A 72,089-nucleotide genomic window follows, 5' to 3' on the forward strand; every position below is an offset into this window, starting at 1 on the left:
AGAATGAATACAGACATCATTCCATCAACATAGGTAGACCATGCATTAAACTACAGCTTACAAATGTTTCCTAAAGAGAAAGGGGCACATGCTGACATGTAGGCACAAAGAATTTTGGCAACAGTGATGGCACATAATTCATGTCAACTGACATTTCCCACTTACCAAGGGAAAGTAGTGATATATAGCGGCACACAAAGAACAATGTAAGACCTGTCACATGTATGTTGGATAATTTCACATTATAGACCGTAGTGAGGCACCAGCAACCATCATACACTGAGGAAATAAGCTTCTTGGTGGCAGATGACAACATACATATCTACACAGACACAAGGCTGAGGACAGTGATCCATCACCATCACTGTGGCCTGGAACACTGAGGAGTGGTGTACTGTTGCATAGAAATTACACACACTACAACAACAAAACGGTATATGACTGATAACTGTACACAGCCATATGTGATCTTTTAAGGGGAAGTGGTGTGAGGATTCCACACAGTTTCTTCCTAGGTCCCTGGTCTAATAGGCAAGTGACATCAGTACAAAACACATGACATGTCAACACAAACAATTTCTCCTCCACTCTGACACATGGCTCATCTCTAGTAGTCAGGGGGAGCAGTAAGAACCCCACTCAATGACTTGGCAATGAGACAGGCAGGAATATGCCCTGTACTTACCCCCTTGTGGCTGCTGTGCTGCCCTCAAAACCCTATCAAGCTCCGGTTAGGGCACAGCCAAAATGCGGGCCATTAGGGGAGGTTATGGTCCAATGGGCACGCCGCCCACGTTGGGAGGACAGCTCCAGCTGGGCCTTCCCGATCTTCCAACCCAACGTCTCAGGTCTTCCCACATCTTTATACAGTAGGTTTACTGAAATATTGTGGGACATGCCCTAGCAACCTGACTGAGATGTGAGCCACTATGAGAGACATCACACCTCTGTGGCTTCTGCAAGGTAAACTCCTTAGGCATGAATGGACCAACACATTCAAACTCTGTGATGATGACTCTCTGCATACAGTCCCTACAGGCTACTGTCAGAGTACAAACTCCATCATCACACATGGGTAACAATGACAGGACCTACATGACAACCCATTCCCATCACCTCCATGCATAATAGTACATCATATAGCCATCAGCAAATTGACATGTGGTGTGTGTGGTAACCTGGAGGACAGAGAGGGAAAATGCATGTCTTACAAACAACAGACTAGCAAGAGCAGATGTGCAAAGAAATCTCTGTGGTAACATACACATAGCTCACATTACTCACAACTGACGCATGCAAGATGCATACTCAGCTCATGCTGTCATGCTCATATATATAGTCTCACATATGCAACATTCATGAGGGAATAGATGTCAGTGGGTGGCTGTAATGTCACCTCACCTAGTTAAGTGCATCCAACACAAGGTGGATCAGGAAACACAATGAACACACACACCACAATGTGAATGAACTCAACATGTGGCACTGGCCACCAATACATACACATTGACTGTCCCATTGATGCAACGGAGACCTACAGACACATTGATTCAACACAGACCACAGACACACCTACAGGTACATGAGTATTTGATCTGCCACACATGAGTGCATTCTAAACTATGAGGAGGGAAAGGATGATGATGTACAGTGAAAACTGTGCACATGAGATACTTACCTGCTCCTCTGGTGCACCATAGAGATGTTCATACAGGGGTAGGACCTCAGTCACCAGCCTCTCCAACTCCTCTGGTGAGAAGGCAGGGGCCATATCACCTGCTAGACTTGGCATTATTGCTCCCAGAGGTAGTACACAGCAGCTCAGTAGTGGAGGTCTTTCTAGCAACAGCATCAGGAGTCAAGTGAGGGATTTTGTAGAACATGGCGGTCACACCCGCCACGTACGCGGGTGTCACCGCCGGAGGACACAGCTATTAGCCCATGACCACCACTGGCAACAACGTTATGCTATGGCTGTGTCTGCTGCGATTGCAGCTTCCCATCACCATGACAACTTCTGCCGGCTGTCACAGGTGTTTACGAATGTCCAGTAGAGTAAGTCAGGCAGGGGTCATTTTAGTGGCATGAAATGTGGGATTGGGTTATTTACCATGCTCACACCTCAGAAAATTTTGTTTTTTGCATAAAGACCTGCTCATCTTGTCTTGTCATGTAGGCCTTACACACTTGATGTATGTTGCAGGGCACAGATGCCAATTCACAGGGGGGCACAGTCTTCCCCAGTTAGAGGGCATGTTTGTCCTCAGGACATCCAGTTACATTCCAAGGGACATTTGTGATGCACATTTTGGAATTAGGTCCTGATGCATGATGTGTATACATGTGTGGGAAACCAAGGGAGTAACATGTGAATCTTGTGTCATTAACATCTGTGATGTGTACTGTTTGCCAAGCCCATCCCTTATAAATTGTCTTGTCACATGTTACCCCTGAGATGCATCATGTATGTTATTTCCTGTCATATTTAGGTACCAAGGAAGAGAGAGGATACAACAAACACCGGTCCACTGCCAGACCCTTAGGCCATGGAAGAAAGACATATTATGCTCCTGTATCATCTGAATTGCTAAACAATGGTAGATCTATGTCATCAGTTAGAGCCAGATCCGATGACAGCTATTAGTCATCCAAACACCCTACCACTGATTGTACAAGTCATGTCTTTGTTGCATTTCCTAGCCATAGGGTCCTTCCAACATACAGTGACCTAAACTGGTGGTATGTCCCACAGTATATTCAGTCTGGTGTTGATGGATGTCCTCTCAGCAATGTTGAAACACCTGGATGGCTACATCCAGTTTACCTGACATGGGGATTTAGCTCATGTCAAGGTTGACTTTTATGTTTTAGCACGGATCCCACATGTGGTGGTGACTATTGATGGCACACATGTTTGCTCGGTCACACTGCGACCCAATGAACAAGTGTACCGCAACTAAAAGAATTTTCATTCCATCAATGTTCAAGTTGTATGTTTGGCGGACATCTACATTTCACATTACTGTGCCCATTTCCCGGGTTCAGTCCATGAGACCTTCATTATGCGGAACAGCACAATCCACCAGCCGATATCGCAACTGCACCCAGAGAGGGCCTGGCTGGATGGTAAGTCACATATCTCCTGTTTGTGAGTGTGCACTGTCTGGAGAGGATTTACTGATAGGAGGGACTCATTGTTGCACATATGTCCCATTCCTTAACAGGGACTCAGCATATCCAAACCGTCCTTGGTTGTTGATGCCACTTACAAATCTAACTACGCCAGGGGAAGTCCACTTAAATGAGGCCCATAAGAACAAGACAGGTAGTGGAGTGGGCCTTTGGGCTCCTAAAGGCCAGATATAGGTGTCTGGACCAGAGTGATGGAGCCCTCCTTTTCTCACCAGGTAAAGTGTGTCAGATCATTGTGGCCTGCTGCATGCTTCACAACATTGTCCTGAGGAGGAACATCCCATACATCCCAGAGGAGGGGCAATCTACAATGCCACCGGGTGAGTCTCCTGAAATGCCAAGTGAGGAGGACAGTGGTGAAGAGGAAGGAGCTGACTTGCAGGAAGATCTCATCAATACCTACTTTTCTTGAGTACAAGTATGTCACGTTATGTGATGACTGTGACTGTATAATGAACTGTAGGTGTGAGAATGTTTGGAGTTGAGTGTTTTAACAACTAGGGAGCTGTTACTCTGAAATATTCAGCCAAAGGCTGCTTGATGAGTTAGCTTTTGACATATCCCCACCTTGATGATGATGCTTTGTTTGTGTCACTTTCCTTGCAATGTAACTTCATTTCCAGATGATTACTATGTGATTTGTATAAAATGTATGTTTTCAAATCTATGCTCCTTGTTTTGTCGATTTCCAGGTAGCTTCACCCTGACATCCTGATGTGGGTATTTCAGAGTTGTGACATTGGCAAGTACCTGGTGCGGTTCCAACATAGGAAGTGGACATGGATTGTTCCAGGTAATATGGGTCACAGATTTAGGGCGCGTGAGACTTGTGCCAAGCCAGCTTGGACAGTGTGTGGGTGGAAGGGCTGAAGTGCATATTGTACTTATCTATTGTGCTGTGGTGGGCTCTTGCTTCATGTGTGTGATCATATGGCCATGAAATATGTTGTCAGCGAGTACAAGCCAGGCATTCACCTTTCACATAGGCTAAACACTCTTCTTGTATGACCTGTTTGTAGCTGTAGGTATGTTTCATCATTGCAGGCCAAGGTGCCTGTGCCAAAACACTGACATGTGTTTGTATCATACCACCAGATGCATGGTCATTGGATTATGATCGACCTTTGATCATGGGCTGTTGTACTGCCCTCTGTCTGTCTGGGGGACTGTACCTCCATATATCTACCTTGACACAATATGAGTAAGCCATTCTTGGCTCTGACAGTCCATACATATGGACAACCTATGTGCTGTATAGTGAAATAACATGTTTAGAGTAACCAGACACTCGTAGCAATGTGTTTGTGTGTGTCGGTTATAATCCTTAGCAGGACACTGAGCCTGTAACACATCCCTTCTTGCATTAGTAATTTGTGTTTTCATCATTTCCATCACATGGTCTTACATCTCTATATAGCAACAATTGAAACAGAAGTAAACAGACACACACTTTGTGAGAGGTGGCTGTATTGGACATTTGTGCATAAACTGTTATTGGGGCATGATGGAAAAGGAAAGTGAAGAGTTCAGTCATGGTGGATGAAATCATTGGAGTAGATGATACAGCATTGTAAGTCCAAAGTCCAGTGTACTTCTCCCATAGGAAATGGAAGGTGGTTGAAGATCAGTCAACAGAGTGAATATGTGGCACACAAAGGAGTTCCTTCAGGAAGAGGTCACTTGCTAGCAGTGGTCGGCGTTGGGCCATTTGCACCTCCTGAATTCCTTGCTGAACGTCCCCGCTTGCCTGGGGGGAGCTGCAGCTACAGAGGCAGGGGTGTCTGGAGTGGGTTTTTTCGCTAGCAGGGCCTCCCTTCCAGTGGCTGGCACTGATGACAATGGGCCTGGTGTTGCTGCGCCAAAGGAAGGGGTAGAGTGTTGCTGACGATCCCTGGTAAGGGTACTACTAATGTCCATCAACACCCCTGTTAGGGAGGCCAGGTTGGTACTGGTGGCCTCCCACTGCTCCCTCATATCCCTAGGGATGTTCCTCTGCAGGTGCTTGATCTCCCGGTGTTCAGTAAGTACCTGGACCATCACACCTTGGAGCTCTTAATAGAACCCCAAGACTTGGCTGATGGAGTTTTGGCTAAAAGCATCCCCAGTGGCCTCATCCGGAGGCCAACAACATCCCTCTTGTAGGAAAGTGCCGTCTTTTTGTCATGGTTACCCCCATTTTGTACCTGATGTCAGTGTGCTTCACTGTGTTCACCGGGATCCTGCTAACCAGGACCCCAGTGATTATGCACTCTCTCCTCTAAATTTGGATATTGCATGCTGGCAACCCAGTATTTCACCCACAATTGGCATACTGGTGCCTCCTTATAAGTCCATAGTATATGGTACCTAGGTACCCAGGGCATTGGGGTTCCAGGAGATCCGTATGGGCTGAAGTATATCGTTTGCCACCCAAAGGGAACCCATGCAAAGGCTTCTACAGAATTGCCACTGCAGCCTGTGTGAAATGGTGCATGCACCCTTTCACTGCCATTTACACTGCACCAGGTCACGTATAAGTCACTCCTATAGCAGGCCTTCCAGCCCTGAGGGCAGGGTGCAAAGTACCTGTGTGTGAGGGCACCCCTGCACTAGCAGAGGTGTCCCCACGACCTCCAGGACTATTTTCCCGGACTTCGTTAGTGCGGTGATGCAATTTTACGTGTGTACTGGACATAGGTCATAACTCCAAACATAGGCATGTTTGGTATCAAACATGTTGGAATCATACCCCAAGGCTTTTGCAAGCATTGGTTGTATGAATCCATGCACTGGTGGGGCTCCTTAGAGGCAGTCTCAGCTGCTGCCACCTCTCAGACAGGTTTCTGTTCTCCTGTTGCTTGAGAAGCTCAAGCCCAGGAAGGCAGATCAAAGGATTTCGTATGGGAGAGGGGTTTTACACCCTCTCCTGTTGGAAGTAGGTGCTACAGGCTTTGGAGGGGTAGCCTCCGCAAGCCACTGGAAATGCTTTTAAGGGCACATTTGGTGCCCTCCTTCCATAATCCAGTGGTGTGAAACTGTACAAAGGAAAGGGGAGTGACCACTCCTCTGTCCATCACCATCCCAGGGGTGGTGCTCAGATCTCCTCCAGAGCGTCCCTGGGTTTTTCCATCTTGGATTCCAAGTTGGCAGGGAACTCTGGGAGCATCTGAGTGGCCAATGCCAGCAAGGGACGTCAGAGCCCTCCCCTGATATGTGCTTACCTGTTTATGTGACCAATGCCCCTTTCTGGGCTATTTAGCGTTTCTCCTTTTGGTGGTTCTTCAGATTCGGATTGCAAGACTTCAGCAGAAATCCTCTGCATCTGCCACTTCAACTTCTCACCGAAGAAACTGCATCTGGACCCTCCAGGAACTCTACAAACTGCAACAAATAAGCAAAGATGACTTCTGCCACATTGTATCTCCAGCTCCTGCCAGCAACTGCAACTGTTTCCCAGTTGTGCATCCTCAGATACAACCTGTCTTCAGCTGGCACCAGGAGAGCGAAGGAATCTTCCTTGGGGTGAAGGAGTCACTCCTCTGCTTCAGCAGGCACCTACTGCAACGACGACCGGCTGCGTGGATCACCTCTCCTGATGAGCTGCATGAAGCCTGCATGATGGGTGGTAGACTGAAGTGGTCTCGACGGTCCTGACGTCCTACTGTCCAACTTCGGTGGAAATAAGAGCTTGCCTCCCCACGTAAGACAGTACCCCCGTGCACCACATGTTTACAGTTGCCAAGGCTTGTTGGCATCCTTTCGTGAAGTTCTTCATGCACCGTGCAGCTCTGTCCCCCAGCACTCTATCCAGCGACGCACATCTTCCTGAGTGGTTTTCCAGTGGCGTGGGAACCTTTGTCGTTGTGCTGCATGGACCTCCTTTTGCACCTTCTTTGTCCCCATGCTCTGGGACTCCTGTGTATGCTGCCTGGTCTTCTGTGGGCTCTCTGAGTTGCTGAGAGCCCCCTCTGACTTCCCTTCCTGGGCGGAGTCCACCAGATCCTCCTGCTCCCAGGCTCCGCCATTTTCCGCTAACTGCGAGCTTTGAATGTGCCAAGGCTTGTTGGCGGACTTCAGCAACGAAAACCAGACTGCAATCCTCCCTCCAGCCTGGGACATCATCTGCACCAACCAGGAACCCGAATCCATCTTCTTGGGTGCAGTACTGACTGTTGTTCTTCACCGGTGGTTCTTCTTTTGCACCTTCATCCAGGTTAGCAGGGGCTACTTTTCTCCCTGGACTCTTCTGTGCTTCTTGGACTTGGTCCCCTTCTTCCACAGGTCTTCGGGTGCAGGAATCCACTGTTGGTGTCTTGCAGTCTCCTCTGGTTCTTGCATAATCTTCTTTCTCGTGTTTCTGTGTGTTCTGGGAAAGTTACTGTGCTTTACTCCTACTTTCCTGGGCTCTGGGGTGGGTTCTAGTACCTACCTTTGGTGTTTTCTAGTACTCCCAGCGACCCTCTACACACTACACTTGCCTGGGTGGGAAACCGACATTCACATTCCACTTTCTTAGTATATGGTTTGTGTTCCCCCATGCCCATTTCTAACTTATTGTGATTTTCACTATTCTCACTGTTTTCTAACTGTTTTTATGCACATTTCTGCTTACTAGTGTTTATAATTTGTGTATTACTTACCTCCTAAGGGAGTATAGTCTCTATGGTATTTTTGACATTTGTGTCACCAAAATAAAGTCCATTTATTTTTGTAACACTGAGTGTTTTCTTTCATGTGTGTGAGTACTGTGTGACTACAGTGGTATTGCATGAGCTTTCCATGTCTCCTAGATTGGCCTTGGCTGCTCAGCTCCAGCTACCTCCAGAGAGCCTGGCCTCTAGACACTGCCTACATTTCACTCATAAGGGATAACTGGACCTGGTATAAGGTGTAGGTACCACATGTACCCACTACAAACCAGCCCAGCCTCCTATACCTCCCCAATACCCTATCCCCACAGGCCTGTGCCCTTGCCACAGGGTGCCCCATCCGACTGGTTGCAGGACCATCATTGTATGAGGTGTGCTGCGACTCCGGATCCTGGACTGGGGACACAAGGTGGTAGGCACTGTCTTAGGGACACAGGTTGGGGGAGAATGATTGCCTGTGGTGTTGAAGCAGCCAGGCTGAGAGGTCTGGATGTGGGCACAGTGAGACTCACTGTAGGTGTCTGTCCAGGTTGCTCAAATGGACCAGAACCATTCTCCACGTCCAGAGGTTCAGGAGTCTTGTGATCACTGAGTGCTTCATCCAGGGAAATTGTGTCAGTCTCATCTGTGGCCTCTGTGTGCCCAGTGGCAGCTTGACCTGTTGATGTGAAAGATACATTGTAACTGGTGGTATTGTGACATCTACCTCCAAAAGTTAACAGTGAAATTTTGCACAGTGGGTGTACATAGTTGATTTGCAGGTGATCCTATTGTGAAAGGTACTAATGGTATTGGTTGTATTGACATGACATTTGTAAAGCATGCCCATTCCATTAAAGCTGCTGAATGTAGCAGTACATTAGCACTCCTGAGGATGGACAGAGATTTACATCTTGCCAGCAGTGCAGGCAAAACAGTGGCTGGGCAGGATGTGGCTCTGACCATTTTAAGGCCTAGGTAAATGTTATGCAGGCTGAAGCAGGAGTTTGATGTATATGTGACTGGAGGCATCATGTGGTCAGTGCATTGTGAATGTGTCTGCAGCCATTACCATTCTGTTGATGCATCTTGAGGCTGTGTTAACAGTTTATGTTGCATACTGTGTGAGCTGTCCTTCCTGTCCTCAATAGTTTCAACTTGGCTTAGCAGTTCAAGATAGAGTGAGGTGGTCAGCCACATCTCTGAGTTGGGCATGATCTTTATCTTGGTCCCTCCCAGGTGAGTAGACATGATTTGAGAGTGATCAGGCTAATGTCAGGTGTTAGCCACGGCGCCTACATTGCCGATCGGGATAACATAGTCCTTTTTGGACTACATATCCCATGACGCCTAGAGGGGAAGAGGTCGCTTAAAAAGCAAGCACATACAGGAAGTAATGTGCGTTATTCGTTTCCTAGAAACCAGTCGGATGGACAACGAGGGCTCTTGCTGACGGCGTTTCCGAGGTTGAGTTGTTTGCTTAGGAGGTTTAATTCCTCCTTCGGTTTTCCGTGGAGCCTGGGACCTTCCCAATATCAGGGGGAGTGTCGAGTTTATTTTCCCAGAGGAACCTGCCACGAAGGAGAGGTGGTAGCGGTGAGACGATTTGGTGCCGGAATCCCTCGCCTTTCTTTTTCAGTTTCGACAAGGACACTGGTAACTTCTGAAGCACGGCGGTCTTTTGTTTGAGCTACCAATAAAGCACGATTATCCTTGGGGCCAGAGAACATTATATGTTTGGCTACGACAAGGGGTTAATGTTTATTTTTGCGGGAATTGAACTGCCGGGACGATTTTTTCTTTTCAATACGTAGTGAAATAACACCGGGTTATTCCTACAAATTGCGTGACTATGACCTGGGGCTTAGTGGATTAACTGAGTCATAGAAAGGACTACGAGATATGTTCTTATCATCGTTAATTTTATTCCCTTTCTCTTTGTTTCTGTCTCCTCATTATTTCGTGACTATCTTGTATAAATGTGGGTGTTGAGCAACCCATTAGAGATCATCGGTATTAATTGTTGGCTTGGGGCGTCCATCTATGATTCAGATGGAGCACAGATAGGTGTTGGATTAGTTCTGCCCTCATGAGTTATGGGCAGATATCCCGTCCCTGCTGTTCCTTCCCCTTCCTTCCCTCACCCGATTACTCCAATGCACCGTGGTTTATATAGGTGACTTGGTGGAGTCAGGAGGCGGACCCTTATTTGCATCGCGCCGAGTCTGAGGAGCATTTACAACGTGACAGAATAACGCACCCACGAATAACGCTCCTCCCGCTCGGTGTGATACAAAGATGGCGTCTATGGATGATGTACTACAGGCGTTAGTAGTAGTGCAACAAGAGTTGGCTAATTCTAGGGTGGAGGCAGCAGCGTTAAAGGAAAAGGTAGAAAGGCTTACTAGGAATCCCTTCGATGCTTCAGCATCCACACCACAGGTAACCGTGAATGTCTCCCCTCCTATCCCTTTGGCCAGCCCGGAACGGTATTCAGGGGACCCCAGGAAAGTTCAGGCCTTTCTGACTCAGTTGTCTCTACAATTCTCTTGTAGACCCGCGTCTTTTCCCTCTAACCTTTCCAGGGTAATGTTCGCTATTTCTTATCTCTCGGGAGACGCAGCCAATTGGGCCGTACCATTAGTCAGGAACGATGACCCCTTGTTATCGGACTGGAATGCCTTTCGGACGGCTTTCGAGAGGGTGTTTGATCATAGAACAACCACTTTTAGTGCTGACAGGGAATTACTGGAGTTGAGACAGGGGAGGTCTGATCTGGTCTCTTATCTCACGACCTTTAATAGATTGGTGGCAGAATCAGGGTGGCCAGAAGAGAAGAGAATGTCTCTCTATTATCAAGGTTTACGAGACGACATGAAGGATATACTCGCTCAAATAGACCCGCAGCCTTCCACTTGTACAGATCTTGTGAATCTTACCCTGAGACTGAATCACAGATTAGCAGAAAGAAGGGGAGAGCGTAGAGCGGGGGATAGGCGACCAGGCATTCCAGAAAGGGAAGTGCGATCTGTTTCTACTCCCAATGATATAGGTGGGGAGCCTATGGACGTGGGAGCCGTTAGGGCACCCTTGTCGAAGTCCGAGAAGGAGAGTAGGAGGGTACAGGGGTTGTGCATGTATTGCGGCAGGAAGGGTCATTATGTAAGAGAGTGTCCCCAGAAACCACGTAAGAGATTCTCCTACTCCCCCACCCAAAAGGCAGCGGTTACGGCAGGAAAAACATCGGAGAAAGAGGAATTGCCCGTTATAGAACCCCAACCGGTGTTACGGTTAACTTCCTTAGCCCTTTTTCCACAGGAGCAAAAGGCGTCCCACCTTTTGTTAGCAGGGGAGCTGGTGTCCAAAGAACGAAATTTTCCAGTATGGGCGATGATAGACTCCGGAGCCACGGGAAATTTCATAGATGCAGGGGTGGTTAGGAGATTGGGACTTCCTAGCATTCCGAGAAAGGACCCCGAAATAGTGTTGGCGGTTGATGGTACACCGCTGAAATCTGGGCCCCTTACAGAACATACTGAGGACCTTGGGTTGATCTTCAATGGGGTATCTCCGGAACATAAAGAAAGAATTAGACTGGATATAATAGAGGCTCCTCAGTATGAAATTATTTTAGGAATGCCCTGGTTAAGAAAACACAATCCTGTTATAGATTGGCAAACCAAGACGGTTAGTTTTCAGTCCTCGAGGTGTGAGAATAACTGCTTCTTGTATGACGAATCCCCCATGTTAGCATTGGCTCAAGGGTTACAGTTGGCCACAGTGATGGAGAAAACAGTGATATTGCCCTCTGTTTATGCCGAGTTCAAGGATGTGTTCGACGAAGGTCAGGCTGAGACATTGCCACCCCATCGTGTATATGATTGCAAGATAGATCTGATTCCTGGAGCTCTCCTTCCTTCCTGTAGGGTATATGCTCTATCAGACCCAGAAACCAAGCATTTGAGAAAATACTTGGATCACTTCCTGGAGATCGGGTTCATTAGACCATCTTGTTCTCCGGCAGCCTCTCCACTCTTTTTCATAGCTAAAGCTAATAAAGAGTTGAGAACCTGCATCGATTATCGAATGCTGAACAAGAATACAGTGAGGAATAGATACCCTCTTCCTCTCATTCCTGTGTTATTGGAACAGGTGAAAGAGGCGGTAATCTATACAAGGTTGGACCTGAAGGGAGCTTACCATCTGGTCAGAATCCGCGAAGGGGACGAGTGGAAAACGGCGTTCAAAACCCGTTATGGTCTGTTTGAGTACTTGGTAATGCCGTTCGGGTTGTGTAACGCCCCGGCGGCATTCCAGTATTTTCTGAACGATGTTCTCAAGGAATACGTAGACCGTTTCGTGATCGTTTATATAGATGACATTCTGGTGTATTCCACATCCCTGGAGCGCCACTCTGACCATGTTTCCTTAGTACTCCTAGCATTGCGACAGCATAGTCTTTTTTGCAAACTGAGCAAATGCGAGTTCCATGTCCGGAAGGTTGAGTACTTGGGGGTGGATTTAAGCCCTGAAGGGTTTTGCATGTCGACAAGAAAAATACAGGCTGTTCAGGAGTGGCCAGTACCCACTAGTGTGAGAGACGTGCAATGCTTCCTTGGGTTTTCCAATTACTATAGAAGATTCATCTTTCATTTTTCTCACATTGTGTCACCTATAACAAGGTTACTAAGAAAGGGGGTGTCTTTTGTTTGGTCAGAGGAAGCAGAGGAGGCCTTTTGCTTTTTGAAACAGGCCTTCTGCTCCGCACCTATACTTCAACATCCCCAGCCGGATGCCCCTTTTATCGTCGAAGCGGATGCCTCGGATATAGCGATAGGGTCCGTGTTATCACAAAGAAACAAAACCACCGGACAGCTTCATCCTGTTGCGTTTTTATCTAGGAAACTATCGGCTGCGGAACTTAACTATACGGTGGCAGAAAAGGAATTGTTAGCCATCAAAAAGGCATTCCAAGAATGGCGACACTACCTATGGGGAGCTCAACACCCGGTCACGGTATATACTGATCACCGAAATCTGCAGTATATGAAGGAGGCAAGACAACTTACCCAGCGGCAAATGAGGTGGATGCTGTTTTTTTCAGAATACGAGTTTGTGGTGACCTTCCGTCCTGGGGTTGACAATCGCAAGGCAGATTCACTGTCTCGACAAGAGGACGTGAGAACCATCGCTTCAAGACCTGAGGAAGCAATCATCAAACCTGAAAGAGTGCTTTGTGCCCTTCATATCTCCCATTTCTTAGAAAAGGTTTCTAAGCATAAGTCTGCTGCTCAGTGGAAGAAATGGGCGGAGTTAAGTCAGGACCGTACCCTTAAGCATGGAATACCGTTGCAAGGTAATCGTTTGTATTTGCCAACACGTGAACTCCGAGTGCAAGCCTTTAATTGGTGTCATGATGCGGTAACGGCTGGTCATCCTGGTTACACCAAAACGGCGCAAATAGTTCGACGACATTTCAGGTGGGAAGGTTGGGCTAAAGACGTTGCGGCCTGGGTGGCTCGGTGTGAGATATGTGCACGGGCCAAGGGAGAAAACGCGAAGAGCCAGGGCAGACTGATACCTTTGCCCACTCCGGATAAACCATGGCAAACCATTAGCGTGGATTTTGTGGTAGGATTACCAATGGATCAGGGGTACAACGCTATCATGGTGGTAATCGATAGCCTTACCAAGATGGGTCATTTTCTCCCTTGTAGAAATCTGCCTACAGCCAGTCAAACCGCCCATCTAATTTTGTCTCAAGTGGTGCGGTTACATGGTCTACCGAGAACCATTATTTCGGACAGAGGCCCCCAGTTTGTTGCTAGGTTTTGGCGTATGTGGTGCAAGGTGCTGCGCATTGAATCCGCACTGTCCACCAGTTTCCACCCACAAACCGATGGCCAGACGGAGCGCCTCAATCAAACCCTGAAAAAATATTTGAGGTGCTATGCAAAGGACGCTCACGAATCCTGGGTTTCGTTGCTATGGCTGGCAGAACTATCATACAACAATGCTTGGCATAGCTCGATACGAGAATCTCCTTTTCGTGCTAACACGGGGTTCCACGCGGAAATGTTGCCCATAAACATACCTAGGGAAGTCACGGATCAACCTACGGTTCATGCCATGATTAAGAATCTCCAATCCGTGCAAAAGAAGATACGACTCAATCTGGAGAAGGCCAAAGAACAGTATAAAAAGTGGGGTGATGAACATCGGCGTGAGGGGCCGGCATATCAGCCAGGCGATAGAGTGTGGCTTTCCACCAAGTATATACGCTTCAAGATGCGTAGCGTCTTTCATCCTCGTTACATTGGTCCCTATGAGGTGTTACGCCAGATAAACCCTGTGGCTTACCGTCTCAACTTACCTGCTTCCTTAAGGATCCATCCGGTATTTCATTGCAGCCTTTTGAAACCGGCTCTTTCAGCGACCCGGCAGGCGGTGCCTCCGGTGGTCAGAGATGGGCAGCTGGAGTACGAGGTGCGCAGAGTGTTGGATTCCAAACGACGGGGGGGTAAGCTGTGGTACTTGGTTTCATGGAAGGGGTACAATGCTGAGGACGATTCATGGGAGCCGGAAAGCAATGTCCATGCCCCTAGGGCAGTACGGCTGTTTCATGCCTGTCATCCCTCTAAACCTGGTCCTAGGAGGCGCTTTGGAGGCGGGCGCACTGTCAGGTGTTAGCCACGGCACCTACATTGCCGATCGGGATAACATAGTCCTTTTTGGACTACATATCCCATGACGCCTAGAGGGGAAGAGGTCGCTTAAAAAGCAAGCACATACAGGAAGTAATGTGCGTTATTCGTTTCCTAGAAACCAGTCGGATGGACAACGAGGGCTCTTGCTGACGGCGTTTCCGAGGTTGAGTTGTTTGCTTAGGAGGTTTAATTCCTCCTTCGGTTTTCCGTGGAGCCTGGGACCTTCCCAATATCAGGGGGAGTGTCGAGTTTATTTTCCCAGAGGAACCTGCCACGAAGGAGAGGTGGTAGCGGTGAGACGATTTGGTGCCGGAATCCCTCGCCTTTCTTTTTCAGTTTCGACAAGGACACTGGTAACTTCTGAAGCACGGCGGTCTTTTGTTTGAGCTACCAATAAAGCACGATTATCCTTGGGGCCAGAGAACATTATATGTTTGGCTACGACAAGGGGTTAATGTTTATTTTTGCGGGAATTGAACTGCCGGGACGATTTTTTCTTTTCAATACGTAGTGAAATAACACCGGGTTATTCCTACAAATTGCGTGACTATGACCTGGGGCTTAGTGGATTAACTGAGTCATAGAAAGGACTACGAGATATGTTCTTATCATCGTTAATTTTATTCCCTTTCTCTTTGTTTCTGTCTCCTCATTATTTCGTGACTATCTTGTATAAATGTGGGTGTTGAGCAACCCATTAGAGATCATCGGTATTAATTGTTGGCTTGGGGCGTCCATCTATGATTCAGATGGAGCACAGATATGTGTTGGATTAGTTCTGCCCTCATGAGTTATGGGCAGATATCCCGTCCCTGCTGTTCCTTCCCCTTCCTTCCCTCACCCGATTACTCCAATGCACCGTGGTTTATATAGGTGACTTGGTGGAGTCAGGAGGCGGACCCTTATTTGCATCGCGCCGAGTCTGAGGAGCATCTACAACGTGACAGCTAAGATATTTGGACGAGTGATCACTGCTCTGCTATTTGGAGTCACTTGAACAGTGCCTCCTGGTAGTTGCAGTCAGGTCACTCCCATAGTTCCTAACATTAGACAAATGCTCTCCTCCCAGGTGAGTAAACCTCCTTTGGGATTTCACTAACAGATTCATTGGGACAAGTGTATACTGGGCTGGTGATTAGAGTTAACAAAACAGGGCCCATTGTGTTTTACATTCAGGTCACTCCAACTAGTTCCCAACACTAGAGAAATGTGATCCTCTCAGGAGAGTACACTTCCATTGTGAGTTAAAGAAGAGGGGTACTTGGGCAGGTGTACACAGGGCTTGTGTTTTGAGTCCATAGGGCTTGTGTTTTGAGGTGGAGAGACAGAACCTCCTGGCCTTAGCAGTCATGTCAGTCCCTGTACTACACACACTATACAAATGGTATCCTCCCAGGTGAGTACAGTTCAATTGGGAGTTGACTGACATGGGTCTTTGTTGTAGAGGACAATGGGCTGATGAGTGGAGTAATAGTGAAGGTGGCACAAGGTGGGCAGTGAGCATGCATGACATAACATTTTGGTGATGATTTTCAAGTTGTGACTTACAAGACTCCACTCTCCCAGGTATTCCTGTCAAGCCCTCAGGTAGGAGGACAGCCAAGACCTTCTCCTCCCAGGGAAAAAGTCGTAATGGGGCACTAGGACCGTCACTGCCAGTCTTCGTGGCCTGCATATGGTGCCAGGAGACCAGGGAATGGACCTTGCCCCTGAGGTTGTTCCACCTCATCCTGATGTTGTCCGTTGGGTGCAGGGTGGTGCCTACAGCATTCACAGACGATTGTCTCCCAAATGTTAATTTTCCTGCAGAGAGGAGTGTGCTGGACTTGTTTTCCGAACAATTGTGGCTGTACTTCTATGATTTCATCCACCATGACTGTTAGCTCTTCATCGGTGAAACAGGCTTTTTAATACTTTCCATGGTGGTATAAAAAAGAATATTACTGGTGACAGTGACTTACTAAAGAGGGGTAGTGCAAAAGGGTGTGACTGGACAAAAGTGTATGCAGGGTGTTGTATGGGATGGTGAAAAAAAAGTGGTCCTAGTGTCTGTCCTGTGCGGTAAATATATCGCTCTAGCTTATGCGTTTTGCAGTGTATATGCAAAGGGTTATGGTATGTGTAGGAGTGTGTTTTATAGTGTGTGTGATTTGCAGGTGTGTTGAGTGTGGCAATGTGTGTAAGCTGTGTTGTTTTCAAAACCATCCAGTGTGCTGTTGTGTATTACTTTGGTGACAGCAGTCCGTCGTGGTTTGGACTGCCAAGGGTGCCCTCCATTAAGACTTTGGACTTGTAATACTGTCAGTGGTTGGTCGTGGGGCTGTCAGTGCTGGATTTTGGACTGACTATTTCTGGGTCTCTCTAGGTCTGCCGGTCTGCCTTTTTTGGTTGGCAGTTGGTAGTCCTGCCTGTATAACTCATAATAGGGTGGTCTAGAAGACTGCCAACATGGTGGTCTTTTCGGGACTGCCAGCATGGCGGACTGGTGGTCAGACCGCCAAACTTGTAATGAGGCCCAAAGTCCTCGAAATCCAATAGTATTTAGGCAGCAGGAATTGCAGACAAAGAGTGTTTGAACCTTGAAATTCAAATGAAAAGTGATCAGGAGATTGAGAAAGCACTGGTTGGAGTCTTCTGGACAGGAAGAGGAAGCTGGAGTCCCTGGGGCCTTTTCTCTGGGGTAAATCGAGTAGAATTTCAACTCGAAAACCTTCTTCCCTCTGACCTCCTGTTTTCTGACTTCATTTTTGGTGACTTTTAGGATTCTGGGTACTTTACTACTGCTGACCAGTGCTAAAGTGCAGTTGCTCTGTACTCTAAACCATGGTAACATTAGCCTATTCACAATTGCCATATACTATTTACTTGTAAGATCCTAGTAAAGTATACCAAAGGTGCCAAGGTCATGTAAATTAAGTTACTAGTGAGCCTGCAGCACTGATTGGGCTACCCCTATAGTAGCCCTGCAAACATGTCTCAATCCTGCTACTGCAGGGCCTGTGTATGCAGTTTTAAACTGCCATTTTTACCTGGCAAGTATACTCACTTGCCAGGCCCAAGTCTGCCTTTTTATATCACATAGGTCACTAAGTTAGGCCCTAGTCAGCCCCAAGGGCAGGGTGCAGTGTATTTCAAAAAGTTAGACATGTACTTTTAAGTTCAACATGTCCAAGTAATGAAAAACTATTGCAAGGCATTTCTCCTCTAATATTGTAGTACCTTGAAGCATCCTTTAAGTGTAACTTCCAATTGGCAAAAGATAGGAACATGGATTTTGGTGTCTCCGGACTCTCAATTTAAAATAACAACTTATGGGGAAGTCGGATTTTAAATTGGAAGCCCAAAATGTTACTTTTAAAAAGTTTACATTTTCTTACTTTAACCATTCTGTGCTTCTGCCTGACTCTGAATGTACATCTGGGGTAGATGACAGGTGGGCTTTGTGCATTCCCTCTAGACAGTCACACATGAAGGGAGCTTGGGTGTGACATTTGCATCTTTATGGCTCATCACTTGACTGATGGGTCTTTCTGGACTAGATGGGGGCAAGAACTGATACATACACCTGAGTAGGGTTGTGCCTCTCATCACACAAAGGACTGGCTACCCCTGTGTAGAATATCTGGAGAAAGGGAAGGAAGAGAAGGGGACTTGCAATATACAAATGCATCTTTTGAATTCTCCCCCACTTCAAAAATACATTTTGGTATAAGTACCGGACGCTAAATCCCACCAAATCAGTTCATATTTGGGTCCTGAGGAGACTCTGCCAAGAAGAGGAGCTGTTCTCCCTGCTGATGGCTGTGCTGCCAGGAGGGACTGCCACTCTGCTATTTGCTTTGCTGTGTTGGCCTGCTGCCTGCTCATTACTGAGTTGCCAACAGGAACTACCACTCTGCAACCTGCTCTGCTGTGTTGGCCTGCTGCCTCCTACCTCTGGCAGTGATATGGAATTGAAACTGCCCTTTACACCCTTTTTACTACCCAAGAGCTCCAAGGGCTTGTGGCTTGCCCCCTGTTTTCGAAATCTCAAGACCATCAAATACTTTCTTTTCACCAAATCAAGTACTACACTCTACAAAAATCCAGTATTGGCTATTAACCTCCAAGTACCAACTGCAACGACCTGTGCTCTACACTGATCATAATTACCAGATCTGCGTGTGACCTGATGCTGCAGCATCGATAAAAACCTTTGTGTGCAGACCCCCAGGGTCACCATAGCATCCAGGCATTCCCTTTAGGATTGAGTGTCTGCCGAAGGCAAGCTAAGGAGATTGGGGCCAGCTGGGAGTGAGATCACTGAAGACTGCTGGGCCTGTCTAGCTTCACTCTTCCAGCCTGTTATGTCACCTCTCAGCTTGGGAAGACTGCCGTGGGGGGCCTACCTCACCCCAGGAGACTGAAACTCTTATTGCTTCAGCAGGACCTCAGGTACTGTGGGGTTATGTGGTTCTTGCTGTCATTCAGCGTGTCAGGAACGGCCGGCAGGGCCATTGAAACACTGTTTGCCTTTCTTACAATTTCCCTACTGCGATAGTCCTGCTTCCCCTGATGAATACCAATGTACTTGGACTAGAATTACCATAATAGCCGTAAGAGATGCACATGTGTTCTAACACACTGCGATTGTATACCTGCTTAAATTAAGTATCAATTGAGAACTATTGATTGGATTTTGGTTGTTTTCAGTCTATTTTATCCAGATAAAGATGATTTATTTTTGTACACTGGTGTGGAGACTTTTTGTGGTGTTTTCACTGATTCCCTTCAATTAAGTGTTGCACAAATACTTCACACATTGCCTCCTCGGATAAGCTTGACTGCAGTGTACCAAGGTACCTGAGGGTGAGCACAGGTTAATACAGAGTGTATATCTGACTTACCCTGACTAAGATTGTGGTCCCTACTTCAACAGAGTATATACCTCTGCCAAATAGAGACCTCAATTTCTAACAACTGGCATCACAAAATGGCACCAGTAGGCTCCATGGTGGCCACACATTACGCTAGCAGACAGCAAATCTTGTTAGAGCTTGCAAGTGCGCATGTGACGTTGCCCAATTTCAGCCAACTATTCACTCCTGACTTACTGAACAATTAATAATTGACCATGCAACATTAACAGAGCCTTGCTGGCATGTCCGCTTAATCTTGAGCATATTTTTGGGGCAGCACAGCTGTAGCATGTTACGTTATTAACTAAGAATATAATGTCCCTGTTCTTCTCCAACTCCCCGTTCATTTCTTTACCCTAAATCCAAACCTAGGTTATAGGCCTAGGCTGATAGAGTCTCGCAGATGGGACACACTTGGGGGACAAAGGATATCCCATCCATCCACCATATTCCAGTAGACAATGCACAGAAGAATATAAATGATGGACTGTAGGGCAGCAAATGGGATATTTTTTATTTGTAACCGAATATCCCATCCACCAAACTCTAAATTAGGCCCTCAGGTCCACATTACACCCAGGACTCCAACACAGATTACTCTCAAGAAATACCTTCACTTGACAGTGGGGAAAATTGGTCAATAGGGAGGTAAGTTTTGGGGATTAGGTTACGTAGAGGTTTAGCTATGGAATGGTTTGGTGTCACGTATCATGTACTCATCTTTTGCTTCTAGTCATATTGAGCATTGGGAGGAAAAATATCAGTACCATCAATTTGTAATGGAAGACATGAAATATGACTTCACTTGGACAAAGAATTGTGGCACAGCCATCACATGCCAAACTAGAATTTACTTTTTTAGGCTGGGACAGAAAAACAGAATGATGAAGTGAAGCACTAGTAGGTGCCTTAGTGGGCACTGGGAAACACACCTTGTCTTCAGCTTGTGCACTGTCGACTTAGGGCCTGATTTAGATGATGGCAGATGGAGTACTCCGTCACAAACGTGCTAGATATCTTGTCTGCCATATTACGATCTCCATAAGCTTTAATGGGATCATAATTTGGCAGATGGGATATCCGTCACAACATCTAAATCAGGCCCTTAGTTCCGCCGTGCCGTTGTGCTGCAGATGATAAACATTGATTTCTATGCCTGCACACACTGCAACACCTAAACTGCACTGCAGTTTTAGGTGGCAAGATGTGGAGAGCAGGGACTGGACTCCAGTGGTGATGGGCAGGATATCTGCTTTGCTTAACCAATGCAGTGTTGTCAATAAAAAAGCAAGGTGACTCACCACTTGTCTCTGCCATCACTAGGGCTTCTCCTTCTCCCTTGAATGGCTGGACTTCCATTGACGCCCTTGCTATATGGACGTCAATGCTGGTGGACTGTGTTACTAATGAAAAACATAATATACCCATTATAGATACCAGATAGTCACCTAAGTATTTATTTTTCACAATGTATGCCGGCATGCAACCTCCTAATATTAGACTAAGGTGACACGCCATTGCATAGTAGCACCTACTACCCTCAGAGATCGACTCAAATCTTTTGATTCAGACAGGAGTAATGAGATCATCTAATTAAACAATGAGAACCAACAGTCATCAAACAATCAAAATATGCAATATGGAGTCAGTAATTTACACATGCCATGACCTATGTGGTCACCACACCAATTTAGTAACGTTTAACATTGATTGTCATTAAATTAACAATGCTAAGATCATGTAAATGATGCGCAAAACAAAATTGTAGCAATATAGAAACAACACAGGCTGATCAAAGCGTCTAAAGAATCTCAGTCTTGTAAGGGCATTCACCATTAAACACTCCAGAAGAATAATACAGAATAACAACAATATTATTTGAGAAACAGAAACAGAATACAATAGTTGTGCAATTGAATTAATCACAATTAATTAATAAACATTTGGATCGAATATTGGGTCAGACATCCGAACCTCCACTCTAATTTGAAAAGCATGCGTGGGCTTCATGCAAAAATAAAAATAAGACAACCATTAATTTGGAAAACATCTAGCTATGGCGCTAACAAAAATATGCAGCTGGATTTTCTAGAGGGAAAACATACATAGGAAAAACAAACACATAGTGGTTACACCTCTCCTAAATGAGACAGCAGCCAGCAGTATCCGAGCACAGGAGCAACATGTTTTCATTAGCCAGCATCAGGAACATGAAAGGGACAACAGTTCAGTAATGCTGGGTCTAAGGTATTGGTACTGTTAGAATCATAGACAAGAGCTGAATAGCAGAACTGAACAACAGCTAAACAGAATGTAAACTGATTTACATCACCTAAACCTTTGCTAAATTAAAGTCCCAAACGTTACTAGCTAAGCTTCTATTGGACAAGACTATGAGGTGAGACCATAGGCATCCAATCGGATTTCAGCTGAGTTACAGATGTATCTTTTCTTTGTTCCTTCTTCAGGATAGGCCCATGTTGTCTTTCCTCTCCGGTCAGCAATTTCAGTTTCCGTAGAAATATTACATGTTAGAAAGCAACATAGAACATGAAATTGAGCTAGCGTTACTTCCTACTAGAACTAGGGCCTATTGTTAAAACGTACAATATTTATTACTAGGAAGTACAGAGTGAGAAGCAAGAACAGAACAGAAAATTTCCACTGTGCACGTTCAACAGGATGTCTAATAAAACAATGTTTGCAAAGCGTTTTTAGTAAAGTCACCATAACATTTAAACACCAGGCTTCTGGAAAGATACTAAAATGTAGGCTTTACACTAATTCTAGTACATGAAGAAATAAAACAATTTCATTATAACTTCAAACCACTAGTTTTGTAAAATAAGATTAATCTTCTTTTGCCAAAATATGTAGTTATGATTAATCAAAATACATTTTCACAATCATTTCTTAGTTCATATAGAAATTGTGGTGGTGGACACCATGATAACCACAATTTGAAACATGCAGGCATTATTTTACTAACACCCTTTTTTCAGTTAGGCCTTTTAATATTATCCTGGAAGTCTTGTCAACATGGAAAAGCTCCAGAGTTTCAAAAGGAAGAACCTGAGATTCAGGCTGAGTAACAGTTTGATGTCACCGGTTTGACTCTCGTCAACGGGTTGGTCACCTTATGGAACTTTTTTCCAAAGTTGCTCCAAACTTCTCCAAACGTATGGATATTCTTCCAGAAGTACTTTTGGGGTCTTGAAGTGTCCACAAACTTACCCCAAGGCTCCAGAAGCTCTGAGTTGCTCTTTGTGAGTTGGGACTACAGTTCCCAGAATGAATATACCTAGTCAGAATACTCAAAAGGTAACTGGACGTTGGTCAGCTGCGCTCTTCTAATAGGACTTGATGCAGGGAACTCTGGATAGTTCCTTTGTATCTGTAGCTTACAGGGAGTCCACTCCTGGTGCTTTACAAGCAGGGCAAAATCCTTTTCCTTCGTGAAGCTCAGAGTGTGCAGCAGGTGCAGTCCTTATAAGTGCAGGCCTTCCTGGTGCAGACCCGGGGTTCAGCAGGAAGTCCTTCTTCTTTTTCAGGTTTTTTTTCTAACAGGGATCTGAGCTGCTGGGCAGCTCTGCCATATATGTCTTTTTTTCTGGGTTGACAAGCAGGGGCCACCCCTGACCGATGGGATGCAGGGTGCCACCCTCTGAGGTGACCACTCCTGTGAAGTGTGACAAAATGTCAGTCCCAGAAAGCAACATTACTCAGAAATCCAAGATAGAGAACATCTCTCCTTGGAGGTTATATCTGGATAAGCCAACCCACTGGTGTGGCTAAGTTTCCCTAACGCAACCCTTTCAACCCCTCTCCTAATCTAATTACTGGGGCTTCCCTCTGGCTTAGGGAGCAGGAAATGGGTGAGGTCTGTTCCCAGATGGCTTTCCCTCCCTTGAAAACCAGTTTGGCCACTCTACCCCTTTCAACCCTGCCATCTGCTACAGCTGTTCTCCTCCCACCATCTCCTCTGTTTCAGCCCAGGCCACTTCACACCTCATTAAGGCTCAGGCTGCCAGAGGCTGACCAATAAGGAAAGTGCACTACAGGGCTGATTTTGGTAGCTTTCACAAAGAGTTCTAAAACTTTTTCCTAGGGATAGTAATACTAAATTCAACTTTGGCAATTTGTTGGATTAATTTTTTAATTCAAAAGATAAATTAGAGGTTAATTTTATTTTAAAAGCGTCAGCATGCAATTTTTGCAATTCCAGTTTGAGACACTGATATTCATCCCAAGTCAAAAGAAGTTTCACATGCCAAGTTTTAAACAGTCAATGGTATTCCATTTCATTGTGTTTCATTCAATTGTGAGACAAGTTTTTATAATGATTGATGTTACTCAATTGACATTTTGCTTCCACTATTTAGGTGGACATATCCTTTAATAAAGTGTTACCTCCTTTATCATATGGTTTGATGATCAATGAACTATTCCTTTCTCATCCCATTCTTTAGGTGTAAAATTCCCTTTATTTTTTTTTTGTCCCACTTCTTCTTTACAACGTTCAGATCCTCAACTACGATTTCATAAGAAAGGGCAATTTTCTTACCTGCAGGTAGGTGGGGGGTTTACTGCCACTTTGTGCAGGTACACCCGTACTGAATCTAATCTCCCTTAATGCTGAGGCTTCAGATATAGCAGCATTGGATATCTGTTAACTATAATGTCCTTGTAACCTTTGTTTTTTTCAGTGAATTTCTATGTTTTTTTAAATTCTATTTTCTAACTATAATGTCCCTATAACTGGTAATCCAACCACAGCCACGCAGTAGCGGTTGGCTGCAATGCCTTGCCTGGGGCCAGTCCCTGTGAACAACCCTCCTAACCATCCAACCCTACTCTGTACACGGCGTTTTACCGCAGCCTATCCCTCAGGGTGTGAGAATAGTTTTAAGAGGGTGTATTGATGGGGTGAGAGTGGCGGTAAGAGTCTCTGTCTGGGAGTGACAGTGGGTGCATCGGTGTCTTAGTGAGTGCATCAGTGTCTGTGCAGGTCTGTGAGTGGCTGCATGAGGTGTCAGTGGGTCTGTGAGTAGGTGTGTGAGAGTCTGAGTGGGTCTGTGAGTGGGTGTGTGAGTGTCTGAGTGGGTCTGTGAGTGGGTGCACAAGGGTCTGAGTGGGTCAGTGAGTGGGTGCGTGAGTGTCTGAGTGGGACTGTCAGTGGGTGAGTAAGGGTCTGAGTGGGTGTGTGAGTGGGAGAAAGAGATTGAAAGAGTGAGAGAGAAAAAGAAAGTGAGAGGGAGAGCAATAGAAAGTTTTTTAGGCTTTGATGGACGATATACTTAGAATGAGATATTTCTGCACAAATTAAAAAAAACATTATTTGTCAATTAAAAAGATTAAGATCACCTTTCAGTATGAGCCGTAGCCATTAGAAACTAAGGGCCATATTTATACTTTTTGTTATACCGCCAGCTAACCCCATTTTGGTGCGCCGTGCGGGCGTCAAATTTATACTTTGACGCACGGCGGCACAAACCACAGGTGGGAGTCATTTATTTTGACGCACACCGCAGCGTCAAGTCGTAAAGCAAAACGATGTTAACGTGGCAGAAATGACTGTGGGTCGATTTACGACCCCGCAATCCGGATATGCAGCGTTTTTTGACGCAATAGCGTCAAAAAACCCCGCAAACACTGCCATTTCACCAGAGGAGAGCCAAAATGGATCCCAGATGCCACTAGAGACCCCAGGAAGATGACAACAGACCAGGAACCAGCCAGGAGGACCCACACAAGAACCAGGACACTTATAAGAAGAAAAGAAAGTGTTGCTTCAGTGCAGAGGAGCAGGAAATTCTGATTAAAGAGGTGACGGAACATCAGCACCAACTGTTTGTCACCTCAAAATTGCCAATTCGTAGGAGAGAGGCTATATGGCAACAAATTGTTGACAAGATCAACAGTGTGGCAGAAGTACGCACAACAGTCATCGAGTGCAAGAAACGCTGCATGACTGCAAGCGCAGGACCAAGGAAAAGATGGCCAGGAACAGGAAGGCAGCACTGCAGACTGGAGGTGGGAGTCCAGCACACCAGGAGGCCCTGGACCACATGGAGGAGATGGTCGCAGCCGTCATCCCTGAGGAGATCGTCACAGGGATTCAAGGACAGGACAGCGCAGACTACCAAGAGACAACGCACATGCAGGGTAAGTTGCATGGGGAATTAAAATGCACTAATGTGAACTGCAACCGGGGGGCGGGAAATACCTACTACACATTGCATGTAAGTCATCATATACATGGAGTGGCATGGGTAAAGGGGCACGGCATGGGGGCATGGCCTGCACAGACAAAAGCTGGGGCACACCATTACACTACACCAACAACAGTCCCATGGGGGCATGCTGCCATGCCAACGATGGAGCATAGGGAAAGCCACGCTAGGAGGGAAGGGCACAACGTCAAAATGACATCCTGGCACACGTCAGCCACCATACCCCCCACATTAACTAGGGCCCTATTAACAACCTCTAGCCATACCGACAACTGGAATGTAACTGCGACAACAGTTGCCACTACCACCTCCGCTCTGTGTGCAGCTCAAGTAGCCAAGGGCAGTAACCTCCCCATGGATCATACACACCTAAATTAGAGGGTTGAGGATGACAACTTCAACAATCCCCTGAAAAAAGACAAAGGCCCCAGTACTGTCAAATGTCAATGCCCATAGTTGTTGCAAACATCAGCCAATGTCAACATTGAGCTACACAGCACTAAGGACATACCCATGCTGCATATGTCAGGGTCCATCCTGTGCCTGGGTCACAATGTAACATCCCAAATGTCATACTGCTCAGACAACAGCATTGAGGGGGAGGACACATGTGACTGGTCACTGACATACACCTGCACCGTCAGAGGAGGAAATAGGACACTGATACGACTATCAGGGCATTCCAATGTACCACACATTCCCCTACATCAGCTGTACACATTACCAATGCTGACATCCATAACGTGCCATAACAATGCTATGCATAGTATACGCTACATTTCAACTACATATAAGTTGATGTGAAAGGTCAGAGCATGGGGCAGGTCCAGATTGTTAAGTGTGCTGCTAGTGCCATCAGAGCACCCACAGCCAGTGAAAGGTCTCACCATGAGAATGGATGTAGACAGAGGGTTAAGTAGGACAAGAAGGTGGCAATTCACTATTTGGCCAAAACCAACACTTAGAAGAGATGATGCAGACAAGTCTAATAACTTAATAACATACATGTGACATGCAGGTAGGCCATAGGCCTGGAAGAATGCCCATCTGAAAGACTGGAGCAATAAACATGAAACAAGATCACAATGTGAATTCATCACAAGGCTGGCATGTCACATCATTAATGCCACAACACAGACACACTAATTGTACACCGTTTCATTGCAGAGGACAATGGATCTCCTGCGGATATGCCTGTCTCAGATTACAGTGATGACATGGATGACGAGCTGATGAACATTCCCCAGGAGACCATCCAAAAGGTCCTTGAAACCCTCCAGACCCCACCTTCAGTCACAAGGAGCACATCACTAATGCCACAACACAGACACACTCATTGTACACCGTTTCATTGCAGAGGACAATGGATCTCCTGCGGATATGCCTGTCCCAGATTACCGTGATGACATGGATGACGAGCTGATGAACATTCCCCAGGAGACCATCCAAAAGGTCCTTGAAACCCTCCAGACCCCACCTTCAGTCACAAGGAGGACCACAGAACAAGCAGCCATTGCAGAGGATCCACCCACCACCCCAGTTATAAGACCTGCCAGCTCTAATACAGCTGAGGACTCAGACGACACAGGCACCAGCTTTGAGAGAACTGTAGTTGGGGTACAGTGGGAGGTGGCCAAGGAGGTGCGGGTGGGGATGCAAACTATGGCAGCCAGCCTAGAGGGGGTGCGTTTGTGCATGATGTCATCTGCAGATCAGGCAGCAGCTATGCAAGGGCTAACATCTATCTTGCAGGAACAGCAAAAAAGCCTGAAGGAAATCAGCACAGCTGTAATACAGTTGACCCAACACCTACAACAGCAATCCTGTCAACGCGTGCACAAATGAAACATTGAACCCCTCAGGGCCGACCTGGCTGCCTAACATTGTGATGTGGCTGCTATTCTTAAGAATCAGCATATCCTCCTTGCTGCAGTACTGCCCTTAAGACCTTCACAGGTAGCAGCGACCGGAATGTCTGACTCCACGTCTTCTAACACTGAGGTGTGTTTTGCCCCTTCACAACCGCCACCACCAAGAACAGAGGAGGCAACACACACATCAGAAGAAGAAGACATGGAACAGATCACCTTCACACGGAAAAGTACCCGGAAGCACTAGTCCCTGCCACATGGCCAACAATTACCAAGGTCCTGCAGTTTGTAACATGCCAGTCTTACAACAACTCTACTTAATGACTGTTCTGCTTTCCACTGTATATCTTGTCAGTCTGCCCAGTGATTGCCTCTCTCTTACTCATTGGCAAATCCTGTCCCTCTGCACTGTCTGAAACATCACCCCAGCATGTCAAAAGCATTTCCGTAACCCATTGTGTAGGATCACAATGTAAGATGTCACTCTAATGGACTCACAATCATGGACAATGTACATATAGCACTACAGCACTTTTCAATAAATAGCACTTACACAACAAATCTGTCTCTGGGTAATGTGACATATCAACTGTGCAGTAGATAACTGAAATGTGCCTACTGTCAAATTACGTAGGTTGTCAATACAACTGTCCTGATATTATGTAGTCAGATAATTCTGCACAGTGCCCATGATTGCATCGTACTCTGCCCATTCGGAGGGACATATCTGATTAAGTGAGAAACCATACACCATCATGCTGTGTTGGACAGAATAATGCTTCCTCAAGGGATATCTAAGTCATCAAATAGTGGCAGCAAAATGTTGTCACCATGCAATACTAACACATATAACAGTGCACACAAATCTAAGAAAACACCACAAAAACTGCATGAATGAATCTGTCTGAGTTTACATACAAATAGATACTCATGCTGAACTGTGTCACAAATGACGTATGTGAGTCATGAAGACAAGAATACAAGGGTGCCTACGAGAACTCATCTTATAAGGGTGTCCTTGATCATCACACTGCAGTCAGACCTAAAACTGTTCCCCCAAGACCAAGTCTGGAAGCACTGTTTGTGACGTAGAAAACACACCTATCAACAGAAACACATTGGGATCCATATTAACTGTGATTGATGGTTGCAACGAATGGTGGAAACTTTGCAAGGTAACTCTGGGGTAACTGCCAATCTTACAGCTCAGTTGGGTTTTGTTTGTAGCATAGGACACAAATGTAATAGAACAACATTCATGTACACTGATTCCAAGCACAGGATCAAGTGGCATTTAACACATACTGTTAAGGGATAACTATATATTTATTAAATGCTAATCACAGAAGAGGAAACTGAGGGAAAAGTCTTACCTACCCTAATCTACCCTGACTACTCATTACCCACAACTGTCCTTAACTAGCCTAAGCTAAACGTACTTATCACATGTAACGAAACATTCTAAACATCCACCCCCCACCCCCGTTATGAGACGGGACAAATGGAGGACAACGCATACTAACCTAAACACATACTATCCTATACTAAACAAATATATATTTTTTTGTAATTTTTATTTTTTTAACATATTTTTTCTGTATTTTTTTTTAAACACACAAGAACCCCAACATAGCCAAACCACACACGTAATAAGTAAAAATAGAAAGAATCAGGACCCCGACCCACTAACACTAACTAAACTACCAGCCTATACTAACCTAACACTAAGCCCCCTAAACCCACTAAGTATAAGAACAAGGAAAGAGGAGGGAGGGGAGGGAATCATGTCCATATCAAAAAAGTCTAGAGGTTGGCCCTCCGGAGGGTCCTCTTGATGGACTTCACACGCCGGTTAATGTGGCGAACATCCCGGCTCAGATGGCTTAACTTGTGCAACACACGGTCCATCTTCCGTTCCATGTTGTGGAATGCTGCAGGGTCAACAGATGGAGCTGGGGCAGTCTGGGTACCGGTGGAGGAGGTCTGTGTGTGTGTGGAGCCAAGGCCAGTGGGCTGTCCCGCACCTGTAGCAATGCTGGAGCCTGGAAGTCCGGCAGATGTAGGGACAACAGTCCCAACTGTGGGTGGGGCCACCTGGCTTGAAGTGGTGGTTGTGCTGGTGGTGGCTGTGGTGGGCAAAGTAGGCCCACCCTGTGGGAAGGCCCTCCATGCCCCGGAGGCCCGTTCATGGCGATATCGACGGGCCATCCTTCTGAACCCCGACTCCAAAAGCAGGATGTGCTGGTATCTCATGGCCAGGTGCTGGAACTCATGGACCTGGTCTGGAGTCATGTTTGCAGCTGTGAAGACAAATGCAAATAATCTCCATTAGGAACTGCATTGTGTGAAATGGCACAAGAAGTCAATCAGACAATACATCTACTGTACTTGTAACAGCTCATGTCACAATACAGATCATTGAATGTCCCTGAGGAAGTACATGGCAGGCCAGCTTACAAATGTCACATCACACATAGCACATCCAAAACCTACAAGATGGGTAACAACTGGCATTGACTTGCCATCTGAGTTCTGCCAGTTATCAGCTAACAATCATGCTGCATATCCTCCGCCAATACCTGGGCTACAAATGTCAGTGTACGGAATGCAAAACTAAACCCACATGGTCTGCAAGTTGTAATAGGACTTGCCAGTATAGTACCCATGTGCCAAACCTTAGTGTGTATACTAGGTTCCAACCAAACAGTCACTTTTTCACATGTATGTGTAACATACTGGTAGCATCAGTCCTAGGTACCCTATTCACAAACCCATGCTTGTGTTTGAGGGTAGGGGGGTGGATAAACAACTATCAATTCCAAACAACATGGACACTGAGGAGTGTATAGAAAACTCCACACGTGTTTGGCTCTACACACACACCACAGGTAAGGTCTATCAACAATAAGGAGTCTGCAAATCCTTTACCAATCATAGCGCCACACATGTCAGGAAATGCAGAGCTTGGTACACAACAAATACTTACAGTAAGGCATGACTTCCATCAGACACAGAGTTGCAAGAACACCCATGATCATGATTAGCATGCACACCTAGGCCATTGCACTGAAGTTCCACATACTTGTAGCATTACATGTGGAAGTACATGCTGCTAGGAAGTTCTACCTACAATTCAATAAGTACCTTGGTAAATAGGGAGGCAGACGTATTTTGGAAAGCAATTTGCTGTACCAATCTTGGAGAATGTGGGTCTGACAGGATGACTAAATCTGAGCTGACTTCCAGTACGACTCTTGTTGATACAAGTGACATCCACATGACTCACCCCAGTACTCACTGTGGTGCCTACAGGAATGGCCTACAATCCCTAGATAATACAATAGGATATGCATTGGCCAACTCAAAACATTTGAGAATCTGAAATCCCACTCATGGAACAAGACAAATGATTGACCAACGCATCACACCTTGCTATGCGTTCAACACACAGGAGTCCATAACCAGAAAACACAACACATAACAGACATATCAACACTTACTGGAGTGGTTGGGGTCCTCAAATGTAGCCACCTCTCCCACAGTGTAGGGTGCCGGTCCACCTGTAAGGCATGGAGGCAAGAAATGTGCTTAAAATCTGTGTACTGACCAACAATTTCATAAACATATACAATGTGTAGGCTGAATAAGGAAATTGCAGCCATTCAGACATGATGATACTGCATCTGATATATCATGGCCAACTTGTACATAGCATGGGTCTCCTGTGACAGTTAAACACATATCTGCACACATGCAGTGGCCCTAACTATCATGTGGTGGCAAACATGCCCCGTCATTAGTGACCAGAAAAAAATATGGAGTGTAATTGTCTCATCATGTGCATCCAAGAGAGACATCCAAAGCCTGGTTACTTGAGGATTGCATTACCAGTTAAGCAGCCTATGTGGCCATGACACATTTATTACACATAGGTACAATGTACAGAGGGACAGGGACTTTTGTAAGCCCTCATGTTGTTACAGTTTCTTCATTTGATGTGGCCCAGCTATGGTGATTTGCACCAACCATGGAGATGTGAACCCATATGCATACCTTTGGACTGCCATCCCTAATTGGAATGTGGCACAACTAACTCCAACAAACATTCTAAGATGTTAGCTGAGGGCACCTTACACCTTTTCACAATGTTTTCAAATCCAGATCTGACATGTATCCAAAAAGATAAAGGACCACAATAATCCCTAACATTCATAGAACTTCCGTGAACGCTTTCCTTCCACACTCACCAGACTCACATGAGACATATGTCTGGGCCACTTTGCTATCATCAATTGGCGTGAAGCCAGCACTCATTTTATGCATCATGTTGTGATTCTAAAGTCAGTCTAGCTATTGCGTCAACAAAGTTAGCCAATATGTTAGTACATCTTTACTTCTCTGGCAAATGTGGCCTATATAGACATGATTGGCTCCTATTTTGTTTGGTTGTCTGACACAAAGGCAGCACCAATTTACTTCACGGAAAAGTATCCTGTAAGTTTGCTGAGCATGTGCTACCTGATAGCTAGCAATTGTGATCCTTCCCATAGTGCATCAATAATCCCAGTATGTTTCCCCAGCATTACACACAGTCAGCAACTTAGCTGGCAGACATTGTACAAATCATCTGATGTCACTACAGAGCATTTAATCTTGCACATTTACATGATTAGTACTCACCAACATGGCCACCAATCAAGATGCCCAGGTGGTCCATGAGATCCTTCTCCCTGGTGCTTCAGCTGGTGGTCACTCCTCTGGCTGGCATACACACGCTGCAGGTGATGCAGCACCTTGCCCCACCGGATTCTGCGTGCCTCAGTGTGATACCCCTGTATCACCCTGCCCCCTGCCTCGATCATCAGAGGCAAGAAATGGCACACAAGCCATATGAAGCCCCCCAACTCCTCTTCACCCATCCTGCAAAGACGTGGCCTACCAGACATTGTAGAAATGTGAAAGGGAATAGGGGTTAAAGAAATAGAAAGGGGAAAAGGGGGAAAGTAGGAGTACAAATACAGAAGAAAAGTAAACTTAACCACTAAAAGAGCCCAACTATCCCCAATCTACCACTACCCACAACAGACTCCCACAAACAACAAAAACACTAGATAAATGGACAAATGGACACAAAACACAGTAGGACAGTATACACAAACAATATGTATTTCACAAATTGACAATAGAGACAGCACACAGGACACAAAAGCACAAAATCAATGGACACCACTCTCTACACAGCCACACAGTCTAGAAGAATCATAGACTGCAAAGTGAAAGTACACCCACTGTACATGATCTGTAAACAGGATATCCTATTACATCACTTCCTGAAAAGAATGTCCGCCCTTTTTCGCGTTATGCGTCATAATTTTTTCACGCATACTGTGTGGTGTATTGCCGCTTCCGCGTGCAGGCGGTCTCCACAGAGACGCAGAGTGTGTTTACCTCGAGCGGTCTCCCGGGAGAGCGGGTGCGCATTGGGGAGAACGGCGGTTGACGGTGGTCGGATGGCTGGGGCTCAAAGAAATAAACGTATTTAACCTACTTTGCCGGAACTTCCTGTTTTCATACCTGAACCCTATTTCACATTGGCGATGCAAAACACCTCCACCAAAGGTTTGTGATCAGAAAACACTACAAACTCTGTACCCCAGACAAAATGTCTGAATTTCTTTAGTGCCCAGTGTATAGCCAACGACTCCCTTTCAATTACTGAGTAATTATACTCGGCACCACTCAGAGCTTTAGATGCACAAGCAATCAAACACTTCTTTCCTTTGTCATCTTGCATCAAAATCGCACCCAATCCTTTGGCACTGGCATCAGTGACAATAATAGTAGGCCTGCCCGGTTTAAAAGCCTGAAGACACAGAGCATTATTCAGTTCTTCCTTAATTTTTACAAATTCATTTTCACATACAGTGTCCCAAATGAACACGCCGAGTGTGTTTACCTCGAGTGGTCTCCGCGGGGAGCGGGTGCGCGTTGGGGAGAACAACGGTTGACGGTGGTCGGATGGCTGGGGCTCAAAGAAATAAACGTATTTAACCTACTTTGCCGGAACTTCCTGTTTTCATACCTGGACCCTATTTCACATACAGTTTGTGCGTCATTTTTTTTGACGCACAGGAGTGAAAATTATCCTGCATCCAAATAATAGTAAATAGCCTGTACAATTATCTGGATGCAGCCTAATTTTCACACCTGTGCGTAAAAAGAAATGACGCAAATTCTGTATTGGTGTACAAAAAATGACGCATAACACTAGCAATGTCAAAATTTCAGTGCATGAACTGGTTTTGGGCTTTTTTTCTGTTTTTATGTTATGTTATAATTGGGAAACATCAGAGATAGCCTGATGGCACCCACTATGGTGTTGATGGTGTATGGTCACATGTGTGACATCATACTGCAGCGGACCATGATCCGCTACTTCCTTCACAGTATTTTGACAGTTGGCTGACGCACTAGATGGCTATATGTCTGGCCTACATATATGTATTGCACAAATTGGGCATGTTTGGCATCAGGAGAGGATAGCAATGTGACGCACATATGTACAATACTTAAATGCCTTTGGCTCAATGTGTGTGCTGTGGCAACTAATGTATTTGTTGACCAAGTGTGTGTGTATCACATGATGCATTATTGCACATATGCTTGTATGAATGTGACGTCCATGTGTCCAAACCTTAGATGCAAGTCACTGTGGAAATGAGAGAGGACATGTGTTAGTCATACATGTAGCAACATCCGTAAATTGGACTTCCAAGATTTAGGGTAACGTAGACACCACAAATGACAAAGCATGCACCAGATAGATGGCAGACGCTTGTTCATGTCAATGGTCCACATTTTCAACATCCTATGTCCTAGAGTTTTGGTAACAGCTTCCTAGGCACTAGTTGGTGAATCCCACAGTGAGTGTTACACATGCATTGAGGAAGTGGGTACCATGTTGTTTGCCCAGACAGATAAAGGTGAATCACAAATGTAAGATGACACCACAGTTGAGGTCATATAACCGAGCCACAACTCTCAAGTGTCGAAGTAAGCCTCAGCAAGGCCTACTAGTGCAAGGGGTTTGCCCTTCTCTGCACAAAGTCCTAGACCATATAGTAAGAAGTTGGCACAGAAACTGAAATAAAAGACAACGTTTATTAAACCTCACGAGGTGGTACTACAGTTCAAACAGCACACTTCGGTAATGTTTGAAGTAGCACACTGAACTAAGGGAGCATGGTCCTTTTATACCCACGCAGGGGCTAAAAGAAGGTGGTACAATTATAGAAGCAAGACTTGTATACATATAGGGTCATATGGAAATGCACAGTCAACAGGTAGGAAGGGCTAACAGTTTTCAAGGACTAGTTGACACATTACTGTCTGTTACTGATTACTAACAGCTTACTGGGCATGTGCAAAGTGGGAGATGCAAAATATAACTTGGCACTAGAAAGATTAGTTAACAGAAAGGTAGGACAGAGCACATGGCGAGCACATGGCAGCACGTGGTAGAGATAATGGCTGCCATGAATACAAAATGGATTCCGCGAAATGTTCACAATAGTTGCTAAATACAAGGGGGCATATTTATACTCCGTTTGCGCCGAATTTGTGTCGTTTTTTTCGACGCAAAACTAACTCCATATTTATACTTTGGCGTTAGACGCGTCTAGCGCCAAAGTTCATGGAGTTAGCGTCATTTTTTTGCGTGAACACCTTCCTTGCGTTAATGATATGCAAGGTAGGCGTTCCCGTCTTAAAAAATGACTCCGATGCATATGCGTCGTATTTATACTCCCGGGCAAAAATGACGCCCGGGAGTGGGCGGGTCTAAAAAACCTGCATTAGCGCCGGATTTTAGCGCCTGGGTCAGGGCAGGCGTTAAGGGACCTGTGGGCTCAGAATGAGCCCAGAGGTGCCCTCCCCTGCCCCCAGGGACACCCCCTGCCACCCTTGCCCACCCCAGGAGGACACGCAAGGATGGACGGACCCACCCCAGGGACATTAAGGTAAGTCCAGGTAAGTATTTTTTTAAATTATTTTTAGTGGCATAGGGGGGCCTGATTTGTGCCCCCCTACATGCCACTATGCCCAATGACCTTGCCCAGGGGACAGAATTGGGCAAGGGGGCATGACTCCTGTCTTTGCTAAGACAGGAGTCATTTCAATGGGGGATGGGCGTCGTAAAAAAATGGCGCAAATCGGGTTGTGGCGATTTTTTTGCCTCAGCCTGACTTGCACCATTTGTGGATGCCCATACGCCATTTTCCCCCTACGCCGGCGCTGCCTGGTGTACGTCGTTATTTTTAACGCACACCAGACAGCGCCGGCGGCTAACGCCGGCTAACGTCATTGAATAAATACGGCGCCCGCATGGCGCTTCAGAATGGCGTTAGCCGGCGCTAATTTTTTTGACGCAAAACTGCGTTAGCGCAGTTTTGCGTCAAAAAGTATAAATATGGCCCAAGATGTCTTCTGCTAATGCCTAATCTAATTGCTACTGATTTACGACAATGTGTGTGGTCCAATGTTGATCCTGTATATTTTGTGGGGTGTAATTTGTCACAATTCGGTCCAGGAATCATCATGAGTCAGTGGCAGCTATTCCTGTATCTACTAAGTACCTTTTGTTGATCAATGTGAGTAAAGTGGATATGGACATGAGAACCTACATGGGGATGGTCCCACCCTGTCACTAAAGACGTGTAATGAGACAGTCAACAGGGCAACCTTGGTGTGCTGAGTGAGATAATGTCTCAGGTGTCATGTTCCGGCAGGTGTCATTACAACATTTGTACACAGGTAAGCCTCTGCAATTCCCACTGCATCTGGGAACATCATAGTGCTGATTATTCTCGCAGCTATTCACCACACAAGGCCCATCAATATGTTGTAAGAAATGTAATTCTGTGTGTGAACTGTCAGGGTCCTGACATGTGTGGATTTTTCATGGACATAATCAGAGGTTGCTGGTTCTGCTGAAGGCCACGTACCCAATCCCTGCATACGGCCCTGGGACACTGTCACACTTTGTCATTCATGCATAAATGAGACCCAGACAAGGGATGGGACATGAATTTTGGTTTTCACAGAGGATTTAACTCATATGGTACAGTTAAAAGGCAGATGATGCTATACAATGTATTTGGGTATGCATTGAAGAAGCACATGCCCAAATACCCCCTGATGAATGAGAGGTTTGCTAACGCAAGTGTGGTACATATGTAGACACAGGGATACTTTAGTGTGACGCACAGACAGATGCCAGTCAGGCTGACAGAATGCAGGGTGAATCAGGATCCAGCAATTTGACAAGTTACATAATCAGTGGTCTGACTAAGACTGTTTGGAGGATGAACTAGACAGTTGACATGTCAAACTGTGTATGTCCTGTGTTTTTGAAGGTGACAAATGAACCCAAGGGCTGTGTTACACGGCTTAATTAGTATCAATGCTTAATGGTGTATTTGACAAAATGGCAACTCCTATGCTGTTCCAGGCATCAGCATGGGCAGTGCTTGTTGAAATAGGTGGTGTGCATGGAGGTGATCACAGGTGTGGGATGCATCTGTTTCTCACAAGTCCTGTAGGTGAGATTTGCATTTTAATGGCCAACAGACATTTTCACATGGGAAGCAACCTACAGGTGCTAACAGGGCTTGTAAACTAGAAGCCAGTGTATTAATTGACCTGACGTCCATGCAGTCAGATGTTCTATGACAATGGCATACCATAGGAAACGGTGTAGCACACTGGATTGCTATTGACAAGCTGTGTGTGTAGAGGAGGGAATATCAGGGTACACATCTTAGTATTCCAGGGACCTCTTCAGACAGGTGGGTTGTGATCAGGTGCATGGGTGTGTCAGGAGTTAGGAATTGGGCTGACATGTACATGGAATGTCATGTGCGCAATGCTGCTCATATGTGTGGCACTTGTGCTGTCTATGTACTGCTTCTATGGAACTCTGGTCACAGATAGCCCTTGCAAATATTGGATGCAGTTGGACTTACTGCTGTCAAGGGTCTGGTCAGACATTCCTGTTACTGATGCAAAAGCACATCAACTGCCTCATGTATAAGGCTTGTTTTCCCCTTATTGAGCAATGGTGTCTTATGCCATATGCTGCGTTGGTCCTTGATTTCAACATGTATGTGTGAAATAGGTGTGGTCCTCTGCTATTGGCCTTCAAAGGAGAAATGTACATGATATATTTCATTTACAGTGTGTGTGTATGTGACCATTGTATGTTACGCATCACATTAGCTCTGGTGTCGTAATCGGTATATCAGCAATGCTCCATGAGGCAACACTCTTATTCTGATAGTTAGAGATGAAGGTGTGCAAAAATGAATAGCCAAATGATGATATGGTGATTATTATAGGTGTTTATTTAAATTAGTTCATAAAGTGGTGATGGTGACTATATTTAAAAGAAATGTAAACCAGCGGCTGTGTTCTGTAGTTCCCCCTCATGTTGCAGGCCACCATCCTCCTCTTCCTCCTCTTCAGGCATGCATGGCTCTGGTTCCAGGAGGGGAATGTTCCTTTTTATGCAAATGTTGTGCAGAATAGCACATGTTAGGATGATCTTTCAGACCATCTCCGGGGAATATAGGAGGCTACCACCACTGATGTCAAGGCACCGGAACCTAGACTTGAGGATGCCGAAGGTCCTCTCGACTATGGTGCGTGTCATCCTATGTGCGTCATTGTAGGCACACTCTGCTGCAGTACTCGGGTTGCCAATAGGTGTCATTATCCATGGCTGGATGCCATACCCCTGATCAGCTGCAAGAGAAAATGAAGGGGATCATGTTGATGTAGCTAGCCCTATTGAAATGACCTTTCATGGCAGCAGTTGTCTTGTGTTGTCTGTGACTCTTTTGTGTTATTATGTCGCATCCTAGGCTTGTAGGATGTACCATCTGCATTGTGTTGTTTCCTTGGCTGAACGAGTGTTTGGCAGCTGACCGGTTGTCAGCAGTATGTTTTGGGATTTGCAGTACAGTGTGCCCTCCCTAGCATTGTGACTTGTGATACAGGTGTCTGTGTGTCTTCACTGGGGGTGAGATGATAGTTCCATACACAGATTCATTTTGACAGTGTTCTTAACACGTTCATATCAATGTACCCTCGACATCCCATACCTTTGGACTTATGCAGTGGATTAATGTAAACGTCTTTGGGACACTTACAATTTGCAAGTGACATTTAGGCAACCCACTCCACACATTGTAATTTTTCACGTCTTAACATTAGACTGTACACTAATTTCCGATGTGTGAAAGGTTCAATGGTGACCTAAGAAACATGCCTAGCGGTGTCACGACCTCAGTGTGTTCCTGTCGACATGTTGCTGTTGTGGAGAATGTGTTGTGTGTCCTAGAGGGTTGCTGTGCAGTGTGTATTTAAGTAGGTTTTTGTACTTACCAACAAGTAGTCCATTGCCATACTGTCCATCCTGGAAGTGCTGATTGATGGTAGAGTGTCGGAAGATGAATGAGTCATGGACACTCCCAGGATATTTAGCCACGATGTTGGTGATCAATCCTTGGTGATCAACAATGGCCTGCACATTGATGGAATATGTGTGCTTCCTGTTGCGGTAGAGGTGTTCAGTTGCAGCAGGTGGCACAAGGCGAACATGTGTGCAGTTTATGGCACCAAGGACGTGTGGGAAGCCACTAACGAGGTAGAATCCCTGTTTTGTTTCCTGCTGCTTCTGCAGTGTGTTAGGGAAGCAGATGTGGTGGGGTGTAAGTCCAATGATGGCATCCAGTACTTTGGGCAACAAGGCAGAGAATGATGGTTGTGATATTCCGGCAAGCAGGGCACCAGTTGTTTGAAAAGAGCCACATGCCAGCATGTGACGTACAGCAAGCAGCTTGGTTTCTGTTGGGATGGTGCGGGGTGTCAGCAAAGTGGGTGCCAACTGCGGCTCAATGTTTTGCAGCAGCTGCTGAATGGCCTGCAAGTTCAATCTGTACCTCTGGATGATGTCCTGTTCCCTGAGGCCATGAAGGGTTGTTCTGGGGCGGAATATCCTCTCCTGCCTTCTGCGCTGCCTTTGGGGTCCCTGCTGGTGTTGTGGTAGCTGCTGTTGTAGCTGCTGGGCTCTGCGTCTGCGTGCACGCTGGATAAGAATCACCTCCATGTCTCCCTTTTGCTGCTCTGCTGCTCTGCTGTTGCTTCTGTGTGTTCTGATTAAATACAGGTGTGTTTGCCCCATTTTAACGCTTGCCCTGACCCAGGCATAAAGTTTTGATGCAAATCGGGCTGCGCGTCATTTTCCGGCTCCACCTCCCGGTCGTGTGTCATTTTTGCCCGAAAGCATAAATACGACGCACAGCCGTTTAAGTAATTTCTGAGACTGTAACGCCTACCTTGCATATCATTAACGCAAGGCAAGATTACTGCATCCAAAAAATGACGCACACGCGGACTTTTGTCGTCCGCGGGCTCGGGCGTCAAAGTTTAAATACGGGGCAACGTTTGTGCTGAATGTGCGTCAAAATGTTTGACGCACATTCGCCGCAGACGGAGTATAAATATGCCCCTAAAGGAGGGAAATGACAACTGATACACCTGGAGTTGAATCCTCAACTCTCTGTGTGAAGTTTCTTTGACCTTCACCATTAGATTTTTTTTCACATTTATTTTTGCCCTTAATGCGCTATCTGGCATTGAGTCTTCCCCCGTGATCCCACCTGATTATTTTCTTTCCATCTTTTGCCTTTTATGGGCTATCTGGGACCACAGGGAGAGCCTCAAGACCTCACCTACAGTCCCAGCCAGCTCCCACCTCCTGCTTGAGCCGGCATTGCTCCAGTAAGCAAGGAGCTGCTTTTAGTGGCAGCTCCCTGCTTGCTCTAGCAATGTTTTCATCTGTCTGCCCTGCACGCATACTTGCCTGCAGGGAAGGTAGATGAAAACTCTGCTTTCTGACAGCAGGACCTGTTTGACAGATCCTGCTGTCAGAAAGCAGAGGTATGTTTGTTTTTGCTTGGTGGGAGCCGTCAACTCCCACCAAACCAAAACAAACAGCTATGTTCCGGTGTTTAGCACCCCGGGATATAGCAGGGGCCAGCTCGGGGGGGTAGTACCCAGGACCATCAATGGCTCCTTGAGTGGGGCCGTGCCAATGTGGAAATAGCTGTGGGGAAATGGTGTCTCTCAGGGGTTGGGAGTCCAAAACTGCCCCCCTTTATATTTTTGACTATTTGTCCCTGGGGCTTTGGGGAGCCACGAGGCCCACAGCACCATATTATTTAAAAGCCCTGAGGAGGTGGAGGTCCCCGGAGCTGTGGGAGGGCTATGTGATCCCCTGGCACCATATTATTTAAAAGCCCCCGGGAGGTGCGGATCCTCGGGCTGTAGGGGAGGCCGTAGGGACCTGGCCCACCTGAGGGCTTATTAAAAGACAAGCGCTTGTTTTTTTTTTACTTTTCCTGCAAATTCACAACGTCATCTCGATTTTGCTATAACATTTTCAAATGTTTCCCTGTGGGGGATTTGTTTCCCTGTGGGGGTCTCTCTGGGACTCCAGCCCCAGAGCTAAGGGGCCAGGGCGTCCCTACCCTGACCCCCCATCTTTTTTTTACACTTTTTTTGTGGGACTCTACTCAAGCCGAGTCCCAAGATGGCTGTCAAAACTTCTTGGTTTGAAGTGTTGGCAAGCAAATACAAATGATGGATGGTGATGGCAGCCAATCAGAGGTGTGCATTTTCCTGCACAAGCTCGTCAATATCCATGAAGTCTTCGTGATCACAGATATACAAATTTGGATTTCCTTAAATTTCTCCAAAACTACTAAAAGGATTTACACAAAATAAGCGAAAGCATAATCTGCTTACTGAAAGCTAACTTTCTGCCAAATATGTTGTAATTCCACCCAGTGGTTTGGACTGTAGTCATGTTCAAAGGTCCTATGGGAATTAACATGGAAACACAACTTTTTGACCACACCTTTTTCTCAGTCCCTGTTCCACAGATGACCCTGAAACTTCCAGGCACAACAAGAATCAACAGGACCCTTTGGTGGTCATTCCAACCTCAGTGGTAAAAGGCGCTTACCGCCAGACAGAAGACCGCCATAACACCGCTGTGGTCGCGGTAAACTGCCACGGTCATTCTGACCCACACTAGGCAAACCGCTAAAATACCGGCATCGACAAAAGTCCGCCACACCAAAGGTCAGCGATAAACTGGCGATGACCAAACCTCCACCGTCACGCCAACAGAAATACGCCCATGCCATTACGACCCACGAATCCACGCGGCGGTCTTTCAACCGCGGTATTCTATTGGCGGTACACAACGCAGCGGTCGAAATACACATACACCTACAAAACACTACCACATTGGACAATTCGAAATACACACACCTGATACACATACACACACCACTCCCACACACCCAATACATTATAAAACACACACCCACATCACCCACAAACCCTTACGACCAGAAATATCGAACGAAGACCAGAGAGAGACACCACAATCTACAAACAAGCATCCACAGGCACACAATACCAATACCCACAGAACTTCCACGCACCTCACACAACACACCACTAAATAGCACCCCACCTATCACTACACACTCCACCCCACACATCATCCACACCACCCCATGGCACCTCAAAGACACCCCAGGTTCTCAGATGCTGAACTCAGGGTCATGGTGGAGGAAATCCTACGAGTAGAGCCCCAGCTGTTCGGGACACAGGTGCAGCACACCACCATTGCTGGGAAGATGGAGCTATGGAGCAGAATAGTGGACAGGGTCAACGCTGTGGGACAGCACCCAAGAAATCGGGATGACATCAGGAAGTGGTGGAACGACCTACGGAGGAAGGTGCGTTCCATGGTATCAAGGCACAACATCGCGGTACAGCGGACTGGCGGCGGACCCCCACCTCCTCCCCCAGAATTTACAACATGGGAGGAGCAAGTCTTGAACATCCTGCATCCTGAGGGCCTCGCTGGAGTAGGCGGAGGAATGGACTCTGGTAAGTCTCATCTTCACTACTTCATCCCCCCCACCCCACCTGCATGCCAACTCATACCCCCACCCTCACCCCCTTCACAACTACCCCTTGCAAATGTCTCACCATCACAACCCACCCATCCCAAAACTTAGCCCTGCATGCGGCCCCAAAGCATGGACACCCATCACCAAAGCATGCCCAATGCACGTACCCATCACCCCCCCCAAAACACCATCACAACAGCCCCCACAAAGTAATGCCAGCACTGGGGTACACGGGCTCCCACCCATTGCACGCCATTGGCACACACAGAAGCAATAACCATACTTTTATACCCCTGCAGGACCCGAACGCCAGGTCACCGCGCAGGAGGGTCCACAAATGTCCCCTCCACCCCCAGAAGAGGCCCACAGTCATGACAGCAGCTCTGTCTCCCTGGATCCAGATGACCAGCCCGGTCCATCGGGGACCTCTGGACAGTCGGTTCCCCTCAGACAGGCACAGGCCACATCAGACCTTCCCCCCTCTGGGAACACCAGCACAGCACCCACCCAGCGGGCCCATACCTCTGTCCCCAGGACACGTCAATCAGCGGTGTGTCCACCACTACAGGGAACCCAGGCTAACCCACCACCCCAACAACAACAGGGACCTGGGGGCAGTGGTAGTGGGCACACGGTCCAGGGGACGGAGGCCCAAGGAAACAGGGGAACTGGGAGGGCAGCTGTGCGACAGGGGGGGACAGGCCTAGGGAACCCACTCTCCACGAGGCCCTCTCCTCCATCATGGGAGCATACCACCACTCCCAGGAGACAATGGCAACGGTCCTGGACAGGTTTCAGGAAATCCAGCTTCTGCAGGAACAACAGTATATGGGGTTCAGGGAGGAACTGAGAAACATCAGTACCGCCATGGGTACCATCGTAGTGGCCCTGAATGAGTTAATCAACACATTGCGGACCACTGTGGCACCTCAAAGGGCCCCTGACACTAGCATGCACCAAGAACTGGCTACCACCTCCGCCGGCGCTAGTGGACAGGAGGCCCTGACAGAAGACCAACAGGCCACCAGAACCCCACCCCCTTCAGAAGGAGAACCACCCCGCAAGCGGGCCCTGAGATCCAGGAAGAAGACAGAGTAGCATGTCAAGACCCCCGCCAGCAAAGGATACCGCCCTGATTGTCATCCCACTGTCCCACATTGTCACCCTGTCCAACCTTAAACTGCCCCTGCTCCACTTCCCACAGGCATTTGGACAATGCACCTGTGAACCTGATAGTGTGGACTCTGCCATGGACAATCCTCCACCATCACCCCTCACCGATTTGCAACCACCCATCCAAATTAGAGCACTTGAATAAACACACTTATTGCACATAAACAATCTGGAGTCTGTCTGTGATTTTAACAAATGTATTAGACATGACAGTGCCACAATTGTTATTCACATAGTGATGCCAAAAAACCGCTTTCACACAGCTGTAGTCCATGGGGAAACTAAGCAGATGTCACGCAGTGGGGTCCACAGCTCTGAAAACGGAAGGGAAAGTCACAACACAGTTACCATACACTGGGGGAAAAAGTCAGACAGTAGAGATGTAGGAGTCTTTAAGTAAATGTAATATGCCGGTGTGTACTCTTACCTGTGTGTCACTGAAAGTATTGCTCTATTACTGTGTTCCTGTTGTCTATGTCGTCCTCTTCGGCTTCCTCTTCTTCACTCTCCACAGGCTCCACAGCTGCTACAACACCACCATCTGGACCATCCTCCGGCAGAAAAGGCACCTGGCGGCGCAAAGCCAGGTTGTGAAGCATACAGCAGGCCACGATGATCTGGCACACCTTCTTTGGTGAGTACATTAGGATCCACCTGTCATATGGAGGCACCTGAACCTGGCCTTCAGGAGGCCGAAGGTGCTTTCTATCACCCTCCTAGTCCGCCCATGGGCCTCATTGTAGCGTTCCTCTGCCCTGGTCCTGGGATTCCTCACTGGTGTCAATAGCCAGGAAAGGTTGGGGTAACCAGAGTCCCCTAATAGCCACACACGGTGCCTCTGGAGTTGCCCCATCACATACGGGATGCTGCTATTGCGCAGGATGTAGGCGTCATGCACAGAGCCAGGGAACTTGGCATTAACATGTGAGATGTACTGGTCTGCCAAACAGACCATCTGTACATTCATCGAATGATAACTTTTCCTGTTCCTGTACACGTGTTCACTTTCTCTGGGGGGTACCAAAGCCACATGGGTCCCATCAATGGCACCTATGATGTTGGGGATATGTCCAAGGGCATAGAAGTCACTCTTCACTGTAGGCAAATCCCCCACCTCAGGGAAAACTATGTAGCTCCGCATGTGTTTGAGCAGGGCAGACAACACTCTGGACAACACCTTGGAAAACATAGGTTGAGACATCCCTGATGATATGGCCACTGTTGTTTGAAATGACCCACTTGCTAAGAAATGGAGTACTGACAGCACCTGCACTAGAGGGGGGATCCCTGTGGGTTGGCGGATGGGTGACATCAGGTCTGCCTCCAGCTGGGCACACACTTCATGTATAGTGGCTCGGTCAAGCCTGTATGTCAGAATGACATGTCGTTCCTCCATTGTCGACAGGTCCACCAGCGGTCTGTACACGGGAAGATTCCTCCATCTCCTCGCATTGCCAAGTGGACGGTGCCTAGGAAGGACAACAGCGAGCACAGAGTCAATCAACCCACAGGTACGTTCCCACAGCTTGCACACAAAACGATTCACTATGCATTGAATGGTGTGTATGAGTGTTGAGGAAAGGCCTAGGAATGTGTGACGCATGAGGAATTAAGCCATGTGGGCCCTTGAAATGGCGGCTGCCTGACCTGTGAAGTGTGACAATGGGATGTGAGGTCAATGCGCTGGCGTGGCACACCGTGGAGGTAGGCGGTCGAAGAACGCGGCGCAAAGCCGCATTGGTTCACATTGAATCCTATGGGTTTCAGGTGCCAATGACGATGTGCGCCGGCGGTCGCGGTACGCATCGCTGCGGTACGCACCGCGTCGGGCGTGACCACCATTTTCTATCAGCTTAATCACTCGATACCTGATCTTCCACAGGAGAGGACCTACACTGCAAGTGCTGCTGTGGTCTCGGTCTGGAAGAGACAATGGCTGCTGCGACTGGGGAAAGGGCCCCTGCTTTCACTTCTGAAGAATTGGAGAAACTCGTGGATGGGGTCCTCCCCCAGTATGCGCTACTCTACGGTCCTCCAGACCAACAGGTAAGTACACTGGGACCATGCTTTGTGGGCAATGCCTGGGTTGAGTCGGGTGGATGAAAGATGGTGGGGAGGGGAGCGATTGAGGCATGCATCAGATGACAGATGAGAGCATGTGCCACATGGCAAGGGTGGGGATGGGGGGCCACTCACATTGAGCATGCAGAAGGTGATGACAATTTTTCTCTCCCTGTACATGTCACATAGGTCAGCGCCCACCAGAAAATCGCGATTTGGCGTGCCATCGCCAAGGACGTCCGGACCCTGGGGGTCCACAACAGACGGGGCACCCACTGCCGGAAGGAGCAGGAAGACGTCGGAGGCTCTGCTGGGGATGGCCTCCCAACGTAGGAGGGGTGCCAGTCGTCAATTGACCCCCCTGATGTCCTGGATTCTGGCGGTGGCCTACCCCGATTTGGATAGGCGCGTGAGGACATCACAGCAGACACAAGGGGGTGAGTACAGTCTCATTCTGGTGACTTTGCGCGCAGTGGAGGTGTCTGGGTGGGGGAGGAGAGCTGTGGGTCTCCCTAGGCCAGGGCAAATTCTGTAGGCTAGGCCCCTCCGTAAGGCATGGCCCTGTGCCCCCACCCCCCACCTCTGTAGGGTGCCAAGTTCAGGTATCCATGGCCCTGTGTCATCTATGTGTGCAGTTGTCGTCGATAGGCTTGTAGGCTTGTAGGCCATGTCCCACGGATTGCGTAGTGGACCCCAAGTGCGCGGCATAGTGCAGGGGGCTTCTGTGTCTGTCTTGTCCGCCAACGGTAGCGGTAATCCATGCCCTCAACATGTCTTTATTTCTCCCCCCCCTTTTTTGTGGCCTTCCTGTTCATGTGTGCATCAGCATCATCAGGCGGAAGAGAAGTGGCATCAGAGCACAAGGGAGCTGCATCTCACATGGCCATGGCAGGCCATGCAACTGAGTCGGATTTCACCAGTGAGACGGAGGGCGAGGGGAGCTCCACAGCGAGGACTCGTGCTAATGTCAGTGGCAGCGACTCGTCCTCTGAAGGGAGCTCCCATGTGGTGGCGGCAACATCCGTGCCCCCCGCAACAACAGGTACAGCCGCCACCCAGCGCACCAGCACCGCCCTCCCAGCAGCCCCTCAGCCTTCGCCCCGTGCCCGCTCACCCAGGAAGGTGGCATCTCCTTCGCCCCAGGCACCTCAGGCCCTGCCCCAGTCACCCCTGCTGCCCTCAGTGAGGAGGTCATTGACCCCCTGAGGACCATCATTGTTGGGCAGTCTACCCTTTTGAATGCCATCCAGGGTGTAGAAAGGGAGGTGCACCGGAGTAATGCATACCTGGAGGGCATTCATTCGGGTCAGGCTGCCCATCAGCGATCGTTCAACGCTCTGACATCCACATGCAGACATACCAACAGCCACTGCCTCCACTGTGTCCCCCTCCTCCTCGTCTCCCTCCTCCCTCCCTGTGACGTCTCCACTCACACTTGCATGCACAACATCTTCAGCCACTGCGTCCATCACCAGCACACCCACCAGAACACTCTGCACACGTGCAGTCACCACCCCCACTACCATGTACACGTCCCCTGTGTCCTCTCCCAGTGTGTCTGTCACCCCCTCTTCCAAACCACACAAACGCAAGCAGCCACCCACCCAACAGCCATCCACCTCACAACAGCCTCCAGCCCAAGCACCTGCACCCAAAGACACCAGACTTCACACTCCTACAACCACATCCTCTTCCTCCACTCCCATACCCACTACACCTACCCGTCACTCTCTTTCCAAATTGCTTTTCCTTGCCAACCTTAACCTCTTTCCAACAACTCCCCCACCCCGTCCATCTCATAAGACTGCACCTCAGCCACCACCAAACCAGGACCTATCAGGACTGTTGTCCAAGGACTGTGGAGTCCCCCACCCTCAAGGGCAACAACTCCGGCGAGGAGCCAAGGCACGCCCAGCCCACCCCCGGTAAAGCACCCAAAAGTGAGCAGTGCCCGGCGCGAGAGGGCACGGACACCAGGGACCAAAATCCCTACCCTGGCTACGTCTGGAAGTGGGGTGCCACCTGGCACACCGCCAAAGGGGTCAAAGGGCCACAGACAAGTCCGGCAGCAGGCCAGTTGCCCAGGAGTGCCCCACCAGCCCCCTCCCAGGAGGACACCCAGAGGCCCGGTACGGCAGCCCAGGAGGGCCCCGCAAGCCAACGGACAGATGGTCAGGAAGGCCCTGCCAGCCACATGCCAGGTGGCAAGTGACACCCATGCCTGGGCCGGAACCGCTGAACTGGGCCCTTTCAAACAAGCACCGCTGAACTGGGCCCTTTCAATCAAACACCGCTGAACTGGGCCCTTCATCTCAAGCACCGCTGAACTGGGCCCTTCATCTCAAGCACCGCTCCGCTGGGCCCTTCATCTCAAGCACCGCTCCGCTGGGCACCGCCGTCTCAAGAACCGCTGAACTGGGCCCTTCATCTCAAGCACCGCTGAATTGGGCCCTTCATCTCAAGCACCGCTCCGCTGGGCCCTTCATCTCAAGCACCGCTCCGCTGGGCACCGCCGTCTCAAGCACCGCTGAACTGGGCCCTTCATCTCAAGCACCGCTGAATTGGGCCCTTCATCTGAAGCACTGCTCCGCTGGGCCCTTCATCTCAAGCACCGCTCCGCTGGGCCCTTCATCTCAAGCACCGCTCCGCTGGGCCCTTCATCTCAAGCACCGCTCCGCTGGGCACCGCTGTCTCAAGCACCGCTGAACTGGGCCCTTCATCTCAAGCACCGCTGAATTGGGCCCTTCATCTCAAGCACCGCTCCGCTGGGCCCTTCATCTCAAGCACCGCTCTGCTGGGCCCTTCATCTCAAGCACCGCTCCGCTGGGCACCGCCGTCTCAAGCCCCGCTGAACTGGGCCCTTCATCTCAAGCACCGCTCTGCTGGCCACCGCCGTCTCAAGCACTGCTGAACTGGGCCCTTCATCTCAAGCACCGCTGGCCCATTGGCGGAAGGGGCAGGCCCGCATCTGTGTCGGGCAGGGCTGCACGAAGCACTCTGGGCACTAGTCCCCCTCCAGTACCAGTGGAGACTGTTATCCACTTGAGAGACTGTGGCTTTGCACTCCCCAGGATTGGACAGTGGGCAAGCCACCCACTGTAGAGACTTGAGAGACTGTGGCTTTGCACTCCCCAGGATATGGCAGTGGGCAGCCCACCCACTGTAGAGACTTGTGAGACTGTGGCTTTGCACTCCCCAGGATGGAGCAGTGGACAACCCACCCACTGTAGAGACTTGTGAGACTGTGGCTTTGCACTCCCCAGGATGGAACAGTGGGCAGCCCACCCACTGTAGAGACTTGTGAGACTGTGGCTTTGCACTCCCCAGGATGGGACAGTGGCCATGGAGGCCCCTCGTGGATCTGGCGTCGTGTACTCATGTGGCTGAGGTGCCCCCCTTCCCTTCCCCCTGAGGTGCCTGTAGTTTTTCTATCTGATGCCCCTGCAGTGTTCTCTCCGTTTAGGTCAGGTATCTTGTGTGGGCCTTGCCCATGTGATTTGGGCCCAGTGGTCCACGGACAATGACAGCTAGAATTATCGGACTTTTAATATTTATGTATATATTAGTTTTAAATGTGTGATATTTTTATAAGGCAATAATCCATTATATTCGACTGTTTATGATCTATTCCTTTTGTCTTTGCATTCCGTTGGGGGGGGCTTGGGGGTTGTAACAGTGATGTATTGCTATGCATTGATGTGTGTGTTGTAGTGGGTGGGGGTGGGGGTGGGTGTGTCGCGTATGTGGGTCCCTGTAATATTTTCTCCTCCCCCCTCCCCTGAGTCGTAGGTGCAGTACTCACCGTTGTCTTCTGCGCCGGCGTTCGTGCTCCTGGTAGAGGAGCAGGAATACAATAGCTGGTAGGATGTGTAATTCGGGTTCCATGCTGTCCAGATTCCTCGTGGGGTGTATGGAGGTGAGCGTTTTCGGTTTGAAATGTCTGTTTCCGCCGTGTTTTTATCGGCGGGCTACCGCCCCGGAAAAGGTGGCGGATTGGTGGGTTGTGATAGGGTGGGCGGTACATTGTCTGCCGCCTGTCTGTTGGCGGTGACCGCCGCGCTGTTTGTTTGTCCCGCCGTGGCGGTCGGAGTGTTAAAGTGGCGGTCTCTGTTGGCGGTTTCCGCCAGGGTCAGAATTCCATTTTTTTAACCGCCAGCCAGTTGGCGGGTTAGCCGCCGCTTTAACACCGACTGCCAGGGTTGGAATGAGGGCCTTTATTTGGAAAATTTCGTAAAGATTCGTCAAATGGTGCCAAAGATATTGGTAAGTCAAAAAATGCTTTTTCTATGTAAACATGGTCCTAACTATAACTACCTAGTGGCAATCGCCACTAGGCAATCTAGATGGATAGATAGATATCACCTTGTGGTGAACGTCACTAGGTAGTGATAGTTAGGACCTAGTTTTTATAGAAAAAGCATTTTTTATTTGCCATTATCTTTGGCGCCCATTAACGAATCGTCACAAAATTGTCTTTAAAAAATATGACACTCAATTCAGCTGCTGTCTGGAAAGTCAAGAGGGAGCGATAAAAAGGGAGGGTCCCAAATTGCTTTTTCCCTATGCATTCCTAGGGATTATGAAAAGGAGAAGCGGCCGAACCGCTGGGTCGATTTACACCAAATTTGGAAGAAATATAGATCTTGATCCAATTCAGTAGTTTTTGAAATATTAAAGAAAAACTAAATTTGTATATATAGGGATGTGAAGGCTCCACAATCCCCCTTGGTCTTGTGTTGAGATTTGAGTGACAATAAGGAAGTGTTGGCATCCATCTTGGGACGCAGCAACAGCCGAGATCCAGAAAAAAAAAAAATATATAAGAAAGGGGCCAGGATAGGGACACCCTGACCTCTTACTTCTGGTGCTGGGCCCCCAGAGGAACACCCCAACCCGAGGCCAAAAGTTATTTAAAAAAAGAAAATACTGTAAATTCGCAACAGGGTCACAAATCTGTGCTAAACAATTTTTTTAAAGTGTGGCCTTTTGTGCTTGTTTTCGGAAAGCCCCCGAATGGGCCAGGCCCCAGGGGCCTGTTAAACATAAAGGAGGGGGGCGCATGGAGCCCCCATCTTCTTCGGCTTATTTATTCCCTGGGGACTAACACCTCCCTGGGACTTAATTTACATAGAATGCAGAGGGCTGTGTGGAGAGTCCACAGCCCTGGGGACAGCCACCTTCTGGAGTTAAAATAACGATGAATGCTGGGGGTCATGTGCATTGCAGGTTTGGGTGATTATAGTGGGTTGGCCGCGCAGTGCACACAGCCAAATGCCCTGCATGGCGGTAGTTGGATTAACGTATGGTAATTAAAATTACTTTACATTAAAAAACATAGAAATTCACTGAAAAAAACAAAGGCTACAGGGATATTAGTGTGGTTCTGCATTTAATGGTACAAAACAATAGAAATTCAGCAGTTATAGTTAGAGTTATTTCAAATAAATATAACTTGTGCCCTAAGGTAACTATAACTCATTGCCTTGCCCTGCACTGTTAATTATCCCAGATATTACAACACTCATGACAACTTCGATAATGACATTAAAAATATAAATGAAACATTAGCACTCAAATTATTGAAGAAAAAGCTGTGCATGGCAGGGCATGCATTATAGTTACCTTAAGGCGCGAGTTATAGTTTCTCAAAATACTGCTGAATTTTAATGCTTTTGTGTGAGTAAATTCAGAACCTTACTATAACGTCCCTGTAACCGTTGGTTTTTCAGTGAATATCCATATATATATATATATATATATATATATATATATATATATATATATATATATATATATATATGTACATATGGCAAAACAAAACCCTTTCAGAGCTAGTGTGACATATAAATTATGCAAAATAGAAGAGAGAACTCTGGGTAGTTCCCAAGATTAGGCGGAGGGCAGCTCTAATAAGGAGCGCCCTACAACACCAGCAGAACTCTAGATTTGCTGACCTTAAATGTCTGTTTTTCTAGTAATGTTTTTAAGCATTGGATTAGCACAGTACCATCCACGCCGAGTTAGAAAGGGGCAATGTGTTTTGCCATTTATACAGCAATAGATATCTAATTTCTGCAGGTATTGTTCTGTTAAAATTGACAGTTTTGCAATCTGGTTGAGTTTATGTAAATAAATCACTCTGAATCTATTTCTGTACTTGATGTCAAAGAACAATTTTTACACTCATGGTTCCTTGATGGTTATCCGTCACTGTTGTGATGCACAATGTGTGATGCACAATGTGTTTTACTTCTATCACTGCAAAGAAATTATAACAAAACAGTGTGGAGCACAATGTCTTATGTTTTCTCTGTGAAATTGCATTATCAAAACGAGGTAATGTAAACAGTGTGTTGAGAACCACATTGGCATAGCAGTTGATGACAGATGGGTTTGACAACTGGTAACCAACAATATCTCTGATATTCAACGTTTTTTTCTTAACATCTTCTTTGTTCTCTTTCTTTCCCTTCAGCTCAACATCACTCCAATCCTTTGAAAGTCTTTGCTTCAGGCAGATAGTAGGTTTTCCATAAACTGAATACTGGGGGTCATTCTGATTTACCGCCGCCCGCCTCGCGGGAACCGCCATATGGCCGCTCCGCGATCGAAAGAGGCCATTCAGGCTTTCCCGCTGGGCTGGCGGGAGACCGCCAGAAGGCCGCCCTCCAGCCCAGCGGGAAACCCCTCCCCACGAGGAAGCAGACACTGAAATACAAAGCGGGGCCCTCTTACGGGGGCCCCTGCAGTGCCCATGCCCTTGGCATGGGCACTGCAGGGGCCCCCAGGGGCCCCGCGGCACCCCCTACCGCCATCCTGTTCCTGGCGGGAGACCCGCCAGGAACAGGATGGCGGTAGGGGGTGTCAGAATCCCCATGGCGGCGGAGCGCGCTCCGCCGCCATGGAGGATTCCCAAGGGCAGCGGAAAACCGGCGGGAGACAGCCGGTTTTCCGCATCTGACCGCGGCCGAACCGCCGCGGTCAGAATGCCCTGCGGGGCACCGCCGGCCTGTCGGCGGTACTCCCGCCGACCTTGGCCCCGGCGGTCTCTGACCGCCGGGGTCAGAATGACCCCCACTGTTCTAAATGAGGAGCATAAACACTTCCTAATCAATTGTACTTTTTCACAGAACATGGATCGGCATTTACTTTACTGTTATCAAACTAAACAAGATACAATATTAATAAATGCTGCATCTACATTTAAACCTTGAGATTTATGAATATTCCCAGCACCTGCTAGAGAAAATGAAAACTGCTTTCTCTCAACATACAAGTCTTTCACAAGCAAAAAAAGTGCAACACACCTTCCAATCTGTTTTACACCATCAACCTAATCAAATTGTATCCCTAGGTATTTAACCTCATTCCTATTTGAAAAGGAACTGAAATCAATCACTTTAACCATAGCACCATTAACTAATCCTTCCTCAACATTTAAATGTCAACACAAAATGACACTACTGTCCTTACCAACACAAACACTTTTCTAATCCTACAGTTCTGGAAACAGATTTTTCCAATAAATCCAATTTAGATTGTAGTTTTTTATTTAGGAGTATTGTCACACCCTGGTGTTCCATTTTGTTGTTTGATATAAGTTGCATAATCTCTTCTTTCTACAATTTTAGTAACTCTTCATTAAAACAGCAGCACTTCTGAAGTGTAGGCTTTAGGCAGACAATAGAATTTCCTTCTTGAATAAAACTGAACATTAGCTATGCTGCCGTTTTTTTGTAGGAAACAGTTTCTTAACAAGTTGACTTTCTAAGCAATGTATTCTCTCTTTTGTGACAACACCTACTCTAATATCCTTGAGAATATGTATGTACTCAACATCAGATGCTTGACGCCTATTCCTAAATAGTTCTTTGTAATGAAAGTTAAACCAAAAATTTAAATTTCCAATACTTCCCAGAGAAATCCAAGTTTCATCACGGAGAAGTGTCTAGAAGACAGGTTGTCGTTTGACCAGATTAAGTTGTATTAGATCACTGAAAACAATCAAATGCTTTCCTCCAAATAGCATATCATAGTCTGTATTTAGAGTAGGTTTCATTCTCAAGTGTACAAAGGCTAGCATTATATTTGAGTCCATGCTCACCTCATCAGTGATGAAAAAAGTTCAATTTTTTCAGTACTTTTGAGACTTCATGACAAGCTTCACTGGATAATTTTTGGTATTCCAGTTTGTAGTCATTTTCCACAGGAAGCATGAGAATTCGATTTAAAGTAATTCCTTAAATGCAGCTAATTCAGTGAGTGCTGTTATTACACACAACAAATTATACTCTGTAGCCCTCTGTAGGAAAGCAGAGAGAATGTTTATTAAAAATATTTTTTCGATGCCAGCATGGTCTCTAACATACAACAGTATAGGTTTCAATGATGTTCATGTATACTGTTTCTTCTCATGATGGAATCAATGCTCAACTCTGTCTTTTACCTACATATTTATTTATTTTTGCTCGTCATTTAGTTGTTCAACTAACGTTTCCAAATCAACACTTTCTTGTCTTGCTTGGTCCATTGCAATTTCCACATCATTCAAGGCAATGGCAGCTACATTTTCAATAATTGGTTGTCCAAGTGGATCTTGACTTAGAGGTCCTGAACTTTGGCTGCTTTGTGAACTCACCTTAGCTATCTTAGCAGCAATTATTTCTTTCTAGTCATTCTCAGCATTTACCATCTTCAAATAGTTTGGAAACACTGAACACTGAATGCTATTCTTTGTAGTGTTGAAAGAATCTTAGTAGCAGTCAAGCTTTCTGAGTAATTCTAGTTCAGAATACCATGACTTGAACAGTTGTAGAAGTGCCAAATAGAAGAACTCTCTTTTATCAGGAGTTTGGCAACTAAGCTTTTAGTGGTTAATTAGACTTCCCAGACAATGGCTGCAACCAATTACTGCGTATTTCCCTTCATCTATATTTCCTGTTACATTGTTTCAATATCTGTATTGTGGAAGTATTTCATAAAGACACACCTTTTTTCAAGATGTAGACTCCTGCTTGGATTATAAGAGTCCAACATATTTGTTTAGACAATACCTGTACTTTAAGGGTCAAACTCTTTGAGGTACTGCATTTCTGGAAAGAAATGTCAACACTCTATTTCACAAACTTGCCAGGCCTAGACTTACCCAAACAATTTGCCTTGACTTTGAGTGCAAACTAGCTGAGCTCAACCAATCACAGCATTCATAGGAACAAGTTTCACCAATTGAAGGCATCTTCAAACTGAAGCTGTACAATTTCTTGATTAGAGACTTTTGAGGAGAAATCTCCTCCCACATCTCCTTCATTTTCATCTTCTCTGATATTGTTATATAGGAAATCACTTAACGAGCAACAGCTATGGAGTTGTCTGCCACAAACTGAATATCCATATTGGCATTCCACATTTTGAGAATCACAGAATAATAGTAAATAATATATTTAGAGACCTCTGTTTCTTTTAAGTTTTATGTGTTTTTTTAAAAAAAAACAGGTCTTGGAAATCAAAAAACGGCACTTTGTGGAAAATGTTCCTTTAGTCCTGTATCTCCGCCAACAGTACTTCCCACATCTATCTGTTTGAAAGTGCTGAACTTTCTGTTTCAGGTTTTTTCATCATTGTCTTTCAGGATGGCACATATCATATACTGTTCCATGAACATCACTGTCTGTTCCCAATGCCAGTGCATATTTTACCTATAACAGCATGTGAACATGAGGAACACCTCTTGCTTGGTACTCTTTAAGCCAAAAGAAATCAGTAACTTCTCCAAGAGGTGTATTTGTTTTGTTCCAGATGAAGAACAGCATAGCTTGAAATCTGTGAATAAAATACCTACAAACATTAGCAGGATCGAAAGAACAAAGTTCTCCCTGTGTCTTCAAATTGATGTCCTTAATGTTTGAGTTTACTTCTTGTAAAAAGTCCCACACATACTCTGTACAGGGAGTGTGACAAACCAAGTAGGTGCTCCTACATTTTGCAACATGCATTTCAATTCACCATGATAACAATACCTATACTCGTTGGTCTCATGTTGGTATGCAATCAAGTTAATCAAATTGTATTCCAAGTTTTCATCCTTTCAGTAAACTTTGTCAACAAATTATTTTGCCGATAGATTTTGTAGATTAACTCCTGTCTTCAGTATGTGGTTTGTAGCATATGATAATCAAGTTAAATCACTCTCAAATAACAGATGGAATATATATGGAATGCATTGACAAAATCTAGGGTCCTCTGAATATAATCTGGTTGACCTGTACTCAGCTGCTAGTATTTGTACAGGGCAGTCATCATACCAGCCCCCTTCACCAGTTGGAAATAGTTGTGGAAAACAACAAGCCACTAAAGTTTCCTCCTACACACTCATTGGAGCTCCTTTTACTTGTTTCATTTGGAAGAGCTCAATAGTATTACCAATAACTTCTTTTGAACGGAGGGGATGAATTCTATAGTGTTCATATATTTCTTCTGATTTAGTTCTATCCACTTTTTCAATATGTCCACTTGATGGTAACGTTTCATCCTCCATGTCCAACAACATCTGCATCTTTGTAATAGATATTATTTTTTTCCAGAGATAATTTTGCTTTTTTTACTTAATCAATATTCACTAGCCCTTGCTAGACTTTTTTGTTTTTCATAGATACACCATTTACCAGATGTAGAAAGTGGTTCATCTGCATCTCTCTCTACACCCATAGTTTTCATATTCAGTTTAAAATCTAAAGGTAAGTAGATAACTCTACCTTTAAGGCCTTTCTGCTTCCCAGTCTTTGGTTCCATACAAACTATTGAAAAGGGTGTGTAGCTTGTATCAGGATTGATTCATAAATATTTAAATCTCTAAGTTCTTCTGGAATTGAAACTTGTTATGTATTGCTCTAGCAGGCATTTTGTTATCCTCTAACTTATCATGGCAATACTTACTTATAATTTGCTGTGTTGACAAATCAAAGCTGTCCTCTACAAATAAATAAACAGTAAAATCTTGCCATTTATCTCTGTTCTCTTGAGAACAAAACAACATTCCAAGCTTGGCTTTTGTAGTGAGTGTGTCGACAACAAATACAGACAAAGTTTGGTTTCTCTGAAGAAACAGTGTTAAGCTTCACAATCTCTTGTGTAGAAGTACCAATACTGATACCTGTGTTCTGTTCTTCTACAACTGCACATACCAACTCCTCATTTTCCCTAAACTCAGGACCAAAGAAATAAAAATGAACACCTACACAAACTTTTTCTACCTCTAGTAGTGTTCCACACAAAAGAGCTCCATCAATTTCTCCTAAGAATAAGGCAGGAATTTTCACATAGAAAAAGTCTCCTAATTAAATTTCACATTTTTGAGTGATGAACAGCCAACATTCTGAAGTGATGAAAGGTGCTTCTGCACACTTTCTTGGATAGACATGTCAGTGAATGTCCTTGTAAATTAGTATACTTCCACGCTTTACATGGATGTAATCCTTGGAAAATTCAAATTTTCTGTTTCCCACCTCTGCATGGTAATTCACGTAGGAAAGTTCTCAATGTATCAGTTGATTCCCGATGCACAATGCAAATACTGCTACAGTTCCATTTGTGTGCTGGGGCCTATCTATGTCTTCAACAATCACTTCCTCTACATTCCTAGGAACCATCTTCTCATTTGCAACAGGAATATCATCTTTCCCCTCATAACATTGACCAGTTGTTTCAACTGCATGCGGTTATGAGTTCTCTTGGAAGCAGCTTCCTTCATTAAAGAGGGTCAGTACTAAGCGTGTGCTTTAATTCTTCTCTGAGACTTTTACAAAAATGATTTCTTTCACAATACTTTTTTTGGTTTCTTTTCTTCATAAGCAATACTGTTTTATCCAGGAAGTGGTCATCACAAAAGGTTGCACCCTGCACCCCATTGGTCAGGGGTGCCCCCTGCTTGCCAACCCAGAAACCAGAGTAAGTATGGAAGAACTGTCCAGCAACTCAGATCCCTGCTGGAAGAAATCAAAAGTAGAAGGACTGTCCCTTTGAACTCCTAGGCTGCACCAAGAAGGACTTTGCCCACAAGGACTGCTACTGCTGCACACACAGGACTTCACCACAAAAAGGACTTTGCCTTGCTTCTAAAGGTTCAGGAGTGGACTCCATGTAAGCAACAGATACAAGGGAGCTACGAGAAGTCCCTTACATCAAGTCCCGCAAGAAGAGCCCAGCTGACCAGCGTCCAGTGGACTTTTAAGGATTTGACCAGGTGTATTGTGGGAACTGTAGTCCCAACTTCCGAGGAGTAACTCAAAGCTTCTCGAACCATGGGCCAAGTTTGTGGATACTGCAATACCCCCAAAGCCTTCTGGGAGTAGATCCAGAAGTTTGGAGAAGTTTGGATCAACTTTGAAAAAAAAACTCCTTAAGGTGATGACCTGTCATCAAGACTCAAGCTGGTGTCGTCAAACTGCAACTGGACTGAATTTCAGGTTTGTCCTACTAATGCTCCAGAGCTTTTCTCCATTGACTAGATCTTCAAGAGTTGATTGGGGCATCGCGGTGTGCCAAGCCACCGTCATTTCAATTCAAGCCAGCCTAAGGAGGAGACCAACTTGAAGACGAGGGAAAAATCTCAGAAAAAAAGATTAAGGGGCTGATTTAGATCTTGACGGTGTTACTGCCAAGCCGCATCAGCAGTGGACCAGAAAATACTGGCAAGTCAATAGTGTTTCACGCGCCATATTTAGGTGTTACAGCTCTGCAAAAGGTAGACTGGAGATGGCGTGCTGATGAAGGGAGATGACGCCGGGACTCAATGGACTAGGTACAATGCCAGGGTCTATGGAATAGATGTAAGGGACACACATACACTGTCCATTTTCCCCATGCATCCCCCTGCACTACACACTACACAACACAGCACATGCACACCATCATCCATTACAATTCCAACACAACACCCCCTGTACATGCCGGATACACACATTGACATACGTCCATGACACAATATACATTCAATATTGACACTACACCCACACGCAACACAACCGCAAAAACCAACACAACTACACACTCAGATACACAAAGGCAGTCACACGAGGCACAACTATAGATATCACAACGTCTGCCACACAACAACAACACTCTCCTGAATACAATGGCAAAACATCATACACAATTACATCAATCTAACTTACAAGTGACACCCATACAGACACAACCAAACCACCCACTCCAGCTCCCTCTACCTCAACGAGCCAACCCACACACACACACACACCTACACGTATTGACTGACATACACAACAGATGGCACAAACCTACCAGTGCAGGTCCCCTTGCAATGTGCACACATGGAAACAGTCATTGTGGATCCAGTAGTCATTTGGCAATGAATACTGTCACTACAGTTCATATATGTGTGTTTTGCCACTGTGCCCCCTGCCATATGTGACACAATTGTCTCCCATGACATATGCATGTCACAGTGATTCAAAAAATTACTGTGACATGTATATGCCTATAGTAATCTCGACCTTCTGTGCAATGTCCACCATTGTACCCTGGCAATTAGGTGACCCTACCTTCATGTCCGGTGCTAGGTGAGGTGTATTTTCTCTGTGGTCCAGTGCCAGCAGTGATGGCAGGTGTTGTCCAGTCAAAAAAAGAAGTGTAATCAATTGGTGAGTTTTCAAACCCCCCCCCCCCATCCGTCAATTCAGAAGTGGCGGTCGGACTGCCACTTTTTGCTTGGTGGTAAGGCACATCCAAATCCCCACAGCAGAAAGGGTGGCTGGGGGTCCCACCAACATCCCCTTTTCCCTCTCCCGCTGTCGACACGGATTATGTATCTAGAGGGAGATGGCAGTTTCATTGCAGGCTTTCGGCTATGGCACTGCCAACATCTAAATACGGTGGGTGGACCGTCATGGCAGCAGACAGGTTTCCAGTTGCAAGCTCGATGTTGGGACCATTACTGCCAACATCTAAATTAGACCTAAAATCTGAAGGTAAAATTTTGAATGAGGCCTACTGCTTTGCATCCGACTTAGGCTTCATCACAGTCAGCCTCAAACTTTGACTTCGTCATGGTCAGGTGCAGTCAGATGTCTGCGGTTGGCAATTTTTGCTTTTGAGCACTAGAAAGCACATATTTTAATTTAATCTTTAAAAATAATATATTTTTCCCTAAATTGGATTTTTGTCATTGTGGTATCCTATTTTTATAATTTGGTGTTGGATTTTTATTGTGTGTTATGTCTTCCTTGTTTATTGAATTATTGATATTAAATGCTTTACACACCTGTCTCATAACTGCTTGTGGGCCAAGCTAGCAAGGATTGAGCAAGGATTAATTTAGTGAGATCTTTTAACTGGAAATCAGTTGTGATTGTGGCCTTATTACCAAGTGTAGATACCTACCTGCTCTTACTAATACACCACTTTCCAACACACTGAAAATGTGGCTAGCATAGGAATGGTCTACTACTCTCATACAAGGGAACCATTAATGGAAAGTTTTTGCTTTCAGGGTCACTCATATAAAATAAAACACAACCTTCCTTTTATATTTAATTTTTCTTATACCACTTCTGAATGGTTCGTCTTTTTTAACCCTTTATGAGACTCCTCTAAAGTACCCCAATTTCGTTGGGGTTTTAGGCAGATCCACAAATCTGCTGCAATGCTCAGCTCAGCCCCCTTGTCTAATCCCAGCAGAACCATGAATCCACACAGGTGCACGAAAATCCAGTTCACAAATCTACAGATCAACAATTTCATTTATTCTCTACCTGGTGTAAATAACTAAATATGAACCCAAACACTCCTTATTCAGCCTTTATTTTATACCCCTGTCATGATATAGTAACTGTCTAGTCTTTTTTTCCCTTTGCCCCATGCTCTAATAGCTCCACTACCATAGTGACATAGTTTGAAACATTACCTGCGAGCAGTAGGTCAAAAGTTCATGACATTTTCTGACATGAGCTATTAGACCTGGCATCCTTGGTGTGGTCCCCCCTGTCTTTTTTGCCTCTGCTTCCTATGTTTTGACTGTGTGCGGGACTCTGTTTTTGCTGGTTTTGTTACTCTGGCCACTTTTACACTGCTGACCAGTGCTAGCGTGCAAGTGCTCCCTGTGTAACTTGTATGTATATTTGGCTTTTCCATGATTGGTACATTTGATTTACTAGTATGACCCAAGTAAAGTGCACTAGAGGTGCCAAGAGCCTGTAAATAAAATGCTATTAGTGGGCCTGCAGCACTGGTTGTGCCACCCGCATGAACAGCCCTGTAAACATGGCTCAGACCTGCCACTGTAGTGTCTGTGTATGCAGTTTTAAACTGCCAATTCGACCTGGCAAGTGTACCCATTTGCCAGGTTCAAACCTTCCCTTTTTATACATGTAAGGCACCCCTACGGTAGGCCCTAGGTAGCCCCATGGGCAGGGTGCAGTGTATGTTAAAGGAGGGACATGTTCTGATGTGTTTTACATGTCCTAGCAGTGAAATACTACCAAATTCGTTTTTCACTGTTGCAAGGCCTATCTCTCCCATAGGTTAACATGGGGACTGCCTTTAAATAACTTTTAAGTGCAGATTCCCCTTGGGAGCAGATAAAGATGTGGAGTTTGGAGTCTCTGAACTCACAATTAAAAAATCCATCTTTTGGTAAAGTTTGTTTTTAAATTGTCAGTTTGAAAATGCCACTTTTAGAAAGTAGGCATTTTCTTGCTTAAACCATTCTGTGACTCTGCCTGCTTGTGTATTCCCTGTCTGGGTCCGACTGACAGTTGAGCTGTTTGTGAATCCCCTCTAGACAGTGACACAAAGGGAGCTTGGGTGTAGCCTGCACATCCTGATGGGCCATCTGGGCTAAAGTGGAGGGAAGAGTGGTCACTTACACCTGAATGGGTTGTCCCTGCCCACACATAATGCAGTCTCCAACCCCCTGGTATGCGTCTGGAGCTGGGCCTGGGCAAGGCAGGATCTTGTGAACAACAGAGACTTTTCTTTGAAGTTTGCCTACTTCAAAGGCAGGAAGGTGTATAAGTAGTGGACCCAAAATCCCAGATTTTCAGATTACTTCTGGAACCAAGAGGAATCTCTGCCAAGGAGAAGAGCTGAAGAGCTGGAGGAGGTGCTTTGCTGGGTTGGCCTGCAGTTGCTGCTTCTGTCTGAAAGAGGACAAAGGCTGGACTTTGTGATATATTCCTACTTGTGAAGGATCTCCAAGGACTTGGACTGAGCTTTCCTCCCGTTTTGAAGTATCAGGGCCATCAAAGACTTCCTCTGCCAGCACCTGGACTCTCTAGAGAGACTCCTGCCCTGTCAAGTGGTGCCCTATCCAGTTCCTGGGCCCTTAAAATGTGAAGCTGGCAGAACAAGGACTGAAATCCATGCACAACAAGCTGTGCCGGGAACTTTTGATGCACCACCTGCAAAGCGGCTATAAAAACAACGTGCCACCAACCTCGCGGCTAAAATTGACACACTCCCTGCATCGCAGCTGGGAAATCAACGCATCACCTGCATCGCGGCTGGAGATACCCATTTGTGGCTGCTGAAAACGACTCAAACCCCACACAGTGTCGTTTTCCATCACTGTGCGCCCGGATTTTTCACGCATCATTGCCCGGTGTCAAAATCAACGTAAACCTGCATGGACCCGAGGTGCCCCTGTCTGGAAAACAACGCACGGCCTCACTTGTGAGTGAGAAAATAACACATTGCTGACTTTTTCGACACATGCTCGCCCAGGCGGCTATATTTTTGATGCAAAACAGGTACTTTGTGTAACAACAACGTTTCCACTGTTTTCTAAGGAAAAATAATCTATTTATTTTAAAAATTCATATCCTGAGTATGTTGGATTTTTGTTGTTTTGTTTGTTTGATTCAGATAAATATTGCCTATTTTTCTAAACTCTTGTGGTGTCAATTTTGTAGTGTTTTCACTGTATTACTGTGTATGTTGGTACAAATACTTTACACATTGCCTTTGAGATAAGCCTGACTGCTTGCGCCAAGCTACCAAGGGGGTGAGCAGGGGTTATCTAATTGTGCATCCTCATTGCCCTGACTAGAGTGGGGGTCCCTGCTTGGACAGAGTGCAAACTGACTGCCAACCAGAAACCCCATTCCTAACATGAACATACTAGCTTCAACTTTTGCAAGTGTGGTGAGTATTTGGAATTATAAGCATTTTCCAAACACCATTACTTTTTGTTATTTCTCAAAAGCCAATCACAGCATATACTTACTTTTCTTTCAATATCACTACCTAGATTTAGCCACCAGAATATTTACCCCATTCAATCAAAATGTAGTTGTTAAATTTTAAGTGGTATTCTCCATATTAACTGCCTTTCATTTTAAATCTGTCTCATTCAGCTGCGGCCTGCACCTGTCTGCTACTCCAGCTTCCCTCTAGAATATTCAAAGTGTGGATTGTGGGTCATAGTTTTGTGTTTTGGGTCAGAGAGAGTGTTAGAAAGAGTGGCATTAGCAAGGACGTTGGTTTATCTAATGTGGATTTTAATTTGGTTTCCCAGAGAGGGTTGAAGTGGCATCAACTGCTACCTTTGGTGGAAAGCATTATGGATTGTTAACATCCAGACACCATTGTTGTACATTGTGGTGGCAATGTCCTAGGTACAATGACTGGGGTAGGACTGGAAATCCTAATGTAAGAATCATTTGGTAAATTAATGGCTCTTTTATCACACACTGTTTTGGTGTTCTCTAACAAATGGCAAAGGCACAAGTGTAAGAGAACAGTTGAATTCTGTCCACCAATGTACAAATCCAGGATACAAGTGAATTAAACTGTTTCTGCATTCCTCAGAGATCACAACATGGGCTCTATATCCCACAACAATTTACGCTGTGATATGGATGGTATATATTTAAATGATGGAGTTCATTTGACAGAGAAAGGCAACAGGGTGTTTCTCCATAATTTGAAAGACTGTATTCTGTTTTATGTGTAGTTATCATTTACACATCATAAACACAAAGGCTCTATTCAAAGCCAATCCTTTTACCACAGCTATACTTATTTTGATTTCCTATTTGTTTAATCCGCATGTGGATCTGCACATTCATACTGGATTCACAAACCAAAAACACTCATTCCATACACACCAAAGCACTGAAGGATATGACAGTGGATATGTGAGTGTTATGATCAGAGTATGACTGGGTGTGTCAGTGGATCTGTGGGTCTGTCAGATGGTGTGAGAGTGTCTGAGTGGGTGTGTGAGTATCCAAGTGGGTCTGTGAATGGGTGTGTGAGTGTCTGTGTGGGTCTGTGAGTGAGTGTGTGTCTGTGTAGATCTGTGAGTGGGTAAATGACTGTCACTGTGGGTCTGTGAGTGGGTGTGTAACTGACTATGTGGATATGTGACTGGGTGTAGGAGTGTCTGCTTGGGTCTGTCAGTAGGTGTGTGATTGTCTGAATGGGTCTGTGAGTAGGTGTGTGAGTTTCTCAGGTGAGTCTCTTAGTGGGTGTGTGAGTGTCTGAGTGTGTCTGTGAGTGGGTGTGGGAGTGTCTGTGTGGTTCTGTAAGTGGGTGTGTGAGTGTCTGAGTGAGTCTGTGAGTGTGTTAGTGTCTGTCTGGGTCTGTGTGTGTATCCGTGGGTCTGTCAATGGGTGCAAGGGTGTCTGAGTAGGTCTGTGAGTGGCTTTGAGTGTCTGAGGGGATCTGTGAGTGGGTGTGGGAATCTCTGTGTGGGCAAGTGACTGGATGTGTGAGTGTCTGAGTGGATATGTGACTGGGTGTGTGTCTGCGTGGGTGTGTGCGTTGGTGTGGGTGTGTGCGTTGGTGTGGGTGTGTCTGTATGGGTATGTGACTGGGTGTTATAGTGTCTGAGTGGGCCCATGAGTAGGTGTGAGAGTGTCTGTGTGGGTCTGTGAGTGGGTGTGGGAGTGTCTCTATGGATATGTGACTGGGTATGAGAGTGTCTCAGTGAGTCTGTGATGGGTATGAGTGCCTCTGTGGGTTTGTCAGTGGGTGTGTGAGTGGGTCTGATAGTGGGTGTGGGAGTGTCTGAGTGGGTCTGTGAGTGGGTGTGAGAGTTTCTGAGTAGGTCTGTGAGAAGGTGTGAGAGTATATCTGTGAGTCTGCCAATGGGTGTGTGAGTGTCTAAGTGGGTCTGAGAGGTGCGAGAATGCCTGTGTAGGTCTGCAAGTGGGTGTGAGAGCATCTGAGTAGGTCTGTGAGTGGGAGTGGGAGTGTCTTTGTGGGTATGTGGCTGGGTGTAAGAGTGTCTGAGTGGGTCTGTAAGGAGATGTAACAGTGTTGATGTTGAACCACAACCCAGCCTGGATTTCAGGTTTGCCCCACTGAAGCGCTGGAACTTTTTGCCGTTGATTAGACTTCCAGGAGTTAACCGAGGCATTGCAGTGAGCCAAGCCGCTATTGTTGAATGGCATGCTGGCCTGAGGAGGAGACCCACTCAACATCGAGAGAAAAGCCTCCCTAAAAAAAGATTAGGGGCTGATTTAGAACTTGGCGGATGGGTTACTCCATCAAAACAATGACTGATGTCCCACCTGCCGCAATCTAAATCGATAGCAACCCAGAATAACCCATCCGACAAGTTCTAAATCAGAACCTAAGTCACAAGGTAAAATGTTGACCGAGGCCTAATACTCACTTGAACCGTTTTGAGTTCCGTTGCAATCGACCTCAACCATTGACTTTGTTCCGGTCAGGCATGACCAGATGGCGGCAGTTGGCGCTTTTGTTTTTAAGCACTAGAAAACACATTTTTTTATTTAATCATGTCTCTGGTTCCCTGCATTGGATATTTGTTGATCTGGTGTCATTTTATAGATAACATAGTTCCTATTTCATAAATTTGTGTTTTTGTGTGTTATGTTGTACTTGCTAACTGTTTAGTTGATATACAATGCTTTAAACACCCATCTCCTAAGTTAAGCCTAACTGCTGTGGGCCCAGCTACCAAGGGCTTACCAAGGTTTAATTCACTGAGACCTTAATTGGACCTTATTTGTGATTGTGGCCATATTACTAAGTGTAGGTACCTAAAAAGAAAGAAAAAGAAAAAGGGAGCACACTGCTTTGCATTCAACGGAAAATAGCCTCAAGGCATCATGGTAAATGCAGTCATTTAAATATAAATAGTGAGAATTTTTCAAAAAATTACTCACCCTAAGTAGGTACAGCAAGTGCCATATCGCTGTAGAAAGTCTTTCACCTAAGGTAGGTGCAGCGAGTGCCGTATCTCTGGACACGTGTTTCTGGCTTTTGGTCGTTATCAGCAGAGAGCATATGTACCTGAAGGGGTCGCTTGAAATGCCGCCAAACGTCTTCACAGGATTTTGTACCACTCAGTAGGCGCACAGGTGCATCCCCAGTGCTCGTCAGCAAGAGGCTCACGGGAGCCGTCATTTAGACATCCAAAAAGAAAAAGGGAGCACACTGCCTTGACTTCAAGTGGAAAATAGCCCCAAGGCATCATGGTAAATGCAGTCATTTAAATATAAATAGCAATAATTTGTAAAAAAATTATTCACCCTAAGTAGGTGCAGCAAGTGACGTATCGCTGTAGAAAGTCTTTCACCTAAGGTAGGTGCAGCGAGTGCTGTATCTCTGGACATGTGTTTCCAGGCTTTCACCCGTCATCAGCAGAGAGCGTATGTACCTGAAGGGGTCGCTTGAAATGCTGCCAAACGTCTTCACAGATTTTTGTACCACTCAGTAGGCGCACAGGTGCATCCCCAGTGCTCGTCAGCAAGAGGCTCACAGGAGCCGTCATTTAGACATCCAAGAAGAAAAAGGGAGCACACTGCCTTGCATTCAAGCGGAAAATAGCCCCAAGGCATCATGGTAAATGCAGTCATTTAAATATAAATAGCGAGAATTTTTCCAAAAAATTATTCACCCTAAGTGGGTGCAGCAAGTGACGTATCGCTGTAGAAAGTCTTTCACCTAAGGTAGGTGCAATGAGTGCCGTATCTCTGGACACGTGTTTCTGGCTTTCGCCTGTCATCAGCAGAGAGCGTATGTACCTGAAGGGGGCGCTTGAAATGTCGCCAAACATCTTCACAGGTTTTTGTACCACTCAGTAGGCGCACAGGTGCATCCCCAGTGCTCGTCAGCAAGAGGCTCACGGAAGCCGTCATTTAGATATCCAAAAAGAAAAAGGGAGCACACTGCCTTGCATTCAAGCAGAAAATAGCCCCAAGGCATCATGGTAAATGCAGTCATTTAAATATAAATAGTGAGAATTTTTCAAAAAATTATTCCCCCTAAGTAGGTGCAGCAAGTGCCGTATTGCTGTAGAAAGTCTTTCACCTAAGGTAGGTGCAGCAAGTGCCGTATCTCTGGACACGTGTTTCTGGCTTTCGGCCGTCATGCCGCCAAACGTCTTCACAGGTTTTTTGTACCACTCAGTAGGCGCACAGGTGCATCCCCAGTGCTCATCAGCAAGAGGCTCACGGCAGTGTAGGTACCTGTTTCGCCCAGCGTGGACTAATAAAACTATTACTTAGGTTGGGTCCTGAGCAAATTTTAGTTTTTTGTTGATCTCTCCTTTCCCTTTTTTCCTTACTCACTCTTGGGGTTTTGGCATCATCGAGAAAAGATCTCTGGCAAAGAGCCCCCCTACGGGGGGGTGCCCATCAGACATTGCAGCACCGGTCTGACGAGGAGCATATCCGAGGATGAAGCATGACACCCAATTGGGTGTGTGAGGACTCTTGCTCCTAACAATTAGGACTCCCCAGTGTTTTGCTTGTCTTTCTTTTCCTTTTGGAACAGTGTATTTCATTTCATTGCATAGTAGTATTCACAGGAGGGCATACACTGGACCATTAATCCTCCGAATCCCCTTTTTTCTTTAAGCATCCAGTAAAGCAGCCTAGCTGTGGGATTTATTTGAGACCCCCGATATGGATAGTTTCCAGGGGCTTAGTTTTGATGATGATATAGTGTCTGCAATTCTACAGACTCCATCCATTCTTGTTAATGACGGTGCAGGACCTTCGGCTGCCACGAAGGAAGAATGGGACAAACTGTCTTCACTAAAACAAGATCTGGTCAAAACAGTCTTACATGGGACAATTATGACAGAATACCTCAGAGCAAACATAGCCCCTAATGGATTACTGGTGTCCATCATGCTTAGGATTTTCCTACAAGACCTGGTCTTTAGGAAGGACTGGGCACAGATCGCCTGGAAATGCACCAGGGACTGGATTGTCCTAACATTAACACATCCAGACGACTAGCAGAATCCATGGCCATACAGATTACCTTTATGGAAAGTACATTGAAGACCACAGTTTCTATCTCTGCATTTAAGAGTCGATTGGCGGAAATTAATTCTGAACTCAATGAGACGAAAGAATTCCTGACTCAACAAAAGATCAACAAATTACAGAAAGACATTAGCAAGTTCAACAGAGAGAAGGTCTATCCTTACATCAAGGAAGCCTATACTGCTGATACTCAATTTGTTTCGTCAGACGATTCTTCTTCTTCAACCAAGAAGCCTCGCAAGTACAGTAATAGTTCCTCGTCTGACGGGTGGAGTATGGATGAAGACAGACCGCAACCGTATTTCCATTTTCCTCAATATCCTCCAGGCCAGACTCTTGCATGGCAGCAACCCTTCCCCTTCTACCAATCCCGTCCCATGTTACCATACATGCCTTTTTTAGGCCGCGGCAGGGGCAGAGGAAGAGGCAGAAGGAGAGGAAGAGGCAGGAGGGTCCATTGGGCTCAGGAGGAACCACAGATGGTCTCTCCTGATGAGACTGAGGTTCTGAACTCATTGTGAACTCTCCCAATTTTTTAGAAAAATCAGACTGCAGGTCTTCTTTAAAGATAGGCCTACTGATAACCTGCCTGCAGATTCAGGTCTCAAGAAACCATCCAAGTTTATGCCACCCTCATCTTCAATGCCCTGCGAGGTCTTGGCATTTGAGAAGGCAGTCATCACTGACCTAACCAAATTACGACCGAAACAGAGTTTTGTCAATATACCCAAAGCTGAGAGCAACGCTCTTAAAGGACTGGCAGCTGATACCAGTATTATTATCAAACCAGCGGACAAGGGTGGTGCTATAGTCGTGATGAATTCAGAGGACTATAGACAAGAGTGCTTATGCCTCCTTGGTGACTCTACTTATTATGATCAGATCGATCGTAACCCTACAGACAGAATACAAACTGAGATACGAGGAATGATAGAGGAGGCCTGTGGTAATTCATGGATCTCGCAGAGAGAAGCAGAATTTCTGGATACCGTGAACCCCCGCACACCTTATTTCTACTGTCTCCCTAAGATTCAAAAAGGCAGGACCCCTCCTCCGGGTCGCCCTATAGTCTCAGGGATAGGATCGATTCTCAAACCCCTATCTACATTTTGCGACCATTTTTTGCAACCTATTGTGCAGGAGTCGACTACTTACCTTATGGATACTAAAGATGATCTTAACCTAATAGAGTCTATCAACTCTACCGTTGATGTACATGCTCTTATCACCTTAGATGTTGAAGCATTGTACACTAAAATCCCACAAGAAGCTACATTAAAGGTAGTTGAGACAGCTCTCCTATCAGCTAGATTAGAATCAGTGACTCCAGTCCATTTTATAATGCACTGTGCCACTCTAGCCATGACAGAAAATTTCTTTCAATTCGAAGACCTGCTTTTCCATCAGATACGAGGTACTTCAATGGGCAGCACATTTGCCCCTAGTCTGGCTTGCCTCTACATGTATGACTTTGAAAAACGTTTTATATTGCCGGATTCCAATCCTTTTTTTGACAACATCAAATTATGGCGACGGTATATAAACGATATTTTGGTTGTCTGGCAGGGTCCTATCACTGACGTAGGCTTTTTTACAACATGGGTCAATGGTTTAGATCCTTTTTTGAAATTCACCTCTTCGGTTTCAACCACCCAGATTCCATTCTTGGACCTGGTGATCAGTATTGATGGCGGCAAACTCAAGACATGCACATATCATAAAACTAAAGATCGCAATAGCTTGTTGTTGTATGAGAGTCATCACCCAAAAGCGCTCAGAGATAATTTGCCCTACGGCCAGTTTCTTCGACTTCGTCGGAATTGTAGCAATATTCACTCATTTGACACGCAAGCTGCAGATCTTCACAATAAATTATGCGACCGTCACTATCCAAACAGAGTGGTAAACACAGATTACAAACGAGTGAAGTACAGTGACAGGGACTCATTACTTCAGATGGCCCCTAGACCCTCAGATATCAAACTGACCTGTGTGTCTACATTTACCCCGTTGTCCAATACTATAAAGAAAGTGATTAAAAAGAGATGGGAAATCCTCTGTAGTGGAGGAGAGAATATTCCTAAACCGCTGTTTACCTTTAAAAGGACCACCAATATCAAGGATATGTTGGTCCACACTTGACCCAGACCTCGAATTGTGTCTTCCAGACAAAGGTCCCTGTGGGATCTTCCGCCAGTCATGGGTCATTTCCCATGTGGTAATTGCAATGTGTGCTCACTCACAAAACGTTTGGACTCCACCCTGCGCCCCACACACACCCCTGAAAACCCCTCTCCTCACCTTTTTTATAATAATCTCTAGCTGACTGTGTTTATGATTGCAGACATTACACGGCTTCCTTTGTTCATGTGCCGTACTTGTACTACATTAGCTATGCTGTGTCTTCCATGAATCTGTGGTTCTGCACAATTTTAAAGGAACACTTTTCCGTTTTGCATTACAGTCAGGGTATATTTCCTTACAGATCTGCACCGTTTTGACATGGCCGCTTCTCGCAGTATTTAGCAATACTAGGCGAGATAGTACCCTTTTTCTGTGTTTACTTTTTTGCCATCTCAACCGGTGGCCTTGATCTGCCGCGCCCGGCCACGTTACCTGGCAACGAGAGCGTCACCATTACGCTCATACTTCCGGGTCGCGCATTATTTATACCCTGCGGTCAGCGGCTCCCTCTATGATTCGGGAGCGCGCCCAGGGGTAGGTTATCCACCCGTTACCAGGAGTGTAGAAGTAAGTGCCTTGGGCAGTTGTCTTTTGGATTTTTAACATAAAGGTCTTATCTTTACAGCCCCCATTATTCTGGGAGGATTCATTACGGCAAACACATACTGTATTTGTTGTTCCTTTGATGGAGGGGGCTGTAAAGGTTGTTTGATCCCGAGCCTGTGATCTACCTATTACATTTAGAGGGCCGTTTTCTAACATCGGAGGACTCTTTAGTCTTTTTATGCATTTTGTGTTCTACATATCGACCTTTCGTTCAACGAACGTTCCATTATTACTGCTTTTTTCTTCTCAGCTTGATGTGGGGCAGATGTGAAGCAATTTTTATTTCACAATGAAAGTGACTAGACACATTAATTCTATAACCATACTGGACTACTGTCTCCTCTATTTACCATGACTAGTTTAGTGATACCACACGGGTTGGTTAACACGTACGCTCAGGTGAATTAAAACTATTGTACAACCCATGTACCAGTGAAGCACACTTTGCCATTTGATATACGGAGTCTCAATTTGTTTTGCATATGTTTACTGTAACAGGCGTGGGTGTGTTTTCTTGCTTTTTGTACGCCTGGCTAATGGCCTGTGTGATCCCATGAAGCCCGGTCCCGACTTGGGAGGGTAAGCCCATTTTTATCGATCTTGCATGGGTTTGACACTACCAACACTATCACCTTGTGTTGCACAGTTTGTCACTTGCTTTGTTTGTTATGACATTTGTACCTATTCTGTCAATGATTATCTAGATAAAAAGCTACATGATGTTACTTGTTTTTATTCATCCTCAGGGTGACTTGTAGGAACAGCAAGTTCGAGTCAGATTGAACTAGTATAAGTGACTGGAAACATTATTACTGACAGTTTCAGACTATAGGAGTCAATTTAGTTTATTGAAGGAGAAGTTTAGATGCATTAGGTCCTGAAGAAGCGTCACAAGATCCTTTTGGACCATAGAGACGCGAAACATGTCGACCTCATTTTAAGGATGGTCTAGTAGTTCCTGACCTCCTTATTTCCTATAAATGTGGTAGAGAGTGATTGAGCATGACCTCTATTTCACTCTCCTGTTATATTTTTAATCTTGGCCATCGCCCAGCGTGGACTAATAAAACTATTACTTAGGTTGGGTCTTGAGCCAATTTTAGTTTTTTGTTGATCTCTCCTTTCCCTTTTTTCCTTACTCACTCTTGGGGTTTTGGCATCATCGAGAAAAGATCTCCGGCAAAGAGCCCCCCTACGGGGGGTGCCCGTCAGACATTGTAGCGCCGGTCTGACGAGGAGCATATC

This window comes from Pleurodeles waltl, chromosome 1_1 (genome assembly GCF_031143425.1).
Source record: "Pleurodeles waltl isolate 20211129_DDA chromosome 1_1, aPleWal1.hap1.20221129, whole genome shotgun sequence".
Lineage (NCBI taxonomy): Eukaryota > Metazoa > Chordata > Amphibia > Caudata > Salamandridae > Pleurodeles > Pleurodeles waltl.